This window comes from Pantherophis guttatus, chromosome 4 (genome assembly GCF_059756535.1).
Source record: "Pantherophis guttatus breed Tessera chromosome 4, ASM5975653v1, whole genome shotgun sequence".
NCBI lineage: Eukaryota > Metazoa > Chordata > Lepidosauria > Squamata > Colubridae > Pantherophis > Pantherophis guttatus.
In genome coordinates, this window is record NC_142066.1 from 19,678,055 (window position 1) to 19,750,143 (window position 72,089).

At 39.6% G+C, this 72,089-nt stretch overlaps 3 protein-coding genes across 3 annotated transcripts in view; all 3 read left to right on the plus strand.

The window, feature by feature from the left end:
* Positions 1-13,700: 13,700 nt before the first annotated feature.
* LOC132711555 (vomeronasal type-2 receptor 26-like) lies at positions 13,701-33,855 on the plus strand. The gene is made up of 3 exons (XM_087893473.1): positions 13,701-14,459; positions 22,940-23,066; positions 32,880-33,855. Exons 1-3 carry the CDS (start codon positions 13,701-13,703, stop codon positions 33,773-33,775), a joined length of 1,782 nt encoding a protein of 593 aa, XP_087749599.1. The 3' UTR covers positions 33,776-33,855.
* A 4,236-nt stretch (positions 33,856-38,091) lies between these two features.
* On the plus strand, positions 38,092-59,049 carry LOC132711612 (vomeronasal type-2 receptor 26-like). The gene is made up of 7 exons (XM_060690989.2): positions 38,092-38,137; positions 46,125-46,317; positions 47,118-47,295; positions 47,670-48,515; positions 49,846-50,073; positions 53,901-54,027; positions 58,154-59,049. The coding sequence occupies exons 1-7, from the start codon at positions 38,092-38,094 to the stop codon at positions 59,047-59,049; spliced, it is 2,514 nt and encodes an 837-aa protein (XP_060546972.2).
* Positions 59,050-66,569: 7,520 nt separating this feature from the next.
* LOC132711623 (vomeronasal type-2 receptor 26-like) overlaps positions 66,570-72,089 on the plus strand; it is a 19,977-nt gene continuing 14,457 nt past the window's right edge. Inside the window, exons 1-3 of the mRNA XM_087894464.1 lie at positions 66,570-66,928; positions 67,718-67,895; positions 68,411-69,256. Of these exons, the coding sequence (XP_087750590.1) occupies positions 66,660-66,928; positions 67,718-67,895; positions 68,411-69,256 (1,293 nt within the window). The 5' untranslated portion in view covers positions 66,570-66,659. The remainder of the gene's footprint in view (positions 66,929-67,717; positions 67,896-68,410; positions 69,257-72,089) is intronic.

Consider the following 72,089-nt stretch of genomic DNA (forward strand, 5'->3'; position numbering starts at 1 on the left):
TTACTGCTGGTTCGAATCTCTCCAAGGTTCAAGGTTGACTCAGCCTTCCATCCTTTCTAAGGTAGGTGAAATGAGGACCCAGTTTGTGGGGGCAATAAGCTGACTTTGTATAAATATACAAAAGTATGAAGGCTATTGCTTAACGCATTGTAAGCCGCTCTGAGTCTCCGGAGAAGGGCGGCATATAAATCAAATTAAAAAAAAAAAAAACTAAAAGTGAACTCAGAGGAATGAAAAGAGGATATAAATACCAAAAGCAATAGCACTTAGACTTGTATACCACCTCACAGTGCTTTCCAGCCTTTTCTAAGCAGTTTATAGAGTCAGCATATCGCCCCAAACAATCTGGGTCCTCATTTTACCCACCTTGGAGGGATAGAAGGCTGAGTTAACCTTGAGTCTGGTGAGATTTGAACTGCCAAATTGCAGGCAGCCAGCAGTCAACAGAAGTAGTCTGCAGTACTACACTCTAACCTCTATGCCATCGTGGCTCAATAAATGTACTTATTTGTAGGGTTAGAAATTGCTTTTAAATATTGTAGCAAACTGACATCTACATAATAATACCTGCTTCCCAATATAATTTTCATTTAACAGATGCCACTCATTAAACAATAATAAGTAGTAAATGCCAAAGCTGTTTTTATATTCACACAACCTATTTTAATAGTTGACTAAGACAAAGGAAGAGGAGGAGGAGGAGGAGGAGGAGGAGGAGGAGGAGGAGGAGGAGGAGGAGGAGGAGGACGAGGACGACGAGGAGGAGGAGGATGCACAAGAGGAATTGGAGGACTCACAGCAGTTTTTAGATGAAGGGGATGTTGATCTGGAATGCAGAATTCCTGGGTGCAATCTAGAATTGGAAAGTTGAAGAAACATCCCAGGAGAAGTAATGTCAGAGCATTTTTACAACATTGTCCAGAATCTCCCAACTAGGAGGAGGAAGAGAAAGTGAGAAAGAGGAGGCTTTGAACCAAGTTGCACCCATGCAACCTATCCTCTTTCATAGAACCCATGCAACCTATCCTCTTTCACATTGTTCCCCATGTTTCACTGAAGAATTAAGGAAAGTGAAACAAGAGATGTCTGGAGCATCACTGGGACTTCTCAAATGACTAACTGAACCAAATGTGAGCTAGAGCTGTTATTAAGTTTTATATTGTGGCAGAAAAGATGTTGCCCAGTGGTGGGTTTTTCCTGGTTTGCACTGGTTCTATAGAACTGGTAGTAAAACCAGCAGGAGGTTTCCTTCCCCAATGTCATCAACACACTTTTGTGCATGCAAAAAGTCCCCATAAAGACATTAGGGCACTTCAACTGGTAGCCTGTTCCACCACAAGTACCCAGATAATTTGGGGGGGGGGCACCACTCATATCCCTCCTGACCATGTTCTCTCTCTTCTAGTTATCATCTCCATGGTAGAGGGGCCGCATGTCAGCTCTGGCATACTCAGCTCAGAGCTGTCGTTCGGGGGGTGGGGGGAGAAAAGATCATCAGGGGCCGATCCAGTGGTGGGTTGCTCCCAGTTCGCTCCAGTTCTCAAGAACCGGAAGTAAAAAATTTTAATAGTTCGGAGAACCGGTAATAAGATTGGCTGGCCACGCCCCTGAATCAGTTCCTGGCCCCGTCGCTGTTCGCTTACCCCGCCCACCCGCAATCTATTGCTGCTTCCGGCGTCCCAGCTGATGGCTAGAGGGAAAAAAACTTTAAATTCTTTCCATGGGGCTTCAAAGGGCCGCCCTACAGCTGATCAGTGTTAAAAGAAAACCAATGAGTAGACCGGTGCCTGCAAAAATAGAAAAAACAGCCCCTTTCAGCTTCACCATAGGTTAATTAGCACAAGTTGATTAGATCGGCCACCCGACTCTCAGCTGATTTGCTCTTAGCTGTTTTGCACAGGGCTCAGTCCGTTGCTAGCTGCAAAGAGTGCTGGAGTAAATTTTTTTTCCCCTAGCTATGCTGAAAAAACGAAACTGAAAGTAAAGCAGGGTCTTTGCTGCAACGTGACAAAATGAGGCAGAGAGAGATTTCTTCTTCTTTTTCCTCACCAAAAAAGGTAGGTGCAAAACTGCAAACAATGGGAAATTTAGGGCAAAAGAGGAGAGTTCAAGATTTTAAAACACAAAAGAAAAAAAGCTCTATTTAACTAGGGAATTGTAATAATTGAGATACTATTAATTGTATATTGTGTTGAAAGCAGAAATGGTTAAGTTGTGGTTTGGAGGAATATATGGGGAAAATTATTTGGTTTATTATTATTGGTAAATATAATTAATTGATTTGTAAGAAATTGGATTGCATGGAAATAATTGGAATATTCATGTTCATATTGATTAATATACAAAAAAGATAGTTATATAACTAATTGATTTATATTAAAATGTTGAATTTGTATTAAACAACTGTAATATTATATAATTAACCAATGTGAGGATGGATATAAAAATAGATGACAATGGGAAGGGGTATAATATAGAATAGAAGGGAAAAATTGAATTTGATTAATATTAGAGATGAGGATGAAGGGTAATATTGGTTTTTTAAAAAAATAGATGAGGAATAAATATGGCAAAAAGAAAATATGGAAATTGTAAATTTAATTGAAATGACTAAACACTGTTTAAATTTGTGAACCGGCCAAATACTCTGTTCAAAGAAAATACATTGTATGTTTGTATGTGTGTTTCTAATTATTGCTATTTATTCATATTTGTTCTCTTTTATTCTTTAAAGTTTAACAATTCATTCTTTATCTTAATATCTTTATATTTGTTTGGGGTTGGCTTTCTTCCCTTTCATCTTTTTTATTGTACAGCAATCTTTCTCCTCAAACCTATCACCTCTCTCTTTTCTTTCTTTCTTACTTTCTCTTCCCCCCCTCTTCTCCTCCCTACTTCCTCTTCCTTTCTCCTTCTCCTCCTCTCTTCCTCCCTCTCTTCCTCTCACTCCTAGTCCTACTCTAATTTCCATTCCCTTCCTTCATCCTTCTCTATTGCTGTATCCTTTTATGCATCTGGACTACTCAGAGGGCTGAAAAAGTTATTTTTGACTGGTCCTTGCACTTTTGACCAGTCCTCGAACTTACGACTGTCCTCACATTTTACGTTTTTGCCCTATTTTGTCACCATGGTGAAGAGAAGCAGTTGTGAAATGAGTGACATGGTTGTTAAGAATGCTGCACGGGCATAAATGTGAGGATGGTCATAAGTGCGAGGACCAGTCAAAAGTGCGAGGATCTGTCAGAAATGACTTTTTTCAGCCATCTGACTGGTCCCTATACACATAGCCGTGGCCACCCGGTCACATGACCTCCAAGCCACACCCACAAAATAAGCCATGCCCACAGAACCAGTAGTAAAAAATTTTAGAACCCACCCCTGGGCCGATCCCAGGGGAGGCAACCTTGCTGCAAACAGCTGGACATTGTCATGCCCCTTGCAGGGCCTCCAGAACTGTCTCAGAAGATCTCCAGCGGCAGGTATGCCGCAGGGGCACAACTTACAATTGTGCAATGACTCAGAGTGACACAGCACTTCCGGGAGCACTGCATGATGGGGCAGGCTCGTAGTAGAGAGGAATGTGGTGGTGGGAACTGTTTAAAGGTGGTGGGGAGCACTGGATGTTAGCTCTGTCAATCCTTTCTTTGCATTGTCAGTGAGTGCCGGATAAGATAAAAGCTTTAAACCTAAAATTGTTTGGTTGGTATTTTTTTCTGCGGAACCTGACACATGGCAGCTCCTCAATGCCCAGAAACTTTTCTTTTCTTCCACCCCCACCCCTTCTCCCATAAAGTTGGCAGGGCTCGATTGGGTGGAAGGATGCACTGGAGGAAGGTCCAGAGTCTGACTCCTGAGCCGAGGCAATGCCTGGTGCGGAGCAGGTAAAAAGGGAAGAGAGCAGGGCTTATCTGGTATGGGAAGCAAAGGCCAACAACCATGTCTTCTCAGGCTCGGCTGTGGCTGACATCAGCCAGCGCCTCTCTGGCCAACTCCCCCGGGTTCTACAGCATCCCACGGCAAGCTCTGCATGATTGGTTTTCAGGGAAAGGATTGTGGGAGATTGGGGGGATGGCAGCTCAGGGAGGGGTCTGGTCTGCAGACCAAAGCAACATGTGAAAGGAAGGTGAGGGGGCAGGAGAAGCATGGTGGGGAAGCCCGGGGGTCTTCGTGGACATTCTCCCCCCCCACCCCACTTCCCTGATTGCCAACCAAGGAGGCTGGCTAGAGTGGGCTGGGTTGGACTTTCATGGCTGCTCTGAAAGCTGCTAAGGGGGCCAGGATGGGGGTCTCGGCCCTGAGGGTTACCCGGCCAGCTTTGTTGAAGTTTTCCCAAGCCCGCCCCCCAACCAGGGATAGGGTGGGATGGGGGTTGATTGCAGCTCCTGGAGCTGAAGCAGAAAACAAAAGGATGGCAGGGAAGAGTTTAAAAGAGAGAATCCAATATGATAGTTCTCAAGTTACACACAGCTTGGGGGGAGGAAAGGAGAGCAGGAGAAGAAGCGCTGGCTTAGATTGCAAAAGCCACTTACTGGCTTGATTGCCTTCCTCTTGAACAGCCTGCAGGGCAAACAGGAGATCTGGGGTTTGGACGAGTGGCAGAATTCTTGCTTCTCTGCCGCCTTACTTCTCCCCATCTGCCACTCCCCCTTGCCGGCCGAGATCAGCAAGCCAGATTCAGGGAGTTGAACATTCTGCCACTGCCCAGGAAAAGAAGAATGTGAGAAATGGGTGATCTCACAGTGCCTCCTCTCTCTCTTCTTCTCCCGAGTGATAGCGGTGCATCCAGCTCACTGAATCTGGCTTTCTGATCTCGGGAGGTAGCTACTCTGATGTTCCCCCTCCCTTTCCCCCCTGCGCATGCATCTAAATATTTTGGGGGGCTAATTTTTTGTGGGGGAGGTTATTTTAGTGCATGCCCTCAAAAGCCCAATTGGGCTTATTATCCGGACATGTCTTAGTTTTGGGGAAACACGGTAGTATAGGAAAAAAGCAAAGATAAATAAATTCCAGTGATCATGATTGTCCTCCCTTGCTTTATTAAAAAGAATCTGATTCAAGTTTGTGTATCATAAAAAGGGAAAAATTTGCAGCACCAATTAGATTTCACAATTAAAGAGGAAAATTCCCCTCTTTTGTGATCAAAAAGATTTGTTTGCAGGGCTACAAAATATCAATGGTGGATAATTGATTGGTTTGAACAGGTGGAGGCTCATGTCAGTCATCAAATGTGAAAAAAATATGGTTCAAATCATGTGATTTTGAGGATATGGATTAAAAATCATTTGAAATGAGTGAAAAGAACCAAGTGATATTTTTACTATTTATTATTTATTTTGCAATACAGAGTTGAAAAATAGGGGCCTCTTAATATTAAGAACTTTCTCTTCTGAAATTGATTCACTTTGTAAAGGTGGGATAATTAAAAACTTGTCTACAATTATTTATTTATTTTTATTTCCTTATTTGTTTATATATTATTCGGCATTACGGACTGTTCCCATTTACTCCCATTGGGAATATTAAAAAGGAATGTCATGATAAAATTAAATTACAAATACAGTAAGGTAAGTGCTTAAAGACCTCTCAAAATAATAAAAAATGTGATTGGAATCCTATTTCTTTTTGGGTGTTTTGAATGGGTCCATTTTTTTTTTGTTTTTTGTTTGAAAATTCACGCTTTAATGTTCTTCCTAACAGGAGAAAATAGGGTAGTTCTATTGTTCCAAAGAATTAAATCTTTACAGCTACAGAACTAGCATTTGTTGATTTGCATTTTCTTTTTTTTTACTCTCTAGCTCCTATACAGTTGTCAGTTATGAGCATCTTTTCCCAGACCATAAATATCTTCATTCTCATTTCTACTCAAAATCTCTGAGGAGCTTCACTGACTGTCCCTTGATTTCCCTGTAATTACCCAAAGAATCGAAGTAAAGTAGCTGCTTCTCAAATCCTTGAGGAATTCCAAGGGCAAACATCAAAGGACAGCTCAGGATTGAAAGGTGCTATTAAATGTGTGACCAAAATGCTAGAGCTGCAACAATTTGCTCTTTAGAAAAGGATATTTATACAGACTAGTCTAATTAGTGAGAGATTTTTTTTCCTCTTATGTTTCATGGTTGCAGGTGAATCTGGTTCATATTAATGTTCAAAATGTTCTCTTGAAGAAGATGGTATTTTCCATGGTGGTGATGGCAATATTGTCAGTGTTGCTGTCAAGAATTACATGCCTTATTGTACTAAAGCATCTGATGTGGGGAAACCTTCCCTTATTAAGCACAAGTATTTTCTGCCAGGGGATTTCATAATGGTTGGGATACTGTCTCAATTCTACCCTGTTTCCCCCCAATCGGGCTTTTGAGCACATGGCAATAAGGCCAAGCGCTTATTTCAGGGTTCAAAAAAATATAAGACAGTGTCTTATTTTCGGGAAACATGGTACATGATATCGGATCCAGTTGCTTTCACAAGGCACCCATCTGAAGAACTCATTGATGAGATTATGTAAAGACTTTCACTTCTTAACAGTAGTATATCTTAACCTATATACCTTTCTCGAATAGGGCATAGCTGATTACTGGTATTACTTGCAGCACAAATTTTTTATTCTGTTTCTCCTGTTACTTCCTTCATTCTAAAACCAATATAGATTCACTACACTGACATTTCTTACTGGGCAAATAAATATTTTACACAAACACACAACAGCTCTCACCTCAGTGATTTTTCCATTTTCTTACTGTTTAATTGAATCATCAGTGCTCTACTATCAAATCACCTTTTGTAGCTAACTGCGTGTTAATAGTTTAATTGTTTCACTTAATATTGGGGAACAGTTGTGCTTTATAGCACTTTGAATTACTTTCAGAACAGTTGTTGAGCATGCATGCAATAAAAATGTCAGTCTTTCTTAATGAAATGTCTACAACTTTTCTTATGATAATAGTCCTCTGAAGGTCTATCATGATTCCCCCAACAGAGAATTATATATAACATTTGCCCTAAATTGTATTTCAAAGCACATCTGTCAGCTTTGGAAGCCATATTAGGCCAGAAGCTCCAATGCTGCCACCTTCTCATGTGTGGGAAAGTAGGAGGGGGGATTTAGGAGAGGGGGTTAGTAGATATAATAGCATTCTTCCTGTCGGTCAAGGTCAGGGTGATCCAGCATCTGGAAAAGGAATGGTCAGGGGACTGGATCAGGATGGAATGGATGTTGATTGGAGCATGTGACCGACTGGGTGGAAAAGGGGATGGTTTTGGGAGCTTTGACTTACTGAAGGAAAACCCGGGCTTTTCAGATTCGGGTTTCCCCAGATGTGCCACTTTGCCTATTCTAATAAAGAGAACTTTGGAAAATGCTTGCTTCCGCGTCTTTACTTGGAGTTGGGTTTTTTTCTGGAACACTGACAACATCCTTCATGCCTATCCCCACAAAAAATAAATAAATAAATAAAAATAAAAATGCAAGAAGAAGATGGAGGAGTTAAAGCTAAAAGACTAGAAGTATGTCTAAGAGTTACAGATACGTTTTAAAAGGTTATTAATGTTCTTTCAAACAATTCATCTGTTTCCTAGTGAAAATCCCAAGAGCATTTTCCATTTCATAAAAAAAAATTGTTTTTAGACACTCTGAAAAAATCTTTGTCAAACATTTCCATTACTATACAATGATGTGATCAGTTTTTAATATTCTTCCATTGCTATATTTGGTAGTTGTGTAATGTCACAGCCTTCAGGAAAGGAAATATCATTTGTAATATATCTCTCATCACAGATATTTCCTTCAGAACTATCAACATATCCTGGCCTTGGTTTCTGCTGTAAAGGAGATAAATGAAGACAGTAATATATTATCCAACATCAGTCTGGGTACTCAAATCTCTAATAGTTATTTCATGGTAAGATGGACCTACCTGGCTTCAATGGGGCTTCTCTCAACATGGGGCAGATTCATGCCCAGTTATAAGTGTGATGTGAAGGACTGGGTAGTTTCTGTTATTGCAGGACCTAATTCTTCCATCTTTCCCTTCATGGCAAACATCTTGAATATCTATAAGATTCCTCAGGTAAGGTTTGTTCTTGAAGAAAGTGTAATAGACTGTAAGGATAAACTTGAAAGACAGGAGGAAGAGATACAATCTATTCAACATTCTGATAAATGTAATCTGGGCCTAAATCAGAAGTGTAATCTAAGTAAACGGCCACAGATTAACCCCACCACAAACACTTCATTCTTTGGAACATAAAGACAGAGGAGACCGAATGCTATCCAGTTTCCAAGGTTGATGTCAGCCTTTTAAGTTTCTCCAAACTAGGAAACAAAATCCTGAATTCTTCCATTACAAGATTACAATGAAGAATCTTGCAAGTCTAAAAGTACTCCCTCCTTTTTTACTTTTATTAAATTTATTTTTAACAAACAGCAACAAACAAACTTCCCCCCCCCACCCCTTTTATGTTACATTTTGTGATTTGGAAATATAGTGGCAACCCAAAAAGGAATTAACAAACTATGATCAGATGAAATTTGCAGATGAAATTGATATTTTTGGTACTCTGCTAGATGTATTCCTCATTAAGAATCTGAATCAATTAATATATTTGATTTCTTGACTTATTTATTAATAAATTCTATAGAAATATCAATTCATTTGTTGTATCCATTTTGTTACCATGATTAAATAATCAAGTAAAGGATTCATGGACTTGATGAAGTAATAGGAATAGTTATCTTGATTTTTATATTGCAGAATATCCTTCCTTCCTTCCTTCCTTCCTTCCTTCCTTCCTTCCTTCCTTCCTTCCTTCCCTCCCTCCCTCCCTCCCTCCCTCCCTTTCTTCTTGTCTATGAATTTTTAATGATGACAAAATAATGTAGTGATGTTCTACAAGGTAATCATAATCGCACAGAAATTCAACTAAAATGCTCTATTTATTTTACCTTATCGCTTATCCAAACATAGCTGTTTCACTATACTGTAAAAATACATGAAATATCTAGGAAAACTACTTGAAGTAAAAGATAAACAGCTGACTGAGTTACTATAATACTTATTACATATGCTTACTAATATTTGCTACCATTTGCTAAATACAGAGTGTTATAAGAATGTTATTATAATTATTATATACTGCTTCCTCTCTCCCTCCTCCTGAAATTAGAGTAATCAATGGATTATTAAATCCCAGGGAGACATGGGCAGTTTCATCTGCTGGAATGTTTTATCAGGGTTTCTGTATCAACTTGAATGTGATAGCGTTAAATCACTTTAAAGCATAAGATACCATTTTTGCCTCTGCCAAATTCTGAAAATGAGGAATGCAGCCAAAGATTTAGCACTAATTGTATTTCAAACCACTGAAATATGTTGGATGCCAATGTTTGTTTTATTGTTTGTTTGTTTTATTAAATTTATATATCGCTTGTTGGTTGCTAGGGAGCTGTATATTTTCTACTTCTGATCTGTAGTGTACTTGTTTCTGAAATTCAGATAGGATACAATGGATAGTAGGAGGCAGATTGCAAAAAAAAAAAATGAAACACTTAAAAAGAAAGAGGTTAAATGATTGTGCCTGTTCAGTACTTGTTGGATGGCAAATTATATCCATATATGCATCCATATCCGTATGTGTTCATATCAGGATGCTTAAAGATTTGAGATAAAAATTAAGCAAAGCTGGAAAAGGGATGTGGTAAGTATTTTACCCAAAACTATATTCTTCAGTTGCTCGTCCTATCTTATCTTCATAAGATAAAATAAAGACATCATGACTTTTATTTCTTCAAACTTCTTCCATTTCCTATGAAGAGAAAACTAGTGAAATGTAGTTATAGGTTTCCTTTCTTAGTTAGGATCTAGAAGCTTTAGACTTGAAAACCTGTGGTAAAAATTTCCTGAATTAATGCATTTCTGATGACTCTGCCTTTGAACATATACTACATTAATAGCTGTTGTATAAAAATTCTGCAAATTCTTTCTGAATATGAATAGATATCTTTCAATATTTCCAACAAAAATAAATAAATTAAGAATAGAATTTTCAAAAATAAGAATGAATATTTCATTTTGGAAAATCACATTCCCTCTTTTTCCCATGTTTAGCTCATTTATGGATCTTCTCCAGCGATAGATGGCAGGACACAAGATGTTTTCTATCATCGATTTTTCCCAGATGGTGATCAAGAGATTACAGGTCTCCTCCAGCTGCTGATGTATTTAAGGTGGAAATGGATTGGACTGATTTTTCAACTTGAAAAGAGTGGTGAACAATCAATAGAAAATACTGTTACTTTTCCAAGAAAGGTATCTGCTTTGACTTCATGGAAGAGGGGGTCCAGCCCACATTTACCAATTATATTGAAAATATACTTAACGATTTCCATAAATTATATGTGATTATCATGAATAGCACTGTCAACGTGATTAACCTATATTGTGAAAATCATTATACTATCACTATTACAATGTTGTCCTAAGCAGGGGGTTGGACTAGAAGACCTCCAAGGTCCCTTCCAACTCTGTTATTCAATTATCTTCTATTATCAAAGACATGATGAAAGTGTCTTAATTTCCATGCTAATTTCCATATCGGAACACATGGAATGATTTAACCATAGTTACAACTGACAATCAGAGCCCAAGCAAGTCCAAAAATGCATATAGAGATAACAACAACTATATATTATTTAAAAGAGACAATCAAAACCCCAAAAAGAAAACAAAAAATTCAAAATACCTCCTCACCAGCAATCAACATAAAGATTAATTCTAGACCAACGATCAAGCAAACATGTCCAAGTAAGAAACTAGTAACACAGTCAAACAAGCTAACAGTAAACAAAAGCCTCATCAAGGAACTATAAAGATCACTATGACAGGGCAAGCCACTATATACAATGAGAGCAAACCCCACTCTTTTGTAGTACAGATGACGTTATCTAGTAATCCAATGAAAAATCTGCAAGAAAACAATCAAATTCAGAGAGCACTAAGATACAGATAGTTCACCCATAGAAACAAATTTTCTCTTTTACTAAAACAGCAAAGTCTGGAAAAGATCTATATATGTACGTATAGTACATTTATATTTATGTGTATGTATATACATATAAAGTGCATGCGTTTCTCTGTCTCTTCCTCTCCTCTCCCTCCCACTCTGTCTCTAAAATTGGGCTTCAATCAAGGACACATATAGAAGAGCAGGAAATGCCCCAAATGTGCCAAGAAGTAGAAATTATTCTACTTCTGTTACTGATTTCCCCAAAAGGGGAAAGAGTTGCAGAATTATGTATGCAGTGCTAATGCTAATATTATAAGTGTGACACAAATAAGCACATTGGTGACCAATAGGCATATCAAACAAAATTCAGACAATACCAGTATTTTGATTAATTGTATTATTTTTAGAATATTTGAAGAGAAAGATGCTTCTTAACAGTGAGATCTAAATTTCAATTAATGCAATTTGATTTGATTTACTTTGTTGTTTAATTAATGGCTGAAATTTCTATTTGAATTCAGCTGTTTTCTCAGTGGGAAGCCAACTGCAGATCCTGGAGAACAAAACTTTTTAAATATCTCATTGAATTCTTTCTGTCCCCTATCACAATTATTTTGTCCTTAATTGCAGGTTACAATACCCTGTGTATCACAAGTTGGTTTGTGCACCTGAGCATGTCTAGACTTGTACAATCATTATCAATACATTCTTATTTTCAATCTCTAAGGAGTTAAAGAAAATACTAAAAGTAATGTATTTCAACAGCAATAAAAATGTAACATTATTTTTTCTCCAAAGCTACAGCTAGAGGACAAAGTCCTGTCATTCTGATTTTAAAAAAAAAGTAAACCTCAACTTTAAAGCAGCCTCATGGAACACTGTATCTCAGGCTGTCCTCTTTCAAATGCCTAATTCTCATGGAGTGAACAGATGGCTGAGAGATAAATTGCTGTACAAAATGATATTATTCTTTGCATCTGTAGCATTATTGCCCTTATATGTAGAAACTGATACAACCCTTGCTAAATGTTCTGTAGGAAATCAGCCTTTTATTAAGCACAAGCGATATCATTCAGAAGATTTAGTCATTGCAGGCATTTCGTCTCAAATTGCGATGATATCTGGTACAGTAACATTCAGAAGAAATCCATCAGATGAACTGTTTGGTGATTTAATGTATGGAATTCCTGTTTTTCAGTAATGCAAATACAGAAAATAGTTAAAGCCTGTGACATGATTGAATTAGGATGGAGGATGAATGTTAAATTGCCTATCCTGCATTATTATTTCTCAATAATATTGCTTCAATTTCTATCACTTATATAAGTTATTTTCCAATGTGTTGTTATTTCTATGGTTTTGGTACCATTCTAGCAGGTATCAGTTTCATTTTAATACACTTTTTTCATACGGCTATAACTCTATGAAGTACACATGAAATAAATGCCTGCCGGGCATTGCTTCATACCAGCAATACGTTAAGGTGTGCATGATTGCAGTTAGTCCAGCATGCAGATATTATATCCAATATTCCTGAGAAATTTCCAGTGTATTGAATAAGTAAAGTAGAAAATCAGGGTACGAAGTAAAATTAAATATAGTCCTCCAAATTAAGAAAAAACCCCACTAATTATTGATGTTTATTGCATTTTGCAATTGGGCTGCCTGAATGCATATGGATTGTTATATTGCTTTGACGTCTTTCCTGAATATTTTAAACGAATGGTTTGTTTGATGCTAGTGCATCCACTTTTATCAGTGCATGTGGCCTGCACAATCTAAACTTGTGTGATACAATTAGAATCCAGCCAATTCCAGATTTTGGCAACAGATGTTGTAAAATTCATTTCAGATATTTTATGCAAAACTACCAGCACATCTTGGCTTTGGAATTTGCAATCAAAGAAATCAATGAGAATTCCAGGATCTTGCCAAACATCACCCTCGGTATCCATATCTCTAATAGCTATTTCATGGGAAGATGGATCTATCTGGCTTCCATGGAGCTTCTCTCTACGAAGGAAAGTTTTATCCCAAACTACAAATGTGACCTCAAGGACAATGTAATCACTGTGATTGCAGGACATAATGCTTTCATTGCTCAATTCATGTCAAACATTCTGAGTATATATAAGATCCCACAGGTAAGAGCCATCCCATAAAGAAAAGAGTCAAATCTAAATACAGTATTTCTTGCTTGATTTAGTTTAATTTCTATTCCAAATTTTATATTTATGAATCTATTAGTGTCAGAAACATTCAAAACAAAGGGATAACATTGCCTTACATAGTCAAGCTAAACATCAAAATCTATTCCATCAAGGGTGGGACAGAGAGGAATGATTCAAAATGCTAGAAAGTTATGTATACATAATCTACAGGGTAAATCATGTCATGGAAACATGTGTAAACATAGCATAATCCAGAGGTTCATATTCATTCTTGACGTTCTTACATTTCTGGAGCTTTGTTTATTTAATAGAAATTATATTGGAATATGCAAATGGTAGTCAACTCTGTCCATGCCTGGAGAAAATAATATTTAAATAAGATCCTTAAAATAGGCATAAGTGATTTGGAAGTATATACTCTAATTTCTACTTTTTTCTTAGCTCATGTATGGTTCAACTGCAGAGATAGATGACAACATACAAGCTGCTTTCTTCCGTCAATTATTTCCAAATGAAGACCTTCAAATTATGGGGCTGATCCAATTGTTGCTTCACTTCCAGTGGAAATGGATTGGGCTCATTGTCCAGAACCCTAAAAAGGGGAAGAGCTTCATACAGAAAAAGCTTGATATATTTTCTAAGAAAGGCATCTGTTTTGATTTCATGGAAGAAATGCCAATGGAATCTGTTATCAATGATATTGAAATTCAACTTAATTCTTATGTTTTGCTCTATAAGGCTATTATGAGAAGTACTGCCAATGTTGTAATCACTTATGGTGAAAGTGACAACATGGTTTTTCTTAGAATTGTGCCATTTGGTTCAGAATATGAAGAAATGCCAATGAAGAGAAAAGATAAAGTTTGGGTCATGCCAGCACAGATGGAATTCACATCAGTCCCCTTTCAAAGATACAGGGGACTGGATTTCATCCATGGTGCCCTATCGTTGGCAGTTTCTTCAAAGGAAATATTAGGGTTTAAGAAATTTACTCAGTTGAGAAAGCCTTCTTCAGAAGAAGAGGACAGTTTGACAAGAGTGTTTTGGGAAGATGCATTTGAATGTTCTTTCCCAACTGCTGGGCTAGGTGAGGACAGTGACAATCAGTGCACTGGTGAGGAGTCACTGGAGACCCTTCCTGAATCTGTGATTGAATCTAGTATTACTGGGCATAGTTATAGCATTTACAATGCTGTCTATGCAGTGGCCCATGCTCTGCAAGCCATGCTTTCATCTAAGAGCAGAAAAAGACGAAATGCTTGGGAACTCAGTCAACAGTCGTGGCAGGTAAAAACGACATGAATGAAAATACCCCTTTATGTAAGGACCAGTCATATAAATGTTCAGCTAGTATTTTGCAGTTTTATAGCTAGAAATAGTATTCTGAAGCTGAATTAACTCGTAAGTGATATTTCAGAACTTCAAATAATAATTCTGTATAACACTAAACATGAGGTGCAACAATGTACAATGAGAAGGAAGCAATGTTAAATGTTAATTGAAGAGAAGTTTTGGAAGGAGTATGGGATAAATCAGTTTCCAAATGAATGGAACTATTTAATAGGATAATAGGAATGTGTCCTTGTATCCCACAGTGGTTTGTGATAGTTCTATCAAAATATTCTACTAGGAACCTCTGAATTTTATGATGCAAAAGCTTCTTTTAAGTAATCCCATTGTTCTCTTTATCAAAAGCAGTGGAAATAACTTGAGATCTATTATGTAATTGTTTATGAATCATTTTTGCCCTCCTTTTTGAAATATAAATTCTCTGCAGAAGTTCCCTCAACTAGTTTCTGGATGGAATTTTTTCATTGTACTAATTTGACAATGAATACTGCAATTATCTTTGATCATTTGCTTGGGTTCTGAGTTTTGATTTCACAGTGAGGAGAGGATTATGAGAGGAAGGAAGGAAGGAAGGAAGGAAGGAAGGAAGGAAGGAAGGAAGGAAGGAAGGAAGGAAGGAAGGAAGGGACCGCATTGACCTGAAGTCAGTCTTGATTATTTGTTTGGGGTCCTGCATTTTGATTCCACAATGAAGAGAAGAGTATGAGATACATAAGAAAAAAAGAAAGGATGGCATTGAAGAGTGATCAATATATAAACCACAGAATTTTTTTGTTGGCTCTTCATAGATCAAATGCTCACAATATTTTAGTAAACCAGATTTTGTGAGCAACAGCAAGTAACCAGGGTGCCATTAAGGGTAAACATTATTGTTCCAACTGACATAGATGATAATATTGCTTCCAACTTGCATGGGAATACTAAAGGAATTCTAAATACCTAAATGCTTTTTAGAAAGGATGCAAAAGTAATTAGAAGGACTGTTAAGAGAAAGTAAATGCCAATTTAGTCCTGGGAAAGAAGAGAGAGTGAGAGACAGACTAATCCTGCCTTAGAAGCAAATTCCTGCAGATATTCAAGTTTCTGTTATCATTCCCCATAACAATAAATATTCCTCATATTATATTTGCTGATTGGTCTGCCTTAAAAGGAAAACACCTAATTTATGAAAGATCCTTCATTCATCCTTGTTCATTGCTTCCAATTGTTATAAATTTCTTTTAATGATTTCCATTTAGTTCCAATGGTATCTGAAAGCTGTTTCATTTAACAACAGTGCTGGAGAAATGGTTCACTTTGACGAAAGAGGAGAGCTACCAACTGGATTTGATGTTATCAACTGGGTCACTTTTCCCAACCAATCATTTCATCGTATTAAAATTGGAAACATAGCTCCAGTGACTCTCCATGAAAATCTTCTTACTATTTTTGCAGAGGAGATCATCTGGCCCCCCATGTTTAATCAGGTAGTTTTGACAGCAATTTCAAACCATGGTGAATAATTTACTTTATTTTTACCTACTGCTTCAATGTTCAGAAAGTTCTTTCAGGAATTACAGGAATACAATGACTCTTTTCTCAAAGTGACTCGTGAACATGACGATCCTAAAATAAAAAACCAATGCAAAAGGTTACATGAGGCTGGCTCCAGGGGATTATAAGTGCTTCTCTCAGTGAGGGTGCCTTTCCTGCCGCCTTGAAAGAGGCGGTAGTGAGGCCCCTCCTCAAGAAGCCTTCCCTGGACCCAGCTGAATTAGCCAACCATCGTCTAGTCTCCAACCTTCGTTTTGTGGCGAAGGTTGTTGAGAGTGTGGTGGCACGACAGCTTCCCCGGCACCTGGATGAAGCTATCTATCTGGACCCGTACCAGTCGGGCTTCAGGCAGGGGTACAGCACAGAAACGGCATTGGTCGCGTTGGTGGATGATCTCTGGAGGGCTCGGGACAGGGTTTGCTCCTCTGTCCTAATCCTATTAGACCTCTCAACAGCTTTTGATACCATCGACTATGGTATCATGCTGCAGCGGTTGAGGGGGTTTGGAATAGGGGGAACCGTTCTGCGGTGGTTCTCCTCCTTCCTCTCTGACCACTCGCAGTTTGTGTTGGCAGGGGGACAGAGGTCGACCTCGAGGCATCTCGCATGGGGAGTGCCGCAAGGCTCGGTCCTCTCGCCCCTCCTGTTCAACATTTATGTGAAGCCGCTGGGTGAGATCATCCGTGGTTTGAGGGTGAAGTGTCATCTGTACGCTGATGATACTCAGGTGTACATCTCCACCCAAGACCACCCCAACGATGCCCTTGATGTGATGTCCCACTGCCTGGAGGCCGTGCGGGTCTGGATGGGGAGGAACAGTCTCAGACTCAACCCCTCCAAGACCGAGTGGCTGTGGCTTCCGGCGCCCTGATATAGTCAGCAGGTGCCATCGCTGACTATTGGGGGTGAATCTTTGCCCCCCACAGAGAGGGCTCACAATCTGGGTGTCCTCCTGGATGCACGGCTGTCTTTAGAAGAGCATATGACGGCTGTGGCCAGGGGGGCCTTTTATCAGGTTCGCCTGATTCCCCAGTTGCAGCCCTTTCTGGACCAGGATGCCCTGTGCACAGTCACTCATGCCCTTGTTACCTCCCGGCTGGACTATTGTAATGCTCTCTACATGGGGCTCCCCTTGAAGAGCACTCGGAGGCTCCAACTGGTCCAGAATGCGGCCACGCGGGTGGTTATGGGTGCAACTCGTTGCGCCCACGCGACACCCCTCCTGCGCGAGCTGCACTGGCTTCCAGTGGTCTTCCGGGTGCGATTCAAGGTGTTGGTTACCACCTTTAAAGCGCTCCATGGCATAGGACCCGGGTACCTTCGAGATCGACTTCTGCCACCAATAGCCTCCCACCGACCAGTCCGCTCCCACAGAGAGGGTCTCCTCAGGGTGCCATTGGCCAAGTTATGTCGGCTGGTGACACCCAGGGGGAGGGCCTTCTCTGTGGGAGCCCCAGCCCTGTGGAATGAACTGCCCCCGGAAATACGTCAGATCTCCGACCTCCGTGTTTCCCTGCACACTGAAGACCCTGTTGTTCCGCCAGGCCGGGCTATCAACATAATAATTTTAAATTGGGGTATTTTAAATTTCTGGAATTTTAATTGGAGCCTAATCATTTAATGATTTTAAATTTTAATCGTTGTTTTGTTTTGTGTTTTTAAATAGGCTGTACACCGCCCTGAGTCCTTCGGGAGAAGGGCGGTATAGAAATAATAGAAAGTAAAGTAAGTAAAAGTAAAACATTTGCACTGATTAGAAGAGAGATTTTTTATCATGGGGGATTTACAAAATATAAGGAAAAACTCTGTCCCAGAGTTTACATGATTTCTGGGAATGTTGGAGTTTTAGAAGCAGGACCTCAAATAGCAACACTATGTAAAGTGGCAAGTTTTAGTAATACTCAGCTTTCTAAAAATTGCAACATGCGACATTCCCTGTGTAACAGATACAAGTATTATAACAGTTTTCCTATCCAGACACCAAACACCCCTATTATGAAGTCAGCTTCATTTAATTAGCATCATGCAGTAAATGCAGTTAGGAGTGATGCAGTGGCCTAGAGGTGGAGCTCTCGCCTCACAATCAGAAGGCTGTGGGTTCAATTCTAGATAGAGGCAGATATTTCTCTCTGCTGAACAACTCTCCACATTGGCATCAGGAAGGGCATCCGGCCAGTAAACACTCCATTCAGTTGCCCAGACTCCACCCCGCAAGGGATGATGGGGTTGTTAAACGAAGATGATGATGCAGTAAATGCAGTTACAGAGGCTCTCCATTTCCCCACCATCTCCCTAATACTCCACCAATGCTAAAATTTGTGTTCACTGAATCTCCATATGAGAAAAAGAGACGCTAAAGCCATTGAGGAAGTTATGATTTATCCCCAGAGTTAGAATTACTGAACATGTTTGCATCATTTAAAAAAAATGCAGAACATAGATGAAATGCCTGTATTTCTCTAGAAAGGTAGCAGTAAAGCATAAATTAACCAAAGTTGTGTTTCCATCCTGGGGTTTGTTTTTGTTTTGCATTTATGAAACCATTCTAGCTTAATTATGTAGGGGGGGGAAAGCAGAATAATAATAAATTAAAAACCCAATATAAAAACTGACTTGAACTGAATTTGTTAGGGTGAATAAGATAATTGTCATTCTATAACAAGAGAATGCAGCCTTTTTCCTCATCCTCCAGATTTTTCTGAGTCTTAAGAAAAAAGAAAAAATATAAACACTTTCAGGAAAGATTAAAATATATCATTTTTTTAAAAAAACCATTCTTCAATGTTTAATATTATATTAAAAACTATAAGCAGTTTATTACAATGTAAAAAGCATATACTGAAAAGAATATGGTTATCTAAATTCTTATTTATGTATTTATTTATTGTTCATATTTATATACCGCCCTTCTCCCAAAGGACTCAGGGCAGTGAACAGCCAACAGATAAAACACAAGAAATACAAAATTATTACTCTTACTCGGTCATAGCTTCTACAAAAGCTTCTACAAAATATGGGGATCTGTATCAGCCTTTAAATAATATTTCAGTGAAAATATGGAAGACCACATCAAATTGGTCAGACAAGTGCTGAGAAAGCTCGTAACGGCCAAACTTTATGCAAAATTGTCCAAATGCGAGTTCCATAAGAAGGCCTGGACTACCTGGAATACAGGGTGTTGAATAAGGGGATCGAGATGGACCCAGGGAAAGGTTTTTGTTTTTTTTTTAATTTGATTTATATGCCGCCCTTCTCCAGAGACTCGGGGTGGCTTACAATGCGTTAAGCAATAGCCTTCATATTTTTGTATATTTATACAAAGTCAGCTTATTGCCCCCTGCGTCCTCAATTTACCTACCTTAGAAAGGATAGAAGGCTGAGTCAACCTTGAGCCTGGCAAGATTCGAACTTACAGTAATTGCAGACAGCTGGTGTTAATCACAATGCTTTTAGTCTGCTGAGCCACCAGGCCCAGTATTGCACTGAGATATTTTTGCAGAGAATATTATCTGGCCCACCATATTCAACAATATTCTGCACTAATTTACATTATTATTTTTTGTGTTGATCAAATTTATTTATTAATTAAAATTACATGCCACTCATCTCATCGTCAGACTACTCTGGGTGACTGACATCATAAAAGCAAATATACAAAAGAGTAAAAATTAAAAATTAACTAAAATTAGATCATCAGTATACAAAGGGGCAGAGGCAGCATCTTCTCCCTAGTCTACTAACCACCTCCAACATTGCACACTCCCCGTGGGGCTCCAGGTCAATTAGCAGAGTGAGGTTTTGATACTATTGACAGGACTAAAAGAGTGCAAGTGGATTTTCTCTCAAGGAGAACAATGTTCCAGAGGGTGGGAGTCATGGCAGAAAAGGCTCTTTGGATCCTGAATTGATGCCATGTTATTCAAATAGTAATTCATTATTTACACATATTTCTACAAGTGTTCTGTCTTTGAACATACAATATTCTCTGAGTGGTTCATTTATGTTAAAACTGAAGAAATAAATGATTCTGAAATGGTGGCTCACGATGGTTGAATTTTCATAGCATATTTGAATATAGAATGGTTTGCAACTAAATCTGCCTCAAAGGTTAAGACATTTCCAGAAGGGGAGACTAGATACATCTTTCAGGGTTCTGCTTTAACTTGGTCAGTAGATGCAGATTTGATACTAAAAGAAATTACCATGGGCCTCAGAGAAAACTACATTCCAAACACATTAGAAATATTTCATTAAGATGTGATGATTGGATGACTAACCCAGATACCATATCACTTTTTAGAAAAAAAATATATAAACAAAAGTAGCGTAAGAGAAGTAAAATAAAAAAGTAAACGTAAGAAGATACTGCTTGATAGCCAAAGGGTAAAATATCTACTATTTATAAACATGCCACGAATCATGTTATTGTAAAATATCTGTCTGAAAATTGTTTGGAGTTTTAAATTGGAAAAAACTAGTTAACATAATATAAATCACCAAGTAAAGCTACAAATGCAATGCATGGAACCAATACTGGAAATCTAATTTTCCATCAAATTTAAAGATAGACTTTTCATTGTGATATACATTCTTTTATAATGTTATAGTGCAAGAATGATTTCCAGTTAGAATGAACTTCAAATTTTTAAATACAAGGTTCTTCTGGTTATGGAAGTCTTCCACAGTTCTTCCAAAGAAGCAATTAAACATCCTTTCAAGTAGACAATATAGATGATCCTTGGAGCCATTAAGACATAATTTCATTTTAGAAACGAATCCTTTCTGAGGATTCTCTTCATCATTTCACCAATTGTGGCAAAGGACATTTATTTATTTATTATTATTACCTTAATTTTGTCGAGTACATATTAGATAACATATATAAGTATAATCATGAATTGAATACATAAAATGAATACAATTAAAGGGAACATTAGGACAGGGAAGGTAGGCACGCTGGTGCTCTTATGCACGTTGCTTACAGACCTCATAGGAATGGGGTGAGGTCAACAGTAGACAGTTTTAGGTTAAGGTTTTGGGGGTTTTGGGATGAGACCACAGAGCCTGGTAGTGCATTCCAGGCATTAACAACTCTGTTACTGAAGTCATATTTTCTGTAATCGAGTCTGGAGCAGTTCACTTTAAGTTTGTATCTATTGTGTGCTCGTGTATTGTTGTGGTTGAAGCTGAAGTAGTCATTGAAAGGTAGGACATTGTAGCAGTTGATTTTATAAGCTATGCTTAGGTCATACCGAAGGCGGCTTAGTTCTAAATTTTCTAAACCCAGAATTTCAAGTCTGGTGTCATAGGGTATTTTGTTACAAGTAGAGGAGTGGAGAACTCCTCTTGTGAAATATTTCTGGATGCACTCAATTGTATTAATGTCCAATATGCAGCACAGGTTCCAGACAGATGAGCTGTATTCGGGAATTGGTCTAGCAAATGTTTTGTATGCTCTGGTTAGTAGTGTAATATTACCGGAGGAGAAGCTTTGCAAGATTAGGTTTACAACCCTTAATGCCTTTTTGGTGATGTTGTTACAGTGGGCTTTGGCACTTAGATCATTTGATATGAGAACTCCAAGGTCCTTGAAAGAGTGAGGGTCATCTACAAGGTCATGTCCACTTAGCTTGTATTTAGTGTTCTATTTCTTTTTGCCATTGTGTAAGACAGAGCATTTGCTGATTGAGATTTGGAGTTGCCAATTTTTTGACCATTCTGACACAAAGTCAGGGTCTTTTTGAAGGGTAGCAGCATTGTTGGTAGTGTTAAATAGTTTAACATTAATGGCGAAGAGAATGCAGTTACTTATAATATGATCACAAAGGTCACTAATGTATAGTATGAAGAGTCTTGGTCCTAGAACTCTGCTATTAACAGGTCTTAGCAGGATATGATAGGGCGCTCCCTATTTTGACCATTTGACAGAAACACAGTTATCTAATTATGGAGGGGTCCGGAGATGCCGTAGGATTTTAGTATTAGAAGTAGTTTGTCATGTACCACTGAATCAAAGGCTTTACAAAAGCCTATGTAAATTGCATCTATAGCTTTGCCCTGATCAAGATTTGTAGTCCATATGTTTTTGCAGTATAGAAGTTGTAGATTACAGGATATTTTTTTCTGAAACCAAATTGTTTATTAGAGAGTAGGTTGTTTTTTTCTAGGTGGAGGGTAATGGATTGATTGATGACTGATTCCATGACTTTGCAAATATTGATTATTTGAATAATCAAGCAAGATGCAATCAACATCTTGCTTGATTATACAAATACCAAAAGAGTCTTAAAAAATAACCAATATGGCTGCATTTTCTAAATTATACCACTTTCTGTCACATGGTTACTTAAGGATATATGCTTCGTACAACATGGCCAACCCAGCATCCAGCCTGTGTACTTATTTAATTGGTTAACATTTGCTCAACATCATATTTTTGCAATAGAGTTGCATTTCTCATATCTTAAGTGTTGTTTGTAAAATGACTAAGGCTGCTTGCTTCTCCCAATGTGTGTTTCTGGCGTGTTGGACAATATTTTGTTAATACAGTGATACCTTTGTAGTTGTTGTTAATTGGTTCCAGGAGGTGCAATGAGTAAAACAGGTACTGGGAGGGTACCGGGAGGTACCCAAAATGATGAGTAAACAACATTTTTTTTCTCGTAAGGAATAAGATTGTGAGTCACAAGGTAGCCAACATCAACAAGTTTCAGCTTGTGCATTGAGAAACAAACAAATGATGAATTCAGTGAGTTTCAAAGCAGCTGAATTCCAAGGTACCATTGTATATGCCTTAAATACTAGTCAAATCCAATTCTTCAGATGCAAAGATTCCTGAAAGGTTAAGTAATAATTTCTCAATTTTCCTTTTTAATGTCCAATAGGTACAGCCCTTTTCTTTGTGCAATCCTCCATGCTCATCAGGTTGGAGCAAAATAAAAATAGAAGGAAAGCCCTTTTGCTGCTATGATTGCCTTAAATGTCCAGAAGGAAAAATTTCAAACAAGACAGGTAAGAGATCTAAAGCAGAGATTCCATTGCTATGTATTTTGTGCAATGCCTTATATTAGTCTTTAATTATAAACAGTAGTTTACCATCTCTGTACAAATTTGTCCATGATTCATTTGTCCTAATTCATTTGTCCATAATTCTGGAAAGATGTTGATTACTTAGACATCTATTCGAATATCATGTCATCTTTTTTTTACTTGGGAAAGATAAACGAGACCATAAAAATAAATATTTTCATCTATGGTTTCTATGAAAGTAAAGAGATTTCAAGATTGAGGGGAATGAACGTACTATAATTTTGGGAATTGCAGTTCAGAAAGATTTAAAATAAATGGTAAAGGAGAGATCTCAGTTAGTTAAGCAATTTTTGACAGTGTATTTTGGGAAACAAACAATAATTTAAATTTAGGTTATGTTTTTATGTATTCATCACATTTCTATACCATCATCTGAATTAAGTGAATCTGCACAGCTTACACAGGAGAGATACTCTCTCCACTCCTGTTCAACATTTATATGAAGCTACTGAATAAGATCATCCATCACCATGGACTGAGGTATCATCAATATGCTGATGATACTCAGCTGTATGACTCAGCCCGTGGTGAGTTAATTGATGCTGTGTCCTCCCTCTGAGAGTGCCTGGAGGCCGTTAGGGGCTGGATGGGAAGCAATGGGTTGAAACAAAACCTTTGCAAGACTGAGTGGCTCTGGGTTTGGGGTTCTTTGGCCTAGGGAGAATTGCCACCTTTGGTCTTGGATGGGTGGCACTAATCTAAACAGACCCTGTGCATAATCTGAGAGTTCTCTTGGACTTGCAATTCTTGCTTGAAGAGCAGGTGGCAGTTGTGGCCAGGAGGGCCTTTGCGCAACTGCGGGTTGTGCACCAGTTATGCCCTTTCCTGGACCAACAATCTGTACTCACTGTCACTCATGCCCTAGTCACTTACTATCTTGACTATTGCAATGTGCTCTAAATGGGGCTGCCCTTGAAGAGTACCTGGAAGCTCCAGTTGGTGCTAAATGCGGTGGCCCACATGTTTTTGTGTCGACCTCAGTGTGCACATATATTACCTCTCCTGCGGGAGCTGCATTGGTTGCCAATTTGCTTCCGGGTAAAATTCAAGGTGTTGGTTGTCACCTTTAAAGCCCTTGATGGCTTGGGACCAGGTTATTTTAGGGACCGTCTCTTACCGGTCACATCTACCCAACCCATCAGAGTAGGGAGGCAAGGAATGTTGTGGGTCCCATCCCCTAGGGAGATACATCTCGTGGAACCCAGAAGAAGGGCCTTCTCCATGGTGGCTCCCTCTCACTCTGGAACATCATTCCCCCAGAGATTAGAATGGCCCCCACTCTAACACTCTTATGGAAGGCACTGAAGATCTCATTCTGCCAGCAGGTCTGGGGAACCCAGAGCAGTATGGAACCCGTTAAATGTTTATTGTGATATATTGTCACTGGGGTGGGTGGTGGGGGTTATTTTATTATATTATTTTTAATGTATATTAATGTATACATTAATATATACATAAATATATGTACATAATTACATAAATATATGTAAATAATTAATATATACATAAATAAATATCTTAGTATAACAGAATAACAGAGATTGAAGGGACCTTGGAGGTCTTCCAGTCCAACTCCCTGCTCAAGCAGGAAACCCTATACCTTTTCAGACAAGTGGTTATCTAATATCTTCTTAAAAACCTCCAATGTTGAAGCTCCTACTGGATTAATTGTTATCCCTGTCAAAAAATTTCTCTTTAGTTCTAGGTTGCTTCTCTCCTGTGTTAGTTTGCATCCATTGCTTCTTGTCCTGCCTTCAGGTGTTGCAGCATTAAAAGTTAAAATGTTAAGATGAAAAGAATGCCCTCATGACACCCAGGGTTGCATATCAGTTTTCAACTTCCATGATGATGAAGACCAAGGATCAGCCTCATATGTGAGATTAAGGTGTTCCACAGAGAAGGGGCAACAGCACAAAAGTATGTCTTTCTGCAACCTGCCAGCCAAAATTCCAGCAATAATCCATATGGGAGATGACCAAAATATGAATGATAGAGAGTAGAGCTGAAAAGGCTACAACTAGTACATAAGAGCCATGATGGTGCAGTGGTTAGAATGCAGTATTGCAGGCTAATTCTGCTGACTGCCAACTGCCAGTAGTTCGGCAGTTCAATTCTCACTGGCTCATGGTTGACTCAGCCTCCATCCTTCTGAGGTCGGTAAAATGATTGTTGGGGAAATATGCTGACTCTGAAAATAGCTTTTCTTGATAAGAAAAGAATACAGAGAAACCACCAATTCATATAGCACCCCATAGCTGGTCTTGCAGGCTGGAGCTCTTTCTCGATTTGGAACTGGTCAAAGAAGAAGGAGGTGAACCAGACCAGAACTGTTCTTTCCTCTGGGATGGTTCCCAAAACCATCTCAAAAGGATACCATGATCAAGAAGAGCCACAATGATAGAAATAGCAGGCCTCTTCGGAGCCCCGTGAAAATCCCGTCCGTCAAGCCCCTGCCAGTAGGTCTGTGGACCTCCCCTGTCCTGTAGGGACAGGGGGATAAAGAGGGATCTCCTTGGATGGCCAAGAGGAAAGAACAGGTTCCTCGAGGCCAGAGGATAACCCTCTACACCGGTGGTGGTTGGAGAGGCAGCCATGGTGGCTGCCCCAAGCCACGGCAGCCAGGACAAGCGAAGTGCAGGAGGAGATGCAGGATCAAGCTGTTTGAATGCCAGGTGAGTAGGACTAGCCCAAATATTTGGGACTAACAATGCCCTTGCCCTAACAGTGGCTAAGAATTATTTGGGCAAAAAAATTAAAATAATTAACAAGGAGAAGAGAAGACCCTTTAAAGGATGATAATACCTACTATCTTCTTTTGGAATTAAATGTTTTTCTAGATGGATTTTTGGTTATTAAGGAATGGATTAGCTGTAAAGAGAAAGAAGGAGAAGAGGAAACGGAATGTCTTTTTTAAAAAGCTGTGAGAATAATAAGCGGAGGGAGTTTTAGATGGACGCTTGTTAACAGAAGTGAAAGTGGAAACTGCAAATTGTGTATTCCTTGCCATTTGAAGAAGAAATTTTGTCTCTTATTTCTCGAACTGGAGTATATTGAGGAAAAACTAAGGAGGTTTGATTTTGGATGTATTCAATTTGTTTTTGAACTACTTATGGACAGTTGGGAAGAAGAAGCTATTTGGAAAAATTAAAACTGCTGATTAATGGTGTTGTAATGAAGAAGAAAGGCATACCCCTAGAAGAGGACATGATGATACCATATATGGAATACAAAAGAACTAAATCTATTAGTCTATAACTTTATGGATATTGGAACTGGAAAAAAGGGAGCAAAAAAAAAAAAGAAGAAGAAGAAGAAGAAGAAAGAGTTTGAACTCCTAAAGGCTTCCTCATACAGATGGTGTGTCTCAATGGAGCATGCAAGTATGCTGTCTCTACATCTATATGGTTAATACTATATTTATACTTAGCCGCCCACACTAGCATTATTCTTAAAATACTAGCTCGTAAATTAGGAGCAAAAACCTCATCGAAATCCTTTTCGGTCTGAGAAAAACCTTGAGCTACAAGGCGAGCTTTATGGGTTACTGTCCCATCTATGCTTTTCTTAATTTTGTAAACCCATCTACAACCTATTAATTTTTCACCAGGTGGAAATTTCACAGTTTCGTAAACACCTAACTTAGTTAAAGAATTACTTTCCTTACTCATTGCCTCCTTCCAAGCATTCTGCTCCTTTTCAGAATAAAGCCTGATATCTTCATAACTTGAAGGTTCTATATTAACCTGGCAAACTACGGTTGCTTTATATCGATCAGGTGGATGCCTTTCCCTAGTAGATCTCCTAGGTAATACGGGACTTACAGCAGATTGTTCATCTGACTCCTCCCCTAAAACTACCTCCTCTAAACCTATTTCCTGTTCTTCATCCTTGATAGAGGATTTTACATCATCTAAATCCTCAGGAATATCATCAGGAATATGAAGCTCTATACTAACAGTATTATTATCATGTCTATAATCTGCACGCTCTAGTTTATCCCATCCTTCGTGCTCTAGAAATGTAGCACTTGCACTACAGTAAACATTAGTAGTTCCCTGTGCCCAAAATCTAAAAGACCTATGATTTGATTCATAGCCAACGAAAAACATTTTTCTGGCTCTCTGTTGATCCTTTCTCCTTAAATTAGATGGAATATGTTCCCAAGCTGGGGCTCCAAATGTGTGTAAGTAACTAAGATTTGGTTTCCTCCCATGCCATAAGGTGAATGGTATTTCACCCGTAGAGGAATGAACCACGTTGTTTAACACATGGTTAGCACACATAACAGCCTCACCCCATAAATTTTCAGGCAAACCAGAATCTGCCAACATAGTTCTAGTCATGGCTTGTAATGTTTGACCTCTTCTTTCGATATACGAATTGTGTTCTGGTCTGTACGGAGCAGACCATTTATGCTGGATCCCTGCATCCTGCAAAAATTTTTCCAATCTTTGGTTGGTAAATTCTGTACCATTATCAGTCACTAAGCATTTAACCTTAAATTTCTGTTTCCTTTCCACAAAACGCAGCCAGTTGTTAATATGCTGGAATGTTTCACTTTTTGTTTTGATAAGATAACAGAATCTGTATCTTGAATAATGGTCTACTATGCTTAGAATATAGCAGGCACCTCCTATGTTAGGTTTTTTGGGTCCAATTAGGTCTACAAACACTACCTCTAATGGATTTTTTGTTTTAAAACCATTAACACGGTTTGCTGGTGTTACCCTACTTTTTTGCTGACTACAGGCATTGCAATTCAGATATTTACTACATGCTTGTAGTTTTATCCCTTCAGATAACTGAACTGTTTTCTTTAACGTCCTGAAATTTAAATGCCCAAGTCTCCGGTGTAACAGATGAATACATTCATCATGTGGTTTAACATTCTTATAAACAGACTTAGACTTAGACACCAATACTGGGTTATCCCTTAAAATAAATAAATCATTTTCTAAACTTGCAGTAACAACCTTGCCATCTTTTTCAATAATACACTTATCATTTTTAAATGTTACTGTAAACCCAAATTGCAATAATGATTTAACAGATAATTGAATTTTAACCCAGGAATATATAACATAGGCAATGGTTCATTACTAAATGACCAACGAGCAACACCCTCTCCAGCTACCTTAACCTTCCAGCCATTTGCTAGTTTAACATGTTGGTTACTCTTCTCCATTTTAACAAAAAAAATTCTATTTTTAGAAATAGATTGAGAAACACCACTGTCAACAACCCACCAATCCTGATTAACATCAGTAGTTGAACTGGATATAGCTAAATTACAACCCTTCTTGGGTCTAGTATTGTCTCTAACAGACATTTTCTTATTCTTACAATACTTAACTATATGCCCTTAAGCCCCACATGCAAAACAACGTTTTACAAAATAGGCAGTTGAATACATTTTTTCTTCTTTTGGTTGTTGCAGTCTCAACTGATCCCTTTCTTGTCTTCTTTTGGATTCTTCCAATAACCTACCTGGCATTGGTTATGCCAGCCAATGTCAGTTCATCTCTGGACAAAACCTCTAACGAAGAAACATAGTCGTCATAACTATCATTCAAAGAAGAAAGAATTATATAAACTTGTTGTAGTTCTGAGAAAACAAGTTCCTTTTCATGCAGCTCCTGGAAAATTCTGGTCATGGATTCCAAATGAGCCATCATACCTCCATCTTTAAGACGATGTTGCTTAAATAATCTCCTTGTGAGATAAATATGAGCACCCACAGAGTCACGAACATATAGTCTCTTCAACTTGGTCCAACACCTAGCAGCAGACTCTTCACCATGAATATGGACAAGCTGCGGGTCACCCAGTGTTAGTCCAATAATGCAAACTTGGCTAATATCTTCACATCTTCCTCATCAGCAGGATCCCATGCTGTAGCATCCGGTGGATTATTAACTATGTCCCACAGTCCTTCTCTACGCAAAAGTAGATTACATTTTGCAGACCAGGATACATAGTTTGTTTCATCCAGCCGGGTTATCATGGAAAAATTTGCTGCTTGTTCTAGTGCCATCTTCACTTGCATTGTATATCACAAACACAGTTTGTACTATTCACATCAACTCTCAGTTTAGCTTTTAACAATCCCTGTTAGTTCTTGTTGGCTCTGGGCCCATAACCAATGTTAAGGATATTGTTGTTGTGTTACCAACCAGCAGAGTGTAGAGCACAGAGAAACATTGCTGAAAGCAATGAATAAGAGATGTGCAAACTGGTTTATCAAAAGCTTACTTTATAGTGAAAAAACAATCTCATAGTCCTTAAATCAATCCAATTCTTTGCCAGTTAAATCAGTCCAGTGATACAGATATCTTCTTACCATACAAACAGTAGTTGGTTAGAATAACAAACTCACTCTGGTTCACAAACCACGATGGTAGCAGATCCATCCAACGATGATAGCACAATGGTAGAAACTCCTCAGACAATGGTAGCATATCATCAACTGAATACTTTACAGTACCTTCCTTAAATACGTTCACAACTCATTACAGCATGACTCAGCATTACAATGAATCAGCAGTAAAACTTTAAAGTCACACAATACATATTCATGTCACAGAACACATATATTGCCTGGACAACTTGTTAGGCTCAAACCATATCCTAACAGACAGAATGAGAAAAACACCATAGTTTGATTAAAATGGATGTAAATGGTTTTTATGTGATTGATTCCTAACCAATGTAAGGAGGAGAGTTTCTCTTTCCTCTCTCTCTTTCCTTTTTACCTTTTTCTTTTTTGCTCTGTATTATTATTATTTTATTTTTATTATATTATTTTTCTATATCATTCCTTTCTTTTTGCTTTTCCTTTTTTCCTTTTTCTTTCTTTCAAATCTTTCCCTTTGATATTTTTTTGTCATACTTCTATTTCATTTTTCCTCTCCTTTCTCTTTTTTAAGTTTATCCTTTATTATTATTGAAAGAAGTATTTTTTTTTTAAAAAAAGGGGGGAAGTGGGAATATAGAAAAAACTACAAGAAATATGAAGATTATGAATGAATTTCTGAGTATTAATAAGAATTGCTGATAGATTTAATAATTACAGAAAACTATTGTTTTTTTTATAGAAAGTAAGGAAATGTGGATATCGGAATATTGCTAAGAACTATTTATAGATGATGATTTCTAAAGCAAGGAATATTATTATAGAAAAATGTGGATACTTTGAGAGAAATTTCTTAATTTTTTTTTTATTAATAAGCATGGTTTAAAATGCTGTAAGCTATAAGAAATATGAAGATTATGAATGAATCTTTGATTACCAATATGAATTACTGATAGATTTAACAATTACAGAAAACTTTCTCTTTAAAATGGTTAAAAATATTGTTCTTTATGGAAAATAAGAAAATGTGAATGAAGCTTTGAATATTATTAAGAATTACTTATACACGCTCATTTTCAAAGCGAGAAACGTTATTAATAGAAAAAATGTGAATACTTTGAAAGAATTCTCTAAAAAATATTAATAAGTGTTTTAATGGTTATAGAAAATGGATTTCAAAGTTGTTTAAAATGTTGTTTTTCTATAGCAAACAAGAGAATGGGAATGAATTCTTGAATAACAATAAGATTTGTTTATCGATTCTATAACTATGGTGAATTGGCCTATAAATGGTTTAAAATGTTGTTTTATAGAGAAAAGTGAGAAACAAATAGGAAATGGGAGAATTAATAATTCGGGAGAAAGTAAGAGAAAAGATATATTTCAAAAGGTATTACTATTTTAAATTGCTAAAGAAGTATGATTTTGGGAATTAGATGATTAAAATTAAATTGTGAATTTGTCAAATATAAGGTTAGGAGTGGAGGAAAGCATCCCTGGAGAGCAGCTGACTAGGCTGTGAACCAGCTAAAAATAAACTTAGGAGGAGAGGAGGAGGCAACGCTGGAGAGCAGTTAGAGCCAAACTGCGAACCAGTTAAATATAAGGTAAGGAGTGGAGGTAAGCATCCCTGGAAAACAGCTAATTAAGCTGTGAACCAGCCAAAAATAAACTTAGGAGTGGAGGAGGCAATGCTGAGGACCAGTTAAAGCTAAACTGCGAACCAGTTAAATACAAGGTAAGGAGTGGAGGAAAGCATTCCTGGAAAACAGCTTATTATGCTGTGATCCAGCAAAAAATAAACTTAGGAGGAGAGGAGGAGACATACTGGGGAACAGTTAAAGCTAAACTGTGAACCAGTGAAATATAGGCTAGGAGTGGAGGGAAGCATCCCTGGAAAACAGCTGAAAAGCTATTATCCAGCTAAAAATAAACCAAGGAGGAGTGAAGGAGAAAATGTTGGAAGCAGTTAAAACTAACTGTGATCCAGCCAATAAATAAGATTAGGAGTGGAGGAAAGCATCCCTAGAAACCAGCTAACTAAGCTGCAATAAACCTAGGAGGAATGAAGGAGATACATTTGAAAAATGGATATTGACTTTAAAATGTCTTTCAGAGAGGAATGAAATATTTTATATTGGTTATTAGATGTGTACTAAAAGAAACATTGACTTGATTGGGGTCTTTGAAGTACAGAAATACATGAAATACTGATTGTTAAAATGATAAATGAATACTATAAAGTGCTGTTTGGATTTGAAGTTTAAGAGTTAGGGTGACTACATAATAGAAACTTAAAAGTTAGAATAAGATGTTAGACTGAATGATAAAAATTGGGTTTAGATTTGGGGTTTTTTTGTTGATGTTATTTTTGTTATTTTTTGTTTGTCTTAAGATGTTATTGGATGAAATTGGGAATTTATATCTATGTTATACTGGGCCAAACTCTTGCTCCAAAAAGATGTTGTTTTATGTTTTATGTTTTAAAAATAAATTTAAAAAAAAATTAAAAAAAGAAGAAGAAGAAGAAGAAGAAGAAGAAGAAGAAGAAGAAGAAGAAGAAGAAGAAGAAGAAGAAGAAGAAGAAGAAGAAGAGCCACGATGGATGTACTATCCTTATCCCTATCACATTCTCTCCAGACATCATCCAAAAGAATGACCAATACCATTTTCTTCCCATATCCAGGCCTAAAACCTGACTGCAAGTAGTCCAGATAATTTATTTAATCAAGGATCTTCTGGGGTTGCAGCACAATCACCTTCTCAACCACCACCTTCCCTAAAAAGGGCAGGTGGGAGACTGAACAAAAATTCTGAACTCTTTGTGTCCAGTAATAACTTTTTGAGAAATGATACACACTTACTAATAGTGACTCTAGGTTGTCATTGTTCAGATTCATCCCTCGTCTTTCTCCAGCAATGCTCTAGATGTGCTCTAGATGTCACTTGACTCTTTTCAACCCTCTCAAATCCTCCATAAAGCACAGAGAATGCCTGGTTCAATGGAATGAAAAAAGTTGCATGGGCCTGACCCTATTCAATTCTATCCAAGCCCTCTGCTACCTCTTTATTCCAGTAACAGTGAGGGATTTGGCAGGCCCACTATGAAACAACTCCCCAACTCGCTTTGGAACACCAGGGGGCCAATTAATCACTGGAGCCGGACCAATTGAATATGTCTTGCAAAAGGGGTTAGCCTAGAAAAATCTCAAGGTCACCAGGGCCTCATGTTTCAGTGAGGGAGGGAGGAAGGGAGGAAAGAAAGAAGGAAGTTTTCAAATGCTGACTGTCAGGAAAGGAAATATCTCTGAAATGATGACCAATCCGGTAATGGGTTTTTGTCTATAACATTAAACACTTGACTGCAATAATTTGTTTTCCAGATGCAGATGACTGTTTCCCATGTTCAGAAGATCAGTACCCAAACAAAGCTCACAACCTTTGTATTCCAAAACACATCACATTTTTGTCTCATGAAGAGCCTCTGGGAATTAGCCTGACAGTTATTGCTTCCTTCTTTTCTTTCATCTCAGTTATGGTCCTGGGAATCTTCATTAAGCATCAGGACACCCCCATTGTCAAAGCCAACAACCGGAACCTCACCTACATTCTTCTCATTGCTCTCCTCCTCTCCTTCCTCTGCACTTTGCTCTTCATTGGGCAACCAGATCAAGTAAAATGTCTCATGCGACAAACTTCTTTTGGCATCATCTTCTCTGTAGCTCTTTCTTGTATATTGGGGAAAACAATCATAGTGGTCCTTGCTTTCATGGCCACCAAGCCCGGATCCAAAATGAGGAAATGGGTGGGGAAAAGGCTGGCCAACGCTATAGTTCTTTCATGCTCTTTGACACAATTCTCCATTTGTGCAGTGTGGTTGGCAATTTCCCCCCCATTCCCAGATTCTGACATGCACTCCATGGCTGAAGAAATTGTCCTAGAATGTAAAGAAGGTTCAACCACTATGTTTTATATTGTTCTTGTTTTTTTGGGATTTTTGACTGCTGTCAGCTTTTCAGTTGCCTTCCTAGCTAGGAAGTTACCTGACAGCTTTAATGAAGCCAAATTTATCACCTTCAGCATGTTGGTCTTTTGTAGTGTCTGGATATCCTTTGTTCCCACCTATCTGAGCACCAAGGGAAAATACATGGTAGCTGTGGAGATCTTTTCCATTTTGGCTTCTGCAGCTGGATTACTGAGTTGCATCTTTTCTCCAAAATGTTACATTATTATTCTGAGGCCTGATTTGAACAGAAAGGAACAGTTGACAAAGAAATGAAACTGATTTATTGGGTCCACTATAAGTTCTCTAAATTGTGACAGAATCCTCATTTCCCTCATTAAAGGCCTACTGACCATCTTGAAGAACTGATTGAAAACTATTTCTTTGGTTTTTTTAAACCAAAGATATGCAGTTGTGAAACATAACATTTTGAATTCAATCCTTATAGCATGTTTCCTATATAACCCTGGCAACCTGAGTGGCTTTGGGAGGGTCTGAGAATTTTTAGCCTTAGTTCTGCATTACCTGTACATGACACCCTGTGCTTTGTTACTCAAGCCCTGGTTATCGCTCATCTGGACTACTTCATCTACATGAAGCTACCCTTGTGGTCTCCTCAAAAGCTTTAGCTGGTGCATAGTGCAGAAGCAGCAGTGTAATCTTTGGGGCCTCTAGGGTGATCCATCTCTGTTCCAAAAACTTCATTGGCTACCAATGTGCTTCTGACTACAGTTCAAGGTGTTGGTTATGACCATTAAAGTCCATAATGGCATAGGTCCAGGCTATCTGATGAACTTCCTCATCCTGTTAGGACAAGCTTGTCCTACTCATGGCAGCAGAAAGGGCCTACTTTGGATCCCGTTGTTCAAAGAACTCTGATTCGAATGATCCAGAAGAAGAGCCTTCTCTGCTGCAGCACCTACCCTTTGGAACTTCTTACCTTGTAAGGTAAGATTCACCACACCCTCCTGTCCTTTCACAAAAGTCGTAAAACATGACTCTGCCAATTAGCTTTGGGACCAAATGGGAGAGTTTCACACAGGAGGTAGATTGATGGCAGACTCCACCTTCCCACTGCTGGTCTCTGCTCTCCACCCATCCATCTTTTTGGTTTTCGTATTGATGTATTATTACCCTGTGTTCTTTTGCTATTGTTTATTTTATTGTTTTATTATTTTACTTCTGTTCTATTTACATTCTTTTCATTTTCCTTCTGTTTCATGATTGTAAGCTGCCTATAGTTGGCCCACAGAATATAGATGGCAAAAAATGTAATAAATAAGTAAGTAAATAAGTAAGCAAGTAAGTTTAGGTGGCTTTTTGTGAGAAATAGAGAATTACACCTGCAGTAAGAGATATTGAAGGCTGTCACAGAAAACTACCATGTCCCCCCTAATCCTTTTCTCTAGATTAGCCAAACCCAAGTCCTGCAACCAATTTTATGCTTCTTTATACAACAAACATTTAGCTTTTTAAACAACGAGCCATTTCTTTGGCTGCCACACACTGCTAGCTCATATTTAAGTGATCATCCATTAGGACTCTAAAGTCATTCTCGCAGTTACTGTTTTCAGATTCACACAACCTTTTTTAATAGTTGACAAGGAAAGGGAGGAGGAGGAGGAGGAGGAATTTAATTAAAAATGACTGAAATTTCCATTTCAATTCAGCTGTTTTCTCAGTTAGAAGCCAACTGCAGATACTGGAGAACAAAACTTTTTACTTTAATTTTTTTTAAAATTTCTTGACTTAACTGTGCTGCACACCAGAACAACTAAACACAAAAGCAGTTTTTTCCCAAATGCCATCACTCTGCTAAACAAATAATTCCCTCAACACTGTCAAACTATTTACTAAGTCTGCACTACTATTAATCATGTCATCGTTCCTATTGTATCTTTTCTTTTAACTAAGCTGGGAGCGTATGCACCAAGACAAATTCCTTGTGTGTCCAATCACACTTGGCTAATAAAAATTATATTCTATTCTATTCTTCTATTAAACATTCCATCTTCCATTAAACAGTGTGTCATCTGGGTATAAATATATCATGTGCAATAACAATCAAAATTTACAATGGTATTCATTACATTTATATTGATTCTCTAATCTTACAATAAAAATAATGAGCATAATACATCTATTCATTTCTCCCTCTTTACATATCTTCTAATAAGAATATAATAATAATAATAATAATAATAATAATAATAATAATAATAATAAATATAATAATTTTAATTGTCATATTAGTAAGAATCACCGTATTGTTTGCTTCTCTATCTTAACATGTTTTCAATATTTCACTGATCTCCATTTATATCTAACTTCTATTTTTTGTTTTCCAACCACTCATAAAATAACTCCCAATGTTATAATATTCAGTTTGTTCATTCTCCTTTAAAGCAAGCATTAATCTATTCATTTCTGCACATTTAATATTTCCCTACTCACATTCTCATCAGTAGGGATCTCTCTGCTTTTCCAGTTTTGTGCAAATACAATTCTATCTGCAGTTAATACATGTTTAATTAAATATGCATTCCCTTTACAATAAGTTTCAGATAAAATTCCCAACAATTTTTTTTATTTTTATCCAATATTTTTTTTTGCTTCTACACATGTCCACCACATATGAAAATATCACCCAGATATCTGGTGACATTTCCAACATTTAGCTGACTTGTGTTTAAAGTCAGCTTAATCTTTGCCAACCTTGCCGGTTGAAGATGCCATCTATAAACATCTTATACAGATTTTCTTTATATGCACTTGACATTTTTAGTTTAAAGTTCCTGTCCCATAACTTCTGCCATTTATCTAATTTTATTGTGTAACCAATTTTTTTTGCCCATGCTATCATTGCATGGATGTGAGAGATATAAGAATTATTCCTGTAAAAACATAACCTGAGTTATGCCATTTTAAGTGCCTTATTTTACCTTGTATAACCTGATTATATAACTAGACAAAAAGAACATAATAAGGATTTTCTGAAATGATTACCTTGAAGGAAATATGTATCATGCAATTGTTTTGACGGAAACTGGTGTTCTGGGAAAAGTACTGAAACGAGATTGTTTTGAGGTTTGTCTGTTCTAGGAAAAGGGAAGTACGCAATTGATGTTTTTGAGGGGTATTTCTGTTGGGAAATTGGGGAATTTCCAGGGTGGATCATGTACTACATATGTTATATAAGATCTGAAACTGATTCCCAAGGGACTTTATTGACGTGTATTCTGATGTATTCTGAAGACTATATAACCCGTGTAATTTGTTTTCTTTTCATCTTTTCTCTCCTCCAGAGAGAAAGGCCCTTTGCAAAGTGAATAAACTCTGTCCTATTATTTTAGTCTCTGTTTCCTCCTTAAAACGGTAATGGGGTTTTCCTGTTTTTCACAATGGGCAAATGTATTTATACATTTATACATATATATTTAGGCACAGGAATCCTGTGCCTAAAATGGCCGCCGTGGTTTTCTGAGCTCTGCTAGGGATGGGGCTTCTTGGTGAGATGTGGAGGCTTTAGGGGAGACTTGACTATGTCCCCCATTATGGACTGGTAAGGGGAACATTTGGGAACATTTGGGGCTCGGCAGGTCCACTTTTTTACCTACCTAGGTCCTCAAGGGATTCCAGGCGAGCCGGAGCTGCCTCCCCATGAGGCAACCCAGACGGCGGTTTCTTCGCCGTGGTCTTCACCCGAGTCAGCTGGGCGGCACTGTGGCGTGGTGGCAGTGGGGCACGGTGGGGTAGAGCCCCCCCATGGACTCCGATTCCATCGGAGTCTAGCGATGGCAGGAAGACCGTTCGCCGACAGCCTCCCTGGAATCAGCTGGCACCCACCAAAGGTGAAGGAGTTGTTGGCGGTGTGCATGGAGGGCTTGTCGGCGGCATGGAGGGCTGGTCGGCAGCGGAGCACCCCATCCCAGATGTGGCTTGGTGGAGGAGAGGCCGAGCCGAGGGAGAGAGGAAGGCTGCATACCGAGATCAGGCTCCACCTGCCTGCAGCTGGGCGGGGTTTCTTCTCCCCCCTTCCCCCCCTCACCATGGGACCACAGCGTTTTTGAGGCACGAATCCGGAATCACTAGCTCCCCTGTGGAGGGAAGGTGTCTTGGAGGCCTCTCTGCACCGCCCAAGTGAGTTGGGCCGAGCAGGGGGTTGCAGGCGGTTGAAGGCCTCGCCTGGAGTTCCATTCTACTGCTTTGAACCCCGGACTGCTTCTGCTGCAATGACTTGGACTGGTGATGGCATCTAGAGCCCTTGTCCCCTTCTTTTCCAGCCCTATAATGGTCGGCTCTCTGGGTGTGGTTGCCCACCGCAGTGAGACGGCGGCTGTGGACCTATTGCGTGACCAAGTCATGTTGTGGTGGGAGAGCATCAACGACCTGTGGATCCCACCCAGATGATTGTCCACCTGGCCTAGGAACCTCGCTGCGGTGAGAGGGCAGTGAGTATTACAATCATCTGTTTTTTTCCTATTGCCGTGAGAGGGCGTTTGGAAATGCAGACTTTATTGCCTATTGCTAGGATGGATTTTGGATTTTAGACCTTGAACTACTGACCTGTGATCTTGATAGCCCCCGCTACCATGGACATTCCCATCTCTATGTTTGAATATGACTGTACGAACTTATGTACGAACAACCGCAGACTTGGTCGCCTTGAGAAATTCCCCTCATTCTTGGGTGTGGCCAGTGGGCCTTGCAAAAACTTACCTTAAGGACGGGTCTTGGAACACCAAGAGGTGGCACAAGGATTTTAAGGGTTTTAAGGGTTTTAAGGGACATAGATTGAGAGGTTTTTTAACAAAATTTTTAGCAAAAATTTTAAGGGGACCCGGGCGGGCAATTAGGGTGGGTTTGGGGGGTAACCCACATGGGTCAGGGGGGCTGGGGGGGCTAGTTCCTATATTGGGGAGGGCGTTGCCATCGACATCGTGGGTGGGAGGGGCAGATATGGTGGGAGCAGGGGCCATATCATGTTAGGGGAGGACGCACTCGCTATCTGCGAGTGTTTGCGTGCTCCGGCCCTCAATGCTCGTCTCATACCCCGGGTTGTTCAGATCCTCAGGCCCTGGGCCTTTGGTTGATGTTGTGCAATGCCAGGTCTGTGGTAAATAAAGCCCCCCTCATTTGTGATCTGGTTCAGGAGGGGGGTGCGGACCTGGTAGGTATTATGGAGACCTGGTTGGGCCAGGAGGGGGGGTCCCCCTCATTGAGATATGCCCTCTGGGTTTCTATGCATTCCATCAACCGAGGTCCTAGGGAGGGGCAGGGGGCTGGCAGTTCTTGTAAAGGAAGGTCTCATTCCTAGGGAAGCCACTGTACCTCAGATAGCTTGATGTGAGTCCCTCATTGTGAAGTGGGGACATGGGGGACAGATGGGCTTGCTGATTACGTACCTGGCTCCCTGCCACCTATCGACTGCCCTGCCCAAGCTACTCAATGTGATTGCCGAGGTGGCGGTGGAGACCCCCAGGTTTATGATCATGGGGGATTTTAATCTGCCATCCGTCGGTGTGATGTCTGAGGTGGCCCGGGAGTTCATGGCTTCCATGACAGCCATGGACCTGACCCAACTAATTCATGGACCCATGCACATGGGAGGACACACTCTGGACTTGATTTTTGCCTCTGGTCAGTGGATGAATGATCTTGAGATAGGGGAGATAGTGATTGAGCCCTTGTCATGGTCGGATCATTCCCTTCTTAGGCTTAACTTTCTAACCGCTACACCCCGCTGCAGGGAGGCAGAACAGACCAGAAGTTTCCACCCCAGGTGCCTGATGGACCCTGATAGGTTCCAGATGGAGCTTGGGCCACTTCCTGAGGCGCTGACTCATGGCTCGGCTGAGGAGCTGGTGGCCGCCTGGGATAGGGCGACTGCTGATGCTTTGGACTGAGTCGTGCCTTTGCGGCCTCTGACCTGTCACCGAGTCTACCTGGTCCCTTGGTTCTCAGAGGAGTGAGGGGGATGAAGCGCCAGAAAAGACGCCTAGAGAGCAGTTGGAGATCTAGTTGCCCTGAATCCGACCAAACACTGGTAAGATCTTATATTAAGACCTACCTAGTGGCGATAAAAGTGGCAAAATGTGATTATTTTGCCATTCTTATCGCATCAGCAGATAACCACCCGGCCGCCCTGTTTAGGGTGACCCACTCCCTCCTCCACCTGGGAGCGTGGGAGGATCCCTTGCAGGGTCATGCTGAGGATTTTGTTCAGTATCTGCATGATTTACTTTTCCGCCTCTATTGCGTCATCAGGGAATCGTCCGGCCGCCCTGTTTAGGGTGACCCGCTCCCTGCTCCATCCGGGAGTGCGGGAGGATCCCTTGGAAGGCAGGGCGGAGGATTTTGGACAATACCTGTATGACAAAATCGCTCAGATCCGGGGGGATTTGGACTCTGACTGGGTAGATCAGGGCAGAGTGACGAGGAATAGTCTTGAGAATGTTATCTGGGAGGAGTTTGACGCTGTGACTCCCGATGATGTGGACAGGATTTTGGGGAGACTTAGTGCGGCCACATGTTTACTGGACCCGTGTCCCTCCTGGTTAGTACTGGCTCCCCAGGAGGTTACACGAGGCTGGCTCCAGGGTGTTATCAACGCTTCGCTGAGTGAGGGCCACTTCCCCGCTGCCTTGAAGGAGGCGATGGTGAGGCCTCTCCTCAAGAAGCCGTCCCTGGATCTGGCAATATTGGCCAACTACCGTCCTGTCTCCAACCTTCGCTTCATGGCGAAGGTTGTGGAGAGTGTGGTCACGTGACAGTTCCCACAATTCCTGGAGGAAACATCTTATCTAGATCCGTTCCAGTCAGGTTTCAGGTCTGGGCACAGCACGGAAACGGCATTGGTCGTGTTGGTTGATGATCTCTGGAGGGCTCGGGACAGGGGTTGCTCCTCTGTTCTGGTCCTGTTTGATCTCTCAGTGGCTTTTGATACCATCGATCATGGTATCATGCTGCACCGGCTGGAAGAGTTGGGGGTGGGAGGCACTGTGTTGCGGTGGTTCTCCTCCTTTCTCTCCGACCAGTCGCAGTTTGTGTTGGCAGGGGGGCAGAGGTCGACCTCGAGGCCTCTCGTCTGTGGAGTGCCGCAGGGATCGGTCCTCTCGCCCCTTCTGTTCAACATTTATGTAAAGCCACTGGGCGAGATCATCCGTGGCTTCGGGATGAGATACCACCAGTATGCTGATGATACCCAGCTGTACATCTCCACCCCAGGCCACCCCAATGATGCCCTTGAAGTGATGTCTCAGTGCCTGGAGGCTGTGCGGATCTGGATGGGGAGGAACAGGCTCAAGCTCAACCCTTCCAAGACTGAGTGGCTGTGGCTCCCGGCATCCCGATATAGTCAGTTGACTCCATCACTGACTATTGGGGGCAAGTCTTTGGCCTCCACAGAAAGGGCTCACAATCTGGGAGTCCTCCTGGATATGCAGCTGTCCTTGGAGGAACATCTGACAGCTGTAACCAGGGGGACCTTTTGTCAGGTTAGGCCGATTCGCCAGTTGCGGCCCTTTCTTGATCGGGATTCCCTGTGCACAGTCACTCATGCCCTCGTCACCTCTCGCCTTGACTACTGCAACGCTATCTACATGGGGCTCCCCTTGAAGAGCACCCGGAGGCTCCAACTGGTCCAGAATGCAGCAGCACGGGTAATGACGGGAGCAGCATGGCGTCCCATGTAACACCGCTCCTGCGCGAGCTGCACTGGCTCCCAGTGGTCTTCCGGGTGCGCTTCAAGGTGCTGGTTATCACCTTTAAAGCGCTCCATGGCATCGGGCCTAGCTATCTTCGAGACCGCCTGCTGCTACCGACGACCTCCCATCGTCCCATGCGCTCCCACAGAGAGGGCCTCCTCAGGGTGCCATCAGCCAATCAATGTAGGCTGGTGACCCCCAGGGGGAGGGCCTTCTCTGTGGGGGCACCTACCCTCTGGAATCAGTTGCCCTCAGAGATAAGGAGAATCCAAGACCTTAGTGCCTTCCGCCGTGCCCTTAAAACCCACTTTTTCCAGCAAACCGGGCTGGCTTAAGAAGAAATTTTAAATGTTTTAATTGTTTTGTATTTTTAATTTTGGGCCAAATTTATATATATTTTAATTGTTTTTTAATATTTGTATTTTATGTTTTTTAATTCTGGCTGTACACCGCCCTGAGTTTTCAGGGAGAAGGGCGGTATATAAATTTAAAATAAATAAATAAATAAATAAATAAATAAATAAATAAATAAATAAATAAATATCACACAGATTCAGGAAGGCCTGGTCTCTGACTGGGTAGGTAGGCGGGATGATGGGTGCCGGTCTTGAGAATGTCACTTGGGATGAGTTCGATCCTGTTGCTCCCGAGGACATGGACAGGATACTGGGGTGGCTGAACGTGACCACATGTTTACTGGACCTGTGTCCTCCTGGTTGGTGCTGGCCTCCCGGGACGTTACGCGAGGCTGGCTCCAGGGGATTATCAATGCTTCGATGAGGGAGGGTGTCTTGCCGTCCACCTTGAAAGAGGCGGTGGTGAGGCCCCTCCTCAAGAAGCCTGCTCTGGACCTGGCTGTTTTGACTAACTACCGTCCGGTCTCCAACCTTCGCTTTCTGGCGAAGGTTGTTGAGAGTGCGGTGGCGCGACAGCTTCCTGGGTACCTGGATGAAGCTGTCTATCTGGATCTGCTCCAGTCTGGTTTCCGGCCTGGGTACAGCACGGAAACGGCATTGATTGTGTTTGTGGATGATCTCTGGAGGGCTTGGGATGGGGTTGCTCCTCTATCCTGGTCCAGTTAGATCTCTCAGCAGCTTTTGATACGATTGACCATGGTATCTTGCTGCACCGGTTGGAGGGGTTGGGAGTGGAGGGCACCATTTTGTGGTGGTTCTCCTCCTATCTCTCTGACCGGTCGCAGTCGGTGTTGGCAGGGAGGCAGAGATCGACCCCGAGGTGCCTCGTTTGTGGGGTGCCGCAAGGGTCAGTCCTCTCACCCCTTCTGTTCAACATTTATGTGAAGCCGCTGGGTGAGATCATCCGTGGCTTTGGGGTGGAGTTCCATCAGTACATTGATGATACGCAGCTGTACATCTCCACCCTAGGCCATCCCAACGATGCCCTTGAAGTGATGTCCCGGTGCCTGGAGGCCGTGCGGATCTGGATGGGGAATAACAGGCTTCGACTCAACCCTTCCAAGACCGAGTGGCTATGGCTTCTGGCATCCCGATATAGCCAGCTGGTGCCAACGCTGGCTATTGGGGGCGAATCATTGGCCCACACGGAGAGGGCTCACAACTTGGGCGTCCTCCTGGATACACGGCTGTCTTTGGAAGAGCATATGACGGCCGTGGCCAGGAGGGCTTTTCATCAGGTCTGCCTGATTCGCCAGTTACGGCCCTTTCTGGATAGGGACTCCTTACGCACAGTCACTCAGGCGCTCGTCACTTCCCGCCTGGACTATTGCAATGCTCTCTACATGGGGCTCCCCTTGAGGAGCACCCGGAGGCTCCAACTGGTGCAGAATGCGGCTGCGTGGGGGATTATGGGAGCAAGAGGGCACTCCCATATCATGCCTCTCCTGCGCGAGCTGCATTGGCTTCCAGTGGTCTTCTGGGTGCGCTTCAAGGCGTTGGTCACCACCTTTAAAGCACTCCATGGCATCGGACCTGGGTATTTGCGAGACCGCCTTCTGCCGCCGATTGCCTCCCACTGACCAGTACGCTCCCACAGAGAGGGACTCCTCAGGGTTCCGTCAGCCAGGCAATGTCGGCTGGCGATCCCCAGGGGGAGGGCCTTCTCTGTGGCAGCACCTGCCCTCTGGAACGATTTGCCCCCAGAGATACGAAGGATACCAGATCTCCGGGCCTTTCGCCGTGCCCTAAAAACTTTTCTTTTCCATCAAGCAGGGCTGGTGTGAACCTCCCCCCCCCCTTTTTAGCTCTTTTTAGCTTTTTAGCTTTTTAAGTGTAAATTGGGTTTTAATTGGATTGTTTTAAATTGTGGGCCAAAGCTGTATAATTCTTCTAATTGGTTTTAAATTTTGTATTGGTATGATTTTATCCTTGGCTGTGCACCGCCCTGAGTCCAATAGGAGAAGGGCAGTATATAAATTGAATAAATAAAAATAAATAATAATAATTGTCTCCTTCACTTGTTCATCTTCCAGTTTAATGACCAATAAGTAATTATACAGCTTTTTTATTAAACTTTCTTCTGTCCCTGATAACATCTTCTCTAATTCTGTTAATTCTTTAAAGAAACCATATGTCAGGTTTCGTTGCTATCTTAAATAAACTTCATTCTCAAATGCAAAGTCTCTAATGAATCTTCTGATTTATTTAAGAATAGAAAAAACGACATGCCTGAACTCTGATGCAGCCAAGATTGGCACCTCCTTCCAAACACCTCCCTTTCCGTTCTTCAACCCCAATGTCTCATTGGCCACCATGCAGATCCATCTCTTCGTCCCATGCACTTTCTTTTCACAGGAATTCCCCCCTCCCTCTGTTGCCTAAGTAACGCTATCTGCTGAAGAACCAGGAACTAGATGAAAGTTCATCCCAGCATTAAGCAAGTCTTTCTGTGTCTTTTATGTCAGCGCTGAAAGAGATCACAATTTGGAACGCTGACACCATATTTAGCATCTTTCTCATATCTAGAATGTATCTGCACTTGTGAATACCATGCCACGTTGATCCCTTGATCACTCAGCTCTTGTTTAAATTTAAGTTCCCCCTTTTCATTCATAATATCTTTATATCTAACAATATTCCCCCTGTTAATGACATTTCGGTGGATCAGTGCTTCCACTGTTGAAAGCCAAACTGGTATCCTCAAATAATGTTCTCCAATTTTCTCCCATACTAACAATATTGCATTCCTTATGTAATGTCTTTGAAAGTAACCATGGGTCTTGCTTTTCTCATACCACAAGGCTTGCCAACCCAGTTGTAAATCATGGCCCTCCAGAGTCAATAGTGTGAGAACAAAACTTTTTACATTTCTCATTTAGTTCTTTCTGTCCCCCGTCACTATTATTTTGTCCTTAATTCCAAGTTACAATACCCTGTAACCCTTGTGATACCCTGTGATACCCTGTGTATCACGTTGGTTTGAGCATGTCTAAAAAAGATGTAACTCGTAGAAATGATGATAAATCTGTTGGCAGTAGGTAAACCTCTAAAACAGAATTGAGAAAATAAAAAAGGATATATCTGAAAGTATTTCTAGGATTAGGGATTGAAAACTTTCAGCAGTCTTGACATTTCCATAATATTAGCTGCTTATCAATGTAAATTTCATAAAACAAATAACTAATACAATTTACAATTACTTACTATAGTAAATAATATATAGGAAAGTGCAAACCACATGGATTTATCCGAAGTAAATCAAAAGACACAGCTGTCCCAGAGTAGAAATACACCATATAGTGTATACAACATATAGTGTAAGGACTGTAACAGGCCCTGTGTAGGACAAAAATCAGAAAGTTAGTAGAGCAGATCCATGAACACCAACCAGTAAACATCATCAGAAGACATGATGGAAATGCCTAGTTTCAACTGAGAATCAGAGACCAAGCAAGTCCAAAAATGCATATAGAGGTAACAACAATAACAACTATATATCATTCAAAAGAGACAATCAAAAACCAAAAAGAAAACAAAAAGTTCAATATACCTCCTCACCAGCAATCAACAGAACGATTAATGCTAGACCAATAACCAAGTAATCAAGTCCAATCAAGAAACTAGTAATGCAGTCAAACAAGCTAACAGTAAACAACAGCCTAATCAAGGAGCCACAAAGGTCTCACTGACAGGGCAAGCCACTATGTACAATGAGAGCAAACCTTACTCCTTTGGAGTACAGATGATGTTATCTACTATTCCAATAAAAAATCTGAAAGAAAACAATCAAGCTCAGAGAGCACTAAGGTCCAGACAGTTCAACTTTTAGCTACATATATTCTCTTTTACTGAAGTTAGGAAGGAAGGAAGGAAGGAAGGAAGGAAGGAAGGAAGGAAGGAAGGAAGGAAGGAAGGAAGGAAGGAAGGAAGGAATATCTGAAGAGAAAGATGCTTATTAACAGTGAGATCCAAGTTTCATTTAATGCAATTTGATTTGATTTACTTTATTGTTTAATTGATGAGTGAAATTTCCATTTGAATTCAGCTGTTTTCTCAGTTGGAAGCCAACTGCAGATCTTGGAGAACAAAACTATTTACATTTCTCATTGAGTTCTCTCTGTCCCCCCTCACAATTATTTTGTCATTAATTGCAGGTTACAATACTCTGTGTACGCCAGTTGGTTTGTTCACCTGAGCATGTCTAGTTCTCTACAATCATGATAATTCATTCTTATTTTCAATCTCTAAGGAGTTAGAGAAAATACTAAAAGTAATGTATTTCCACAACAATAAAGATGCAATATTCTTTTTTCTCCAAAGCTACAGCTAGAGGACAAAGTCCTGTCATTCTGATTTTTTAAAAAGTAAACCTCTACTTTAAAGCAGCCTCATGGAACACTGTATCTCAGGCTGTCCTATTTCAAATGCCTAATACTCATGGAGTGAACACATGGCTGAGAGATAAATTGGTCTGCAAAATGATATTATTCTTTGTATCTGTAGCAATATTATCCTTCTTTGTAGAAGCTGATACAACCCTTGCTAAATGTTCTGTAGGAAATCAGCCTTTTATTAAGCACAAGCGATATCATTCAGAAGATTTGGTCATTGCGGGCATTTTGTCTCAAATTTACATGATATCTGATGAAGTAACATTCAGAAGAAGTCCATCAGATGAACTGGTTGGTGATTTAATGTATGGAATTCCTTTTTTTCAGTAATGCAAATACAGAAAATAGTTAAAGCCTTGACATGATTGAATTAGGATGGAGGATGAATGTTAAATTGCCTATCCTGCACTATTATTACTCAATAATATGGTTTCAATTTCCATCACTTATAACACAGGCACATTGTTATTTTTCAACGTGTTCTTATTTCTATGGCTTTGATACCATTCTAGCAGGTATCAGTTTAATTTTAATACACTTTATTCATCTGGCTATAACTCGATGATGTTCAAATGAAATAAATGCCTGCAGAGCATTGCTTCATACCAGCGATATGTTAAGGTGTGCATGATTGCAGTTAGTCCTACATGCAAATATTCTATCCAATATTCCTCAGATATTTCCATTGTATTGAATAAGTAAAGTAGAAAATTAGGGTAGGAAGTAAAATTAAATATATACCTCCAAATTAAGAAAAAACCCCCCACTAATTATTGATGTTTATTGCATTTTGCAATTGGGCTGCCTGAATGCAAATGGATTGTTATATTGCTTTGACCTCTTTCCTGAATATTTTAAACAAATGGTTTGTTTGATGCTAGTGCATCCACTTGTATTAGTGTTTGCGGCCTGCACAATATAAACTTGTGTGATACAGTTAGAATGCAGCCAATTCCAGATTTGGCAACAGATGTTGTAAAATTCATTTCAGATATTATATGCAAAACTACCAGCACATCTTGGCTTTGGAATTTGCAATCAAAGAAATCAATGAGAATTCCAGGATCTTGCCAAACATCACCCTTGGTATCCATATCTCTAATAGCTATTTCATGGGAAGATGGATCTATCTGGCTTCCATGGAGCTTCTCTCTACGAAGGAAAGGTTCATCCCAAATTACAAATGTGACTTCAAGGACAATGTAATAACTGTGATTGCAGGACAAAATGCTTACATTGGTCAGTTCATGTCAAATATTCTGAGTTTATATAAGATCCCACAGGTAAGAGCCATCCCATAAAGAAAGGAGTCATATCTAAATACAGTATTTCTTGCTTGATTTAGTTTAATTTCTATTCCAAATTTTATATTTATGAATCTATTAGTGTCAGAAACATTCAAACCAAAGAGATAACATCGCCTCATATAGTTAAAATCACAATCAAGCTAAACATCAAAATCTATTTCATCCAGGGTGGAACAGAGAGGAATGATTCAAAATGCTAGAACTAAACAATTGTCATAGAAATTATATTGGAATATGCAAATGGTAGTCAACTCTGCCCATGCCTGGAGAACATTGATATTTAAATAAGATCCTTAAAATAGACATAAGTGTTTTGGAAGTATATACACTCATTTCTTCTTTTTTCTTAGCTCATATATGGTTCAATTGCAGAGATAGATGACAACATACAAGCTCCTTTCTTCCGTCAATTATTTCCAAATGAGGACCTTCAAATTATGGGGCTGGTCCAATTGTTGCTTCACTTCCAGTGGAAATGGATTGGACTCATTTTCCAAAATGCTCTAAAGGGAAAGAGGTTGATGCAGAATAGGCTTGATATATTTTCTAAGAAAGGCATCTGTTTTGATTTTATGCAAGAAATGCCAAAGGAATCTGCTACCAATGATATTGAAATTCAACTTAACGCTTGTGTTTTGCTGTATAAGACTATTATGAGAAGTACTGCCAATGTTGTAATTACATATGGTGAAACTGACAACATGATTTTTCTTAGAATTGTGCCATTTGGTTCAGAATATGAAGAAATGCCAATGAAGAGAAAAGATAAAGTTTGGGTCATGCCAGCACAGATGGAATTCACATCAGTTCGCTTTCAAAGATACAGGGGACTGGATTTCATCCATGGTGCACTATCGTTGGCAGTTTCCTCAAAGGAAATATTAGGGTTAAAGAAATTTATTCAGACGAGAAAGCCTTCTTCAGAAGAAGAGGACAGTTTGACAAGAGTGTTTTGGGAAAATGCATTTGAATGTTCTTTCCCAAATGCTGGGTTAGATGAGGACAGTGACAATCAATGCACTGGTGAGGAGTCACTGGAGACCCTTCCTGAATCTGTGATTGAATCTAGTATTACTGGGCAAAGTTATAGCATTTACAATGCTGTCTATGCAGTGGCCCATGCTCTGCAAGCCATGCTTTCATCTAAGAGCAGAAAAAGAGGAAATGGTTGGGAACTCAATCAACAGTCGTGGCAGGTAAAAACAACATGAATGAAAATATATTATATATTTATATAAGGGCCAGTCATATAAATGTTCAGCTAGTATTTTGGAGTTGTATAGCTAATAAGAATATTCTGAAGCTGAACTAACTCAAAAGTGATATGTCAGAACTTCAAATAATAATTCCAGATAACACTAAACATGGGGTGCAACAATGCAGAGTGAGAAGGAGGCAATGCCATATGTTAATTCAAGAGGAGTTTTAGAAGGAGTGTGGGGTAAATCAGTTTCCAAATGAATGGGACTGTTTAATAGGATATAAGGAATGTGTCCTTGTATCCCACAGTGGTTTGTGATAGTTCTATCAAAATATGCCATTAGGATCCTCTGAATCTTATGAAGCCAAAGCTTCTTCTAAGTAAGACCATTGTACTCTTTAAATTAAAGGAGAGCTTGAAGTACCTCGAGATCTATTATGTAATTACTTATGAATATGTAGGCATACATCATTTTGCCTTCGTTTTTGAAATATAAGCTCTCTGCAGAAGTTCCCTCCACTAGTTTCTGGGTGCAATTTTTTTAGTGTCCTATGTTAAGAATAAATACTGTAATTATCTTTGCTTACTTGCTTGGGTTCTGAGTTCTGAGTGAGGAGAAGATTATGAGAGGGAGGAAGGAAGGAAGGAAGGAAGGAAGGAAGGAAGGAAGGAAGGAAGGAAGGAAGGAAGGAAGGAAGGAGGGAGGGAGGGAGGGAAGGAATGAAGGAAGGGCATTGAGCTGCAGTGAGTCTTGATTATTTGCTTGGGGTCCTGCATTTTGATTCCACAGTGAAGAGAAGAGTATGAGATACATACAGTAATAAAAAAAGAAAGGATGGCATTGAAGAGTGATCAATATACAGACCACAACAATTTTTTTGTTGACTCCTCATAGATCAAATGCTCAAAATATTTTGGCTTGTGAGCAACAGCAAGTAACCAGGGTGCCATTAAGGCTGAACATTATCAGTGCAACCGACATAGATGATAATATTGCTTCCACCATGCATGGGAATACTAAAGGAATTCTAAATACCTAAATGCTTTTTAGAAAGGATGTAAAAGTCATTATATGGACTGTTAAGAGAAAGTAAATGCCTATTTAGTCCCAGGAAAGAAGAGAGAGACTAATTCTGTCTTAGAAGGAAATTCCTGCAGGTATTCAAGTTTCTGTTATCATACCCTATAACAATAAATATTCCTCATATTATATTTGCTGATTGGTCTGCCTTAAAAGGATAACATCTAATTTATGAACGATCCTTCATTCATACTTGTTCATTGCTTCCAATTGTTATAAATTTCTTTTAATGATTTCCATTTAGTTCCATTGGCATCTGAAAGCTGTTTCATTTAACAACAGTGCTGGAGAAATGGTTCACTTTGACGAAAGAGGAGAGCTACCTACTGGATTTGATGTTATCAACTGGGTCACCTTCCCCAACCAATCATTTCATCGAATCAAAATTGGAAACATAGCTCCAGTGACTCTCCCTGAAAATCTTCTTACTATTTTTGCAGAGGAGATCATCTGGCCCCCCATGTTTAACCAGGTAGTTTTGGCACCAATATCAAACCATGGTGAATAATTTACTTTATTTTTACCTACTGCTTCAATGTTCAGAAAGTTCTTTCAGGAATTACAGGCATACAATGAGTCTTTTCTCAAAGTGACTTGTGAACATGATTACCCTAAAATAAAAAAACAACACAAAACATTTGCACTGATTAGAAGAGAGATTTCGATCATGGGGGATTTAAAAAATATAAGGAAAAACGTTGTCTGAGAGGTTACATGATTTCTGGGAATGTTGGAGTTTTAGAATCAGGACCTCAAATAGCAACACTATGTAAAGTGGCAAATTTTAGTAACACTCAGCTTGCTAAAAATTGCAACCTGAGACATTCCCTGTGTAACAGATACAAGTATTATAACAGTTTTCCTACCCAGATATCAAACACTCCTATTATGAAGTCAGCTTCATTTAATTAGCATCATGCAGTAAATGCAGTTAGGAGTGGTGTGGTGGCCTAGAGATGGAGCTCTCGCCTCACAATCAGGAGGCTGTGAGTTCAATTCTAGGTAGAGGCAGATATTTCTCTCTCTGGACACAATGAGAATATATCTGCTGAACAACTCTCCGCATTGGCATCAGGAAGGGCATCTGGCTAGTAAACACTCTGCTAACACCCCATTCAGTTGCCTAGCCTCCAATCTCACAAGGGATGATGGGCTTGTTAAACAAAGATGATGATGCAGTAAATGCAGTTATAAGGACTGCTGGGTAGAAGACACTCTCCATTTCCCCACCATCTCCCTAATACTCCATCAAATTAGTGTTCACTGAATCTCCATATCAGAAAAAGAGACGCTAAAGCCATTGAGGAAGTTATGATTTATCCCCAGAGTTAGAATTACTAAACATGTTTGCATCATTTTTAAAAAATGCAGTACATAGATGAAAGGCCTGTATTTCTCTACAAAGGTAGCAGTAAAGCATAAATTAACCAAAGTTGTGTTTCCATCCTGGGTTTTGTTTTTGTTTTGGATTTATGAAACCATTCTAGCTTAATTTTGTAGGGGAAAAAAAGCTGAATAATAATAAATTAAAAACCCAATATAAAAACTCACTTGAACTGAATTTGTTAGGGTGCATAAGATAATCGTCATTCTATAACAAGAGAATGCAGCCTTTTTTCTCATCCTCCAGATTTTTCTGAGTCTTAAGAAAAAATAAAAAATATAAACATTTTCAGAAAAGATTAAAATATATCATTTTTTTTAAAAAAAACTTTCTTCAATATTTAATATTATATTAAAAACTATAGGCATTTTATTACAATATAAAAAGCATATACTGAAAAGAATATGGGTATCTAACCTCTTACTCGGTCATAGCTTCTACAAAATATGGGGATCTGTATCAGCCTTTAAAATTGCACTGATATATTTCTACAGAGAATATTATCTGGCCCACCATATTCAACAATATTCTGCAGTAACTTCCATTATTATTATTTTTGAGTTGATAAAATTATTTATTAATTAAATTTACATGCCACTCATCTCATCGTCAGACTACTCTGGCTGACTGACAACATCATAAAAGCAAATATACAAACGAGTAAAAATTAAAAATTAATTAAAATTAGATCATCAGTATACAAAGGGGCAGAGGCAGCATCTTCTCCCTAGTCTACTAACCATCTCCAACATGGAACACCCCCATTGGGGCTCCAGGCCTATCAGCAGAGTGAGGTTTTGATACCCTTTACGTGTAAATTAAGAGTACAGGTGGATTTTCTCTCAAGGAGAACAATGTCCCAGAGGGTGGGACTCATGGCAGAAAAGGCTCTTTGGACCCTGAATATTCAAATGGTAATTCATTATTTACACATATTTCTACAAGTGTTTTGTCTTTGAACATACAGTATTCACTGAGTGGTTCATTTATGTTAAAACTGAAGAAATAAATGATTCTGAAATGGTGACTGATGATGGTTGAATTTTCATAGCATATTTGAATATAGAATGGTTTGCAACTTAATGTGCCTCAAAGGTTAAGACATTTCCAGAAGGGGAGACTAGATACATCTTTCAGGGTTCTGCTTTGACTTGGTCAGTAGATGCAGATTCGACACTAAAAGAAATTACCATGGGCCTCAGAGAAAACTACATTCCAAACACATTAGAAATATTTCATTAAGATGTGATGATTGGATGACTAACCCAGATACCATATCACTTTTTAGAAAAAAATATATAAGCAAAAGTAGCGTAAGAGAAGTAAAAAAAAAGTCTGGTAGTGCATTCCAGGCATTAACAACTCTGTTACTGAAGTCATATTTTCTGTAATCGAGTCTGGAGCGGTTTACTTTAAGTTTGTATCTATTGTATGCTCATGTATTCTTGTGGTTGAAGCTGAAGTAGTTATTGACAGGTAGGACATTGTAGCAGTTGATTTTATAAGCTATGCTTAGGTCATACCGAAGGCGGCGTAGTTCTAAATTTTCTAAACCCAGAATTTCAAGTCTGGTGTCATAGGGTATTTTGTTACAAGCAGAGGAGTGGAGGACTCCTCTTGTGAAATATTTCTGGACACACTCAATTGTATTAATGTCCGATATGTAGTGCGGGTTCCAGACAGATGAGCTGTATTCGGGAATTGGTCTAGCAAATGTTTTGTATGCTCTGGTTAGTAGTGTAATATTACCAGAGTAGAAGCTTTGCAAGATTAGGTTTACAACCCTTAATGCCTTTTTGGTGATGTTGTTACAGTGGGCTTTGACACTTAGATCATTTGATAAGAGTACTCCAAGGTCCTTGACAGAGTGAGGGTCATCTACAAGGTCATGTGAACTTAGCTTGTATTTAGTGTTCTGATTCTTTTTGCCAAAGTATAAGACAGAGTATTTGTTGGTTAAGATTTGGAGTTGCCAATTTTTTGACCATTCTGACACAAAGTCAGGGTCTTTTTGAAGGGTAGCAGCATTGTTGGTAGTGTTAAATAGTTTAACATCAATGGTGAAGAGAATGCAGATTCTTATAATATGATCACAAAGGTCATTTATGTATAGTATGAAGAGTGTTGGTCCTAGAACTCTGCCTTGGGGGACACCGCTATTAACAGGTGCAGGATTTGATCGGGCGCTCCCTATTTTGACCATTTGTTGTCTGTTTAACAGAAACGCAGTTATCCAATTATGGAGGGGTCCGGAGATGCTGTAGGATTTTAGTTTTAGAAGTAGTTTGTCATGTACCACTGAATCAAAGGCTTTACAGAAGCCTATGTAAATTGCATCTATAACTTTGCCCTGATCAAGATTTGTAGTCCATAGGTTTTTGCAGTATAGAAGTTATAGATTACAGGATATTTTTTTCTGAAACCAAATTGTTTATTAGAGAGTAGATTGATTATACGAATAACAAAAGAGTCTTAAAAAATAACCAATATGGCTACATTTCCTAAATTATACCACTTTCTGTCACATGGTTACTTAAGGATATATGCTTCGTACAACATGGCCATCCCAGCATCCAGCCTGTGTACTTATTTAATTGGTTAATATTTACTCAACATCATATTTTTGCAATAGAGTTGCATTTCTCATATCTTAAGAGTTGTTTGTAAAATGACTAAGGCTGCTTGCTTCTCCCAATGTGTGTTTCTGGCCTGTTGGACAATATTTTGTTAATACAGTGATACCTTTGTATACAGCTTGTGCATTGAGTACCAAACAAATGATGAATTCAGTGAGTTTCAAAGCAGCTGAATTCCAAGGTACCACTGCCTTAAATCCTAGTCAAATCCAATTCTTCAGATGCAAGAATTCCTGAAAGATTAAGTAATAATTTCTCAATTTTCTTAATGTCTAATAGGTACAGCCCTTTTCTATGTGCAATCCTCCATGCTCATCAGGTTGGAGCAAAATAAAAATAGAAGGAAAGCCCTTTTGCTGCTATGATTGCCTTAAATGTCCAGAAGGAAAAATTTCAAACAAGACAGGTAAGAGATCTAAAGCAGAGATTCCACTGCTAAGTATTTTGTGCAATGCCTTATATTACTCTATAATTATAAACAGTAGTTTACCATCTCTGTACAAATTTGTCCATAATTTATTTGTCCTAATTCATTTGTCCATAATTCTGGAGAGATGTTGATTACTTAGAAGTCTATTCGAATATCATGTCATCTTTTTTTACTTGGGAAAGATAAACGAGACCATAAAAATAAATATTTTTATCTATGGTTTCTATGAAAGTAAAGAGATTTCAAGATTGAGGGGAATGAACATACTATAATTTTGGGAATTGCAGTTCAGAAAGATTTAAAATAAATGGTAAAAGAGAGATCTCAGTTCGTTAAGCAATTTCTTGACAGTGTATTTTGGGAAACAAACAATAATTTAAATTTAGGTTATGTTTTTATGTATTCATCACATTTCTATACCGTCATCTGAATTAAGTGAATCTGCACAGCTTACACTGGAGAGATATATTCTCTCCACTCCTGTTCAACATTTATATGAAGCTACTGAATAAGATCATCCATCATCATGGACTGAGGTATCATCAATATGCTGATGATACTCAGCTGTATGACTCAGCCCGTGGTGAGTTAATTGATGCTGTGTCCTCCCTCTTTACTTTTTCTTTATTTTGGATTTATATACCGCCCTATTCCCGAAGGACTCAGGGCGGTGAACAGCCAAAAGATAAAACACACATAATAAAAAATTTAAAAAACAATGTAAAAACACATTAAATAATTTGGCCCAAACAAATTAAAACACCCCCATTGTTTTAAAACAAATTTAAAATAACAATTAAAAGGAAGTTAGGACAGGCCAGCCTGCTGAAATAAAAAGGTCTTGAGGGCATGGTGGAAAGTGCGTAAATCCGGGATCCTCCATATCTCTGGGGGGAGCTTGTTCCAAATGGCAGGCGCCCCCCCAGAGAAGGCTCTCCCCCTGGGGGCCGCCAGTCGACACTGTTTGACTGACAGCACCCTGAGGAGCCCCTCTCTATGGGAGCGTACTGGCCGGTGAGAGGCTATAGGTGGCAGAAGGCGGCCTCATAGATTACCCAGGTCCTAAGCCATGGAGCACTCTAAAGGCCTCTGAGAGTGCCTGGATGCTGTTAGGGGCTGGATGGGAAGGAATGGGTTGAAACAAAACCCTTGCAAGACCGAGTGGCTCTGGGTTTGGGGATCTTTGGCCTAGGGAGAATTTCCACCTTTGGTCTTGGGTGGGGTGGCACTAATCTAAACAGACCCTGTGCATAATCTGAGGGTTCTCTTGGACTTGCAACTCTTGCTCGAAGAGATGGTGGCAGTTGTGGCCAGGAGGGCCTTTGCGCAACTGCAGGTTGTGCACCGGTTATGGCCTTTCCTGGACCAACAATCTGTACTCACTGACACTCAAGCCCTAGTCAGTTCCTGTTTTGACTATTGCAATGTGCTCTACATGGGGCTGCCCTTGAAGAGCATCTAGAAGGTCCAGTTGGTGCTAAGTGCAGTGGCCCGCATGTTTTTGTGCCAACCTCAGTGTGCACATGTATTATCTCTCCTGCGGGAGCTTCATTGATTGCCAATTTGCTTCCGGGTGAAATTCAAGGTGCTGGTTGTCACCTTTAAAGCCCTTAATGGCTTGGAACCGGGTAATTTTAGGGACCGGTCACATCTACCCAACCCATCAGAGTAGGGAGGCAAGTAATGTTGTGGGTACCATCCCCTAGGGAGATACACCTCGTGGAACTCAGAAGAAGGGCCTTCTCCATGGTGGCTCCCTCTCTCTCTGGAACATCATTCCCCCAGAGATTAGAATGGCCCCCACTCTAACACTCTCCCGGAAGACATTGAAGATCTGGTTCTGCCAGCAGGTCTGGGGAACCCAGAGCGGGATGGAGCCCATTAAATGTTTAGTGTGATATATTGTCACTGGGGTGGGTGATGGGGGTTATTTTATTATATTATTTTTTGAATATATATTAATGTATTATATACATAAATAAATATCTTAGTATAACAGAATAAGGGACCTTGGAAAAACAAAATTTTGAAGGGACCTTGGAAAAACAAAATTTTAAAGAAGGGTTGCAGCATTAAAAGTTAAAATGTTGAAGGGACCGTGGAAAAACAAAATTTTAAAGAAGGGTTGCAGCATTAAAAGTTAAAATGTTAAGGTGAAAAGAATGCCCTCATGACACCAAGGGTTGCATATCAGTCTTCAACTTCCATGATAATGAAGACCAAGGACCCACCTCACATCCTTCTCCAGAGACTCAGGGCGGCTTACAATGCGTTAAGCAATAGCCTTCATACTTTTGTATATTTTATACAAAGTCAGTTTATTGCCCCCACAATCTGGGTCCTCATTTTACCTACCTTAGAAAGGATGGAAGGCTGAGTCAACCTTGAGCTTGGTGAGATTTGAACTTGCAGTAATTGCAGGCAGCTGATGTTAATAACAGCGCTTTAGTCTGCTTTAGTCTGCTGCGCTACCAGGGCTCCAACTTCCATGATGATGAAGACCAAGGACCGGCCTCACATCTGAGAGTAGGTGTTCCACAGAGTAGGAGAAGCAGCAGAAAAGGCAACTTGCCAGCCAAAATTCCTTAAATGACAGAATCTGCAATATTCCCTCCCTACCCGATTAGGTGGGATAGGATCATATAGTGGGGATGGCAGTTCTTCAAATAATCTGAGAAAGGGCTTGAATTGAATTCCCAGAAGCAATTGAGAAAAAAACGAAGTTTGTATAGCAGAAGTGTTATATGTTATATGTGGAACCCTAGGGGTGCCCAATATTGTTTGTGATGCTGCATTCTACATCAGCTACAGCCTCTTCAAGAGTAGTCCCATATAGATTGCATTGCAATAATCCATATGGGAGATGACCAAGATATGAGTGATAGAGAGTAGAGCTGAAAAGGCTACAACTAGTACATAAGAGCCATGATGGTGCAGTGGTTAGAATGCAGTATTGCAGGCTATTCTGCTGACTGCCAACTGCGAGCAATTTGGCAGTTCAACTCTCACTGGCTCAAGGTTGACTCAGCCTTCAATTCTTCTGAGGTCGGTAAAATGAGGACCCAGATTGTTGGCGGCAATATGCTGACTCTTAAAACTGCTTTTGTAGATAATAAAAAGATACAGAGAAAGCACTGAGTCATATAGCACCCCTTAGTTGGTGTTTCAAGCTGGACCCCTTTTCCCTTTGGAACTGATCAAAGAAGAAGGAGGTGAACCAGACCAGAACTGTTCTTTCTTCTCACAGTTCCCAAAACCATCTCAAAAGGATACCATGGTCAAGAAGAGCCAGGATGGATGTACTATCCCTATCCCATTCTCTCCAGACATCATCCAAAAGAATGACCAATACCATTTCCTTCCCATATCCAGGCCTGAAACTTGACTGAAAGCAGTCCAGATAATTCATTTAATCAAGGATCTCCTGGAGCTGCAGCACAATCATCTTCTCAACCACCTTCCCTAAAAAGGGCAGGTGGGAGACTGAACAAAAGTTATGAACTGTTTGTATCCAGTAATAACTTTCTGAGAAATGACACACATTTAATAGTGACTCTAGCTTGTCATTGTTCAGATTCATCCCTCGTTTTACTCCGGCAACTCTCTAGATGTCTCTTGACTCTTTTCAACCCTCTCAAATTTTCCATAAAGCACCGAGAATGCCTGGTTCAATGGGATGAAAAAAGTTGCATGGGCCTGACCCTCTTCAATTCTATCCAAGCTCTCTGCTAACTCTCTATTCCAGTAACAGTGAGGGATTTGGCAGGCCCATGCAGCAAATCCTATGAAACAACTCCCCAACTCACTTTGGAACCCCACTGGCCCCATTAATCACTGGAGCTGGACCAACTGAATGTATCTTGCAGAAGGGGTTAGCGTAGAAAAATCTCAAATTCACCAGGGCTTCATGGTCATCTCAAATTCACCAGGGCGGAGGGAAGGAAGGAAAGGAGGAAGGGAGGAAGGGAGAAAAGGAGGAAGCAAAGAAGGAAGATTTCAAATGGTCAGTCAGGAAAAGAAATATCTCTGAAGTGATGACCAATTTGGTAATGGGCTGTTGTCTATAACATTAAACACTTGACTGCAATAATATCTTTTTCAGATGCAGATGACTGTTTCCCATGTTCAGAAGATCAGTACCCAAACAAAGCTCACAAACTTTGCATTCCAAAATGCATCACATTTTTGTCTCATGAAGAGCCTCTGGGAATTAGCCTGACAGCTATTGCTTCCTTCTTTTCTTTCATCTCAGTTATGGTCCTGGGAATCTTCATTAAGCATCGGGACACCCCCATTGTCAAAGCCAACAACCGGAACCTCACCTACATTCTTCTCATTGCTCTCCTCCTTTCCTTCCTCTGCACTTTGCTCTTCATTGGGCAACCAGATCAGGTGAAATGTCTCATGCGACAAACTTCTTTTGGCATCATCTTCTCTGTAGCTCTTTCTTGTATATTGGGGAAAACAATCATAGTGGTCCTTGCTTTCATGGCCACCAAGCCCGGATCCAAAATGAGGAAATGGGTGGGGAAAAGGCTGGCCAACGCTATAGTTCTTTCATGCTCTTTGACACAATTCTCCATTTGTGCAGTGTGGTTGGCAATTTCACCCCCATTCCCAGATTCTGACATGCACTCCATGACTGAAGAAATTGTCCTAGAATGTAAAGAAGGTTCAACCACTATGTTTTATACTGTTCTTGCTTTTCTGGGATTCTTGACTGCTGTCAGCTTCTCAGTTGCCTTCCTAGCTAGGAAATTACCTGACAGCTTTAATGAAGCCAAATTTATCACCTTCAGCATGTTGGTCTTTTGTAGTGTCTGGATATCCTTTGTTCCCACCTATCTGAGCACCAAGGGAAAATACATGGTAGCTGTGGAGATCTTTTCCATTTTGGCTTCTGCAGCTGGATTACTGGGTTGCATCTTTTCCCCCAAATGTTACATTATTATTCTGAGGCCTGATTTGAACAGAAAGGAACAGCTAACAAAAAAATGAAACTGATTTATTTGGTCCAATATAAGTTCTCTAAATTGTGACAGAATCCTCATTTGCCTCATTAAAGGCCTACTGACCATCTTGAAGAACTGATTGAAAACTAGTTCTTTGGTTCTTTTAAACCAAAAATATGCAGTTGCGAAATACAACATTTTGAATTCAATCCTTATAGCATGTTTCCTATATAACTCTGGCAAAACTGAGTGGCTTTCGGTACAGGGAGCTCCAGGATTTGAGAATTTTTCATCCTTAGGACTGCATTATCTGTACCTGACACCTGTGCTTTGTTACTCAAGCCCTGGTTATCTCTCATCTGGACTACTGTATCTATATGAAGCTACCTTTGCGGTCTGCTCAAAAGCTTTAGTTGATGCATAGTGCAGAAGCAGCAGTGTAATCTTTGGGGCCTCTAGGGCAGTGGTTCTCAACCTGTGGGTCGGGACCCCTTTGGGGGTCGAACAACCCTTTCACAGGGGTCACCTAAGACCATCAGAAAACACATATTTTCAATGGTCAATGGAATAACTTTATGGTTGGGGGTCACCACAACATGACGAACTGTATTAAAGGGTCGCGGCATTAGGAAGGTTGAGACCCACTGCTCTAGGGTAACCCATCTCTATTCCAAAAACTTCACTGGCTACCAATGTGCTTCTGACTGCAGTTCAAGGTGTCAGTTATGACCATTAAAGTCCTAAACGGCATTGGTCCAGGCTATCTGATGAACTGCCTACTCTTGCCAGCAGAGAGGGCCTACTTTGGATCCCGTTGTTCAAAGAACTCTGCTTATCGGGATCCATAAGAAGAGCCTTCTCTGCTGCAGCACCTACCCTTTGAAACTTCTTACCATGTAAGGTAAGATCCACCCGTACCCTCCTGTCCAGTGCTGGGTTTCACTTTTTTTTACTACTGGTTCTGTGGGTTTGGCTTGGTGGGCGTGGCTTGGTGGGCATGGCAGGGAAGGATACTGTAAAATCTCCATTCCCACCCCACTCCAGGGGAAGGTTACTGCAAAATCCCCATTTCCTCCAGATCAGCTAGAACTTGAGAGGCAGAGAATAGATGGGGGTGGAGTCAGTCCGAATTTTTACTACCAGTTCTCCGAACTACCCAAAATTTCCATTACTGTTTCTCCAGAACTAGTCAGAACCTGCTGAAACCCATCTCTACTCCTGTCCTTTCACAAACGTTTTATGACATGACTCTGCCAATTGGCTTTGGGACCAAATGGGAGAGTTTCACACAGGAGGTAGATCAATGGCAGACTCCACCTTCCCACTGTATTATTTCCCTGTGTTCCTTTGCCATTGTTTATTTTATTATTTTACTTCTGTTTTGTTACATTCTTTTCATTTTCCTTCCATTTCATGATTGTAAGATGCCTAGAATATGCCCACAGCAATATAGGTGGCAAAGAAATGTAATAAATTAAAATGACATGTGATATTAAAATTAGAAATGGTGACTATAAAGAAGATATTTTCTGGAAAATTTGGAAACCATTTGTGGACTATGCGCTGGGAAAATTGGATGCTTCGGTACCTGTACCCCGAGAACGTGGATTTTGGCGATCATGAGGATATATCCGAAGAACCAAATCTTCCTTTCTTATGTATAGCACAGGGTGAAATATTGTATATGTTGTTTGTAACGTTAAAGTAATAAAAAATTATTAAAAAGAAAGAAAGAAATGTAATAAATAAGTAAGTAAATAAATAAGCCAGTAATTAAGTCTAGGTGGGTTTTGGTGACAAATAGAGAATTACACTTGCCGTATGAGATATTGAAGGCTGTCATAGAAAACTGAGACTATAGGAACATGAGGTGTGACATCCTAATGAAAAAAATAAAGGTAAGGAGGGAGGGGGAAGGTAAGTAGGAGGAAATGTGATAAAGTTTGAACTTCTTTTCTCATTTTGTTCTACTTTAAAAAACAATAATAGCCCCAAAATAAAGGGGAAAAGAGGAAATGGTTGAGAAATATGTAGATCACAGAAAAACTTTGGTGATTGGTTAACAACTAAAAGTGATCTCAGAGTAATGAAAAGAGGATATAAATACCAATAGTAATAGCACTTGGACTTATATCACAGTGCTTTCCAGCCCACTCTAAGCGGTTTACAGAGTAAACATATTCCCCACAACAATCTGGGTCCTCATTTTGCCCACCTTGGAGGGATAGAAGCAGGGGTGAAATGTAAAATTTGTTACTACCAGTTTTGTGGGCGTGGCTTGGTGGGGGGGGGGGTAATGTGACCAACTTTTTAAAAAAAAAAAATTTCAAAGCATTTTTTCTAATGCTTTGAAAAGCCTCTGCTGATCAGGCAACTAGCTGGGATTGTCAGAGAGGCTTTTTAAAAAATGCTTTGAAAAGCCTCTGACGATCCCAGCTGAGCCGTGCGATCATCAGAGGCTTTCTTTTTTTTTTACTTTTAAAATCATTTATTCATCGGAAGAGATTATAACAAAAATGCTTTTAAAAGTAAAAAAAAAAAAAACACAAGCCTCTGATGATCATGCAGCTCAACTGGGCATGGTGGGGTGTGTGTATGTGCAGATATTTTTGCTACTGGTTCTCTGAACCACCCGCCACCATCGCTACCAGATCGAGCGATCCGGTCCGAACCAGGATAATTTCCCCCAGGATGAAAGCTAGTGAGATTTGAATTGCCAAATTACAGGCAGCCAGCAGTCAGCAGAAGTAGCCTGCAGTACTGCACTCTAACCACTGTGCTACCATGGCTCAATAAATGTATTTGTTTGTAAGGTTAGGAATTGCATTTAAATATTGTAGCAGACTGACATCTACATAATAACACCTGCTTGTTAATATAATTTTCATTCAACAGATGCAACTCATTAAATAATAATAAGTAGTAAATACTTATTTACTCAGCTTAAGTGTGCATAAATATTTATATCTCAATCAGAATAGAGCTGGAAGAGACCTTGGAAGTCTTCTAGACCAGCTCCCTGCTCAAACAGGAGATCATATACTGTACCATTCCAGACAAGAGACTATACAGTTATAAAAAACTCCAGTGATGAAACACCCACAACTGCTGTCGGCAAGCTATTACATTGGTTAATTGTTCTCACTATTAGGAAGTTTCTCCTTAACTCCAGGTCGCTTCTCTCCTTGATTAGTTTCCATGCATTGTTTCTTGTCCTGCCTTCCGATGCGTTGGAAAATAAATTGACACACACACACACCCTTTGTGGCAAACTCTCAAATACTGGAATACTGCTACCATATTCCCCCTAATCCTTTTCTCTAGATTAGAGAACCCAAACCCAAGTCCTGCAACCAATTTTATGCTTCTTTATACAACAAACATTTAGCTTTTTAAACAACAAACCATTTCTTTGGCTGCTGCCACACACTGCTAGCACATATTTAAGTGATCATCCATTAGGACTCTAAGGTCATTCTAGTAGTTACTGTTTTCAGATTCACACAACCTATTTTAATAGTTGACAAGGAAAGGGAGGAGGAGGAGGAGGAGGAGGAGTTTAATTAATCATGACTGAAATCTCCATTTGATTTCAGCTGTTTTCTCAGTTGGAAGTTGAGAACAAACCTTTTTACTTTATTTTTTTTAAAAAAAATTAAACTTAAACTTAAACTGCACTGCACACCAGAACAACTAGACACAAGAACAGTTTTTTCCCGAATGCCATCACTCTGCTAAACAAATAATTCCCTCAACACTGTCAAATTATTTACTAAGTCTGCACTACGATTAATCTTGTCATCATTCCTATCACCCATCTCCTCCTGCTTATGACTGTATGACTGAAACCTTGTTGCTGGTATCCTTACCATTTATATTGACTGTTTCCTAATATGATTTCATTGCTTATTTGTACCCTATGACTATCATTAAGTGTTGTACCTTATGATTCTTGATGAGAGTATCTTTTCTTTTAAGTACACTGAGAGCATATGTATCAAGACAAATTCCTTTTGTGTCCAATCACACTTGGCCAATAAAAATTCTATTCTATTCTATTCTTCTATTAAACATTCCGTCTTCCATTAAACAGTGTGTCGTCTGTGTATAAATATATCTGTGCAATAACAAGCAAAATTTACAGTACTCATTACATTGATATTCATTCTCTAATCTTACAATAAAAATAATGAGCATAATACATCTATTCATTTCTCCCTCTTAACATATCATCTAATAAGAATATAATAATAATATTAAATATAATAATCTTAATTGTCATATTAGTAAGAATCATCATATTGTATGCTTCTCTATCTTAATATGTTTTCTATATTTCACTGATCTCCATTTATTTCTAATTTCTATTTTTTCCCCAACCATTCATAAAATAATTCCCATGTCATATAATATTCAGTTTGTCCTTTCTCCTTTAGAGCAAGGGTTAATATATTCATTTCTGCACATTCTAATATTTTCCTAATCATATTCTCATCAGTAGGGATCTCTCTCCTTTTCCAGTATTGTGCAAATACAATTCTATCTGCGGTTAATAAGTGTATAATTAAATGTGTATTCCCTTTAGCTTCAGGTAAAATCCCCAACAAAAATATTTCTGGTTTTAAGTCTATTATTATTATATTATTACTATTACTATTATTACTACTACTACTACTACTACTACTACTACTACTACTACTATTATTATTATTATTATTATTATTATTATTATTATTCATATTTCTATGCCGCCCAGTCTCCGAGGACTCTGGGCTGATGCCATCTATAAAACATCTTATACAGATTTTCTTTATATGCAGTTGACATTGTTAGTTGTCCCACAACTTCTGCCATTTATCTAATTCTATTGTATAATCAAAGTTTTTTTGCCCATGCTATCATTGTCTCCTTCACTTGTTCATCTTCCAGTATAATGACCAATAAGTAATTATACAGCTTTTTTATCAATCTTTCTTCTGTCCCTGTTAACATCTTATCTAATTCTCTTAATTCTTTAAAGAAACCATATTTAGCATCTTTCTCATATCTAGAATGTATCTGCACTTGTGAATACCATGCCATGTCGATGCCTTGATCACTCAGCTCTTGTTTAGTTTTAAATTTCACCTTTTTATTCAAAATATATTTATATCTAACAATATTTCCACTGTTAATGATGTTTGGATGGATCAGTGCTTCCACTGTTGAAAGCCAAACTGGTATCCTCAAATAACGTTCTCTAATTTTCTCCCATATTAACAATAGTGCATTCATTTTGTAATGTCTTTGAAAGTAACCATGACTCTTGTTTTTCTCATGCCACAAGAAGGCTTGCCAACCCAGTTGTAAATCATGGCCCTCCAGAGTCAATAGTCTGAGAAGAAAACTTTTTACATTTCTCATTTAGTTCTTTCCGTCCTCTGTCACTATCATTTTGTCCTTAATTCCAGGTTACAATACCCTGTAACCCTTGTGATACCCTGTGATACCCTGTGTATCCCGTTGGTTTGAGCATGTCTAAAAAAGATGTAACTCATAGAAATGATGGTAAATCTGTTGGCAGTAGGCAAACCTCTAAAACAGAATTGAGAAAATAAAAAAAAGATATATGTGTAAGTATTTCTAGGATTAGGGATTGAAATCTTTCAGCAGTTTTGACAATTCCCTAATATTATCTACTTGTCAATGTAAATTTCATAAAACAAATAACTAACACAACATACAATTATTTACAAGAGTAAATAATATACAGCAAAGGGCAAACCAGGTGGCTTTCCTGTATCTCTCATAAATCAATTAAAGCCCCCCCAAAGCATCAAAAGTAAATCAAAAGGCCCAGCATATACAACATATAGTGTAAGGACTGTAACAGGCCCTTTGTAGGACAAAAGTCAGAAGACTACTAGAGAGCATCCATGAACACCAACAACCAATCATCATCAGAAGACATGATGGAAGTGCCTTAATCTCCATGCTAATTTCTATGTCAAAACACATGGAATGTCTTAACCATAGTTTCAGCTGGGAAACCATACTTTCAACTGAGAATCAGGGACCAAACGAGTCCAAAAATGCATATAAAGGTAACAACAATTATATATCATTCCAAAGAGACAATCAAAAAGCCAAAAAGAAAACAAACATTTTAAAACACCGCATCACTGGCAATCAACAGAAAGATTAATGCTAGACCAACAATCAGGTAAACAAGTCCAATCAAGAAACTAGTAATGCTGTCAAACAAGCTAACAGTGAACAACAGCCCAATTAAGGAACCATGAAAATCTCACTGACAAGGCAAGCCACCATACACAATGAGAGCAAACCCCACTCCTTTGTAGTACAGATGATGTTATCTACTAATCCAATGAAAAATCTGCAAGAAAGCAAACAAGCTCAGCGAGCACTAAGGTCCAGACAGTTCAACCCTTAGCTACAAATATTTTCTTTTACTGAAATAGCAAAGTTTGGAAAAAATCTATGTATGTATAGTACATTTATATTTATTTATGTGTATGTATATAAACATAGGTGGGGACATGGTGGCTCGGTGGCTAAGACACTGAGTTTGTCGATTGAATCCCTAGTGCCATATAACGGTGTGAGCTCCTATTACTTGTCCCAGCTTCTGCCAACCTAAAAAGCACGAAGAAAATGCAAGCAGAAAAATAGGGACCACTTTGGTGGGAAGGTAACAGCGTTCTGGGTGCCTTTGGTGTTTAGTCATGCGAGCCACAGAGACATCTTTGGACATAGCTGGCTCTTTGGCTTTGAAACGGAGATGAGCACCATCACCTAGAGTCGGGAATGATTAGCACATATGTGCAAGGGGAACCTTTACTTTTTATATACACATAAAGTGTATGGGCCTCTCTCTCTCTCCTCACCCCTCTCCCTCTCTCTCTCCCTCTATCTCAAGTTGGGCTTCACTCAAGGACCCATATAGAAGAGGAGGAAATGCCCCAAATGTGCCAATAGTTATTCTACTTCTGTTACTGATTTCCCCAAGGGGGAAAACCTCCATTGAAGAATTATGTATGCAGTGCTAATGCTAATATTATAAGTGTGACACAAATAAGCACATTGGTGACCAACTGGCATATCAAACAAAATTCAGACAGTACCAGTATTTTGATTAATTGTATTATTTTTAAAATATCTGAAGAGAATGATGCTTCTTAACAGTGAGATCCAAATTTCATTTAATGCAATTTAATTTGATTTACTTTGTTGTTTAATTAATCATGACTGAAATTTCCATTTGAATTCAGCTGTAAATTTCCTTTAGAAGCCAACTGCAGTTCCAGGAGAACAAAACTTTTTACATTTCTCATTGAGTTCTTTCTGTCCCCGTCACTATAATTTTGTCCTTAATTGCAGGTTACAATACCCTGTGAATCACAAGTTGGTTTGTTCATCTGAGCATGTCTAGACCTGTACAATCATTATCAATTGTGCATTCTTATTTTCAATCTCTAAGGAGTTACAGAAAATATTAAAAGTAATATATTTCCCCTGCAATAAAGATGCAATATTCTTTTTTTTCCAAGGGTACAGCTAGAGGACCAAGTCCTGTCATTCTGATTTTTTAAAAAGTAAATCTCTACTTTAAAGCAGCCTCATGGAACACTGTATCTCTAGTCTGTCCTATTTCAAATGCCTAATTCTCAGGAAGTGAACAGATGGATGAGAGATAAATTGTTGTACAAAATGATATTATTCCTTGCAATAGCAATATTGTCCTTCCTTGTAGAAGCTGATACAACCCTTGCTAAATGTTCTGTAGGAAATCAGCCTTTCATTAAGCACAAGCGATATCATTCAGAAGATTTGGTCATTGCAGGCATTTCTTATCAAATGTACATGGTATCTGATGAAATAACATTCAGAAGAAATACATCAGATGAACTGTTTGGTGATTTAATGTATGGAATTCCTGTTTTTCAGTAATGCAAATACACAAAATAGTTAAAGCCTGTGACATGATTGAATTAGGATGGATGATGAATGTTAAATTGCCTATCCTGCACTATTATTTCTCAATAATATTGCTTTAATTTCCATCTGTTACACAAGTTATTTTCCAATGTGTTTTTATTTCTATGGCTTTGGTACCATTCTAGCAGGTATCAGTTTAATTTTTATACACTTTTTTCATATCTCTATGACTTGATGAAGTACACATGACATAAATGCCTGCAGAGCATTGCTTCATACCAGTGATATGTTAAGATGTGCATGATTGCAGTTAGTCCTACATGCAAATATTATATCAAATATTCCTCAGAAATTTCCAGTGTATTGAATAAGTAAATTAGAAAATTAGGGGAGGGAGTAAAATTAAATATAGACCTCCATATTAAGGGATAAAAACCCACTAATTATTGATGTTTATTACATTTTGCAATTGGGCTGCCTGAATGCCTATGGATTGATATATTGCTTAGACCTCTTTCTTGAAATATTAAACAAATGGTTTCTTTGATGCTAGTGCTTCCACCTGTATCAGTCCTTGTGCCTGCACAATCTAAACTTGTGTGATACAATTAGAATGCAGCCAATTCCAGATTTGGCTACAGATGTTGTAAAACTCATTTCAGATATTATATGCACAACTACCAGCACATCTTGGCTTTGGAATTTGCAATCAAAGAAATCAATGAGAATTCCAGGATCTTGCAAAACATCACCCTCGGTATCCATATCTCCAATAGCTATTACCTGCCAAAATGGATTTATCTGGCTTCCATGGAGCTTCTCTCTACAAAGGGAAGGTTCATCCCCAACTACAAATGTGACCTCAAGGACAATGTAATATCTGTGATTGCAGGACATAATGCTTTCATTGCTCAGTTCATGTCAAACATTCTGAGCAAATATAAGATCCCACAGGTAAGAGCCATCCCATAAAGAAAGGAGTCAAATCTAAATACAGTATTTCTTGCTTGATTTAGTTTAATTTCTATTCCAAATTTTTATCTTTATGAATCTATTAGTGTCAGAAACATTCAAAACAAAGGGATAACCAACATCGCCTCATATCGTGTTTTGGGAAAAATCACAATCATGCTAAACATCCAAATATATTTCATCCAGTGTGGGACAGAGAGGAATGATTCAAAATGCTAGAAAGTTGCATATAGCTAATCTATGGGGTAAATCATGTCATGGAAACATGTGTAAACATAGCATAATCCGGAGGTTCATATTCATTCTTGCAGTTCTTACATTTCTGGAGCTTTGTTTATTAAAACAAAAAGAAACAACTATCATAGAAATTATATTGGAACATGCAAATAGTAATCAATTCTGCCCTTGCCTGGAGAACATTCATATTTAAATAAGATCCTTAAAATAGACATAAGTAATTTGGAAGTATATACTCTAATTTCTTCTTTTTTTCTTAGCTCATATATGGTTCTACTGCAGAGATAGATGACAACATACAAGCCGCTTTCTTCCGTCAATTATTTCCAAATGAAGACCTTCAAATTATGGGGCTGGTCCAATTGTTGCTTCACTTCCAGTGGAAATGGATTGGGCTCATTGTCCCAAACCCTGAAAACGGGAAGAGGTTCATACAGAATAGGCTTGATATATTTTCTAAGAATGGCATCTGTTTTGATTTCATAGAAGAATTGTCAAAGAACTCTGTTACCAATGATATTGAAATTCAACTGAATGGTTATGTTTTGCTGTATAAGGCTATTATGAAAAGTACTACCAACGTTGTAATCACATATGGTGAAAATCAGAACATGGCTATTCTTAGAATGTTGTCATTTATTTCAGAATATGAAGACACACAAATGAAGAGAAAAGATAAAGTTTGGGTCATGCCAGCACAGATGGAATTCACATCAATCTCCTTTGTAAGATATAGGGCCGTGGATTTCATCCATGGTGCCCTGTCGTTCACAGTTTCCTCAAAGGAAATATTAGGGTTTAAGAAATTTGTTCAGATGAGAAAGCCTTCTTCAGAAGAAGAGGACAGTTTGACAAGAGTGTTTTGGGAAAATGCATTTGAATGTTCTTTCCCAAATGCTGGGTTAGATGAGGACAGTGACAATCAATGCACTGGTGAGGAGTCACTGGAGACCCTTCCTGACTCTGTGATTGAATCTAGTATTACTGGGCATAGTTATAGCATTTACAATGCTGTCTATGCAGTGGCCCATGCTTTGCAAGCTATGCTTTCATCTAAGAGCAGAAAAAGAAGAAATGCTTGGGAACTCAGTCAAGAGTCGTGGCAGGTAAAAACGACATGAATGAAAATATATTATATATTTATATAAGGACCAGTCATATAAATGTTCAGCTATTACTGTATTTTGGAGTTGTATAACTAATAAAAGTATTCTGAAGCTGAACTAACTCATAAGTGATATGTGGGAACTTAAGTAATAATTCCAGAGAACGCTAAACACGGGGTGCAACAATGCACAATGAGAAGGAGGCAATGTCAAATATTAATTCAAGAGGAGTTTTAGAAGGAATGTGGGGTAAATCAGTTTCCAAATGAATGGGACTGTTCAATAGGATATAAGGAATGTGTCCTTGTATCCCACAGTGGTTTCTGATAGTTCTATCAAAACATTTCACTAGGAACCCCTGAATCATATGATGCAAATGCTTCTTCTAAGACCATTGTTTTCTTTAAATTACAGGAGAGTTTGAAGTAACTTGAGATCTGTTGAGTATTGAATGGCAGATTTGAACGGACCAATCAGGGACAAGAGCGGGAAATTCATAGGACCATCAGTGGCTGAAGCCACGGACAGCACCTAGCTATAAAAGGAGCTGCCGCAGCTGGGATTGCAATTTACAGAGCTAATAAAAGTGTTGGAGTTCACTACGTGTCCTGTCCTTTCTTGCACCCATGATCTAACACTGGCAATGTAGGTGGGATCCTAGGACAGAGAATGAGGCACTGAAACCTCCACTGCAATCACAGCCAACCAATCAATGGCCACGACACTCAGTCAGATCATTGGCTACCACAATGCCTTCAATCAGCCCACCTGCACCATTCAACCCGGCTTGAGAAGACTGGGGATCGTACATGGAGAGGTTCCATTTGTACATTGAAGGAAATGACCTCCTAAGTCTATCGGAGCAGAGAAAGAGACCAATTTTTCTCACACACTGTGGAACCACGGTATTTAAAATGGCAAAAGTGCTCATGGCTCCCACAGAATTGAGAACAATGACCTGGATGGATCTGCAGAACATCCTCAAGGCGCACTATGCCCCACAAGCATCATCCCTGGTAAGAAGACACGAATTTTACCGGAGGGACCAGAAAGAGGGTGAATCAATCAGTGCATTCGTTTCAACCTTGAGGGAAATAGCAGCAGCCTGCGATTTCCTAAACTTAGAAGAGGCCATGCGGGACCGACTAGTGTTGGGACTAAGTGATCTTACATTACAAAGCAGACTACTAGCCAAGCCTCAGATAACTTTCAAAGAGGCCCTAGAAGAAGCCATAGCATCAGAGGTAACCCAGAAGTTGGCAGCCGCGATGAAGAAAGTCAATAAAGGACCACAAGGGAAGGAGGAATCCGGGGTCCATTATGAGGATGTACAAACAGAGTCGGAAGAAGAAGAGGAGGATGAGGTCCATCACCTTCAAACCAACCGGAGAGGCAAGCCACGAAGCAAAGGGAAGCTAGAATTCCAGTGCGCAGGCTGCGAAGGAAATCACTCCAGGGCAGAGTGCAGATTCCGTGATGCCATATGCCAACGGTGCGACCAGAAATGGCACATAGTGAGACCCTGCAGAGCATCTCAGCCAGCCACCCGAAGAAGCCACTAGAACTGCCTACCAAGCCCACCACCATCCAACCGAGCATTCAAGCCGACTGGAAAGAAACAGCCATTTGGAAGAAACCGCAGAAATGAGGATTCCGGATCAGAGCGAGGCAAAACCCGCCAAATATTAATAGTGGGTCGTGCGAGCACGGAAGAGCCAACAAGATGGCGGCGAGCATACTCCTTGAGGGGAGACCCTGCAAAATGGAGGTAGACTCGGGGTCCTGCCTATCTATGGTCTCCTGAACAACGATTCAACAATTAGTTCTAGGCATCAAGACAAATGCTCTCAAACAACAACGACTAACCCTCGTAGACTACCAGGGAAACCGAATCCCAATAGTTGGCACAGGGAAATTCAACGTTGCCTACAAAAACTTCCAAGCAAAGTTACCTCTTGTGAACTGGGACAGACCCAGCCTATTGGGCCTGGAGTGGTTCGAGCCATTAGGACTGGCGGTAACAGGCATCGACCACATTGGCGACAGCGGCTGGGAAGAAGACCTGATGGCTGAATTCGCAGAACTATTCAACGGCAAATTAGGCAAGTACGCGAGGTCCCCAATATCCTTTAATCTAGACCCCCAAGTTGCCCCTGTCCGGATCAAGCCCAGAAGAGTCCCCTTTGCTCTAAGGCCCAAAATAGATGAGCAAATAGACAAGCTTGTTCCTTAAGGAGTATTAGAGCCCATAGACCATGTGAAATGGGAAACACCCATCGTCACCCCAGTTAAACCAGATGGGTCGGTACGCATCTGTGGTGACTATAAAAGTACCATGAATAAGGCCCTGCAGCAGAGCGCTTACCCGGTACCAGTGGTGCAACATCTGCTCCATTCGCTGGGCTGAAGGAAGATATTCGCCAAACTAGACCTAGCACAGGCATATCAGCAACTCCCTGTGGATGATGCCACAGCCGAAGCCCAAACAATCGTAATGCACAGGGGTGCGTTCAAGTACAAGCGGTTACAATTTGGAGTCAGTGTAGCCCCAGGATTGTTCCAAAGCCTGATGGAACGATTACTACAAGGAATTGAGGGAGTTGTTCCATATTTCAATGATGTGCTCATCTCAACAAAGAATTTAGACCAGCTGAAGCAACACCTCAGAGAAGTGCTATCTAGATTCAGAGAAGTGGGTCTCAAAGTAAAAAAGAATAAATGCAACCTGGCAGAAAAGCGAGTAGAATTCCTGGGGTATTTAATTGATGAATCCGGAATAAGACCCACACCTGGGAAACTGAGGGCAATTAAGGAGGCGCCAACACCAAAAAAC

Bases quoted from the DNA above. Each gene is read 5' to 3' on its own strand.
- LOC132711555 (XM_087893473.1), top strand. From the start codon at position 13,701: ATGGGGCTGATCCAATTGTTGCTTCACTTCCAGTGGAAATGGATTGGG. The intron at 14,460-22,939 runs GTAAAAACGACA...AATGTCCAATAG, and splicing joins TCAGTCAACAGTCGTGGCAG to GTACAGCCCTTTTCTTTGTG. The intron at 23,067-32,879 runs GTAAGAGATCTA...TTTGTTTTCCAG, and splicing joins AAAAATTTCAAACAAGACAG to ATGCAGATGACTGTTTCCCA.
- LOC132711612 (XM_060690989.2), top strand. From the start codon at position 38,092: ATGGACATTCCCATCTCTATGTTTGAATATGACTGTACGAACTTAT. The intron at 46,318-47,117 runs GTATGGAATTCC...TATCTCTAATAG, and splicing joins GAACTGGTTGGTGATTTAAT to CTATTTCATGGGAAGATGGA. The intron at 48,516-49,845 runs GTAAAAACAACA...ATTTCCATTTAG, and splicing joins TCAATCAACAGTCGTGGCAG to TTCCATTGGCATCTGAAAGC.